The sequence below is a fragment of the Marmota flaviventris genome, chromosome X, assembly GCF_047511675.1.
Source record: "Marmota flaviventris isolate mMarFla1 chromosome X, mMarFla1.hap1, whole genome shotgun sequence".
In the NCBI taxonomy this organism is placed as follows: Eukaryota; Metazoa; Chordata; class Mammalia; order Rodentia; family Sciuridae; genus Marmota; species Marmota flaviventris.
The window spans coordinates 98,764,996-98,837,084 of NC_092518.1; the positions used below are offsets into that span (position 1 = coordinate 98,764,996).

General features: G+C 37.6%; 1 protein-coding gene across 2 annotated transcripts; it reads right to left on the bottom strand.

Moving 5' to 3' along the window:
• Window positions 1-272: 272 nt before the first annotated feature.
• Il13ra2 (interleukin 13 receptor subunit alpha 2) lies at window positions 273-46,856 on the bottom strand. 2 transcript variants are annotated; one of them, XM_027934404.2, is made up of 11 exons: window positions 46,775-46,856; window positions 22,064-22,217; window positions 18,795-18,921; window positions 16,284-16,435; window positions 14,618-14,771; window positions 13,804-13,924; window positions 10,411-10,595; window positions 9,328-9,473; window positions 7,645-7,792; window positions 2,063-2,178; window positions 273-771 (listed from the first exon to the last, which is right to left on the bottom strand). In XM_027934404.2, exons 3-11 carry the CDS (start codon window positions 18,886-18,888, stop codon window positions 721-723), a joined length of 1,167 nt encoding a protein of 388 aa, XP_027790205.1. In that variant the 5' UTR covers window positions 18,889-18,921; window positions 22,064-22,217; window positions 46,775-46,856; the 3' UTR covers window positions 273-720. The 2 variants fall into 2 exon arrangements, with proteins under 2 accessions (XP_027790205.1, XP_071462558.1); XM_071606457.1 differs by lacking the exons at window positions 273-771; window positions 2,063-2,178 and adding an exon at window positions 7,009-7,077.
• Between the last annotated feature and the right edge of the window lie 25,233 nt (window positions 46,857-72,089).

The window sequence follows — 72,089 nt, forward strand, 5'->3', positions numbered from 1 at the left end:
TTTCACAGGCTTTTACCTTTTGGTCTTTGAACCAAACCAAAACAAAACACAAACAAAAAAACCCCACACCGTCTGAAATTAAGAAAGGCTGTCTGCTCTTAGTATGGGAAATTCCCAAGCTTTTTCTTGTAGTTTATGACCTCTGAATTTCTCAAATATGACCCCTAGCCATTTCTTTATTTTCAGCCTTAAAGCACTGCATTCTTCCCACTTTTTTCTTTCATAAAATATGAAGCACATACTTAGGACTATGAATGTATTTAAAACTTTTTGCTTCCAAATGGTCCTCTTCTCAAGTTACTTTTAAAGCCAAATGATCTTATTAATGGTGAATACTTTTGTCCAGAGTGCAATTTAAAACAAGTAAAAAAAAAAAAACCAACAACAACAACAAAAAAAACACAACAACCTCATTTTTCAAAACTCTGTAATATCTCCAGACTCAGGGCAAGCTGGAAAATCACATCACTTTATTAATACATCATTGAATAGAAATTTCACCTATCCCTTGACTTCTCTATGTGCATCACTATCACTACAGATTTATGAGGAAAACAAAAACTTCATAAAATCCAGTAAATTTACTACTAGCTGAGGGTTTCAGTACTCTAAAACTTATTTAGATGCAACAAAGTTTTACAGTAACATGTAATCAACATTTGAAGTTCCATTTAATAAAACTCATTTTAACCTTCAGCCATATAACTAGAAATTGGTAAGTCAGCATAGTGTCTCTTGATGAGAAAAAGCTTCTTTTTTTGTGAGAAAAATCTGAAATTTAGAAAGAGCTCTGTTATTAATAAATCATCAATAATTCAGAGAAAAAAAAAAACAAAGCATTCAGCAGACAAAGTGAAGCATTTCATGCACACTCATAGTATTAAGATTTTTTTCCCTTCAATTTACAACTTCTCCTTAAAGCCCACCAACCCATAGTGATCCCCTCCTCTTCTGAAATTTTATAACATTATCAGTCCAACTCAAATAGCAATTATTTAAAGTCATCTCAGAGTCTGGGCCTGGTGGCTCACACCTGTAATCCCAGCAACTAGGGAGCCTGAGGCAAGAAGATTGCAAGTTCTTAGCAATTTAGCAAAGAACCTCTACAACTTAGACCCTGTCTCAAAATAAAAAATAAAGTAAAATAAAATAGTTTAAAAAAAAAAAAAGGACTGAAGACGGGCGTGGTGGCCTGTAATCACAGTGGCTTAGGAGGCTGATGCAGGAGGATCGTGAGTTCAAAGCCAGCCTCAGCAATTTAAAGAAGTGCTAAGCAACTCAATGAGACTCTGTCTGTAAAGAAAATACAAAATAGGGGACTGGGGTTGTGGCTTAGTGGTAGAGCGCTCGCCTAACGTGTGAGGCACTGGGTTCTATCCTCAGCACCACATAAAAAAAAATAAATAAACAAAATAAAGGCATTGTGTCCATCTACAACTAAAAAAAAAAAAAAAAAAAAAAAAAAACTCAGTGGTCAAGTGCCCCCGAGTTCAATCCCTGGTGCCCTCTCTCTCCCAGCCAAAAAGGAATGAAGATAGAACCCATTAGTAAAGCACCCCTGGGTTTGATTCTCACTACCAAAAAAAAAAAAGTAGTATTACAGGTTATGTTTTTGCATGGATTTTGCCTCCTCCTACTAGTGCAAGAGTTCCAAGGGCAGGCTGCATGTTTTATCATTTTGGCACGTCTCCTACCTAGACCCACACTAGTAGTGTACTTCACTCTATGACCATTTTCCATCACTCTACTTTCTCCCAATCCTTTGTTTTCCCTGTAACTCTTTCAATGTTCACTAATCTAGAAGTAAATAGTATTTCATATTCTGAACATGATTCTCCTATTTTGATAAAACTAACACCACACCAAATTCCAAAATGTAGCCTTTTTGGTCAATTTTTGGAATTACTGTATTTTTCTGAAGACATCATAATCTATACAGCATCAATTGTGTACCCACAGTGAGGAGGCAAAGTTATAAAATGTAGGCCCACCAGTTAAAAACAAAGGACTTTTTTTGTTATCTACTGTCTCAATCTAAACATTATAATGTTACACAACTTACCTTTTTCAGTACAGCTTTCTGTTTATACAAAAGCAGACAAGTTATTAATAAAATAAAAAATGAAACAAAAATAAATGGTATCACAAAAAATACCATAGTTTTCATCCGTACGCCATCTAGGATTAAAAATCATACAAAAGGGAGACTGTTAGAGGCTTATATCTAATTTTTAAAAACATTTCTTCCTTTTTTTAATTGTAGTTGTATGCAATATCTTTATTTTATTTATTTATTTTTATGTGGCGCTGAGGATCGAACCCAGGGCTTCGCATGTGCTAGGCAAGGGCTCTACCGCTGAGCCATAACCCCAGCCCCAGCCACAACCCCAGCCCCTTATAACTAATTTTTGAAATCAAATTATTTTATAAATAAAGTTCTAGTTAATGGTGAAGAGTTGCATTAAACCTTGCAACCCGGCAGCCCCTGCTGTGTTTGTCAGTGTATAGATGCCACAGTGGTATTTCAGTATATATCATTCCATTCATTTGTGAACTACTTGTTTATACAATTACTTTATTGAACTGTGACTTTTTTCTGGATAGTATCAAAGATAGAACCCAGGACCTTGGCATGCTAGGCAGTTACTCTATCACTGAGCACCGTCCCCTAGTCCCTGAACTGTGACTTCTTTTAATTTCAATCAGAAAAATAACTACCCTAAGTGCATTTCCTGATATGATTCTGTTTAAAATTTGACCTTGTGAATTTTCATTTAAAAATAGCACTGGGCGGGGCTGGGGATGTGACTCAAGCTGTAGTGCCCGGGTTCGATTCTCAGCACCACATACAAACAAAGATGTTATGTCCGCCAAGAACTAAAAAATAAATATTAAAAAATTCTCTCTCTCTTAAAAAAAAAATACCACTGGGCACGGTTGTGCATGCCTTTAATTCCATCAACCCAGAAAGCTGAAGCATAAGGATTGAAAGTTTGAGGACAGCCCAGGAAACCTAGTGAGATCCTGTCTCAAAATTTAAAATAAAAAGTAATAAGGAGTGGGAATTGAGCTCACTGGTAGAATGCCCTGGTGTTCAATCTCCAGTGTTAAATAAGTAAATAATAAAATATTAGTCGAGTGATTAAACAAATATGTTCTGTAAATCTTTTAACTCTCAGCAAATCAAATGTTTACTTATATCACCTGATGCTGTAAGGAGCAGGAGCTCCTCTTCAATAAAAATATATGTGTGCATGAGGAATGGAGCTAGTCTTTTTTTAACAGTAGATAAATTTTTATTCAGCCTCTTAGCTCACAGCATGAGATAAAAGAAAAACAGTTCTTCTTAATCAATATTTTACAAAGCTACAGTAAAATATTTTACACTTCAGGAATTTATAAGGGATTACATTTCTCAAAAGTTGGGATCCAGTAAACAAATTTTAACTCCTTGAATTTTCTAGGTGACCCTTTCTTTATGAAAGTAACAAGTTCTAATTACCTATATAAATTTTAGGGCCAAGTTTTATCACTGGTGCTGTCTTTAGATCTGAAATGCTGCTATTTCAATCATCATTCAGTAATTCTACCTTAAAAATGAGTTTTGCATTTGGCAGAATCTGGGCATCAGACTGTTCTTTCTTCTCATAAACCCATTCTGATTCAGTCTCCAGTATAGCCTTTTGTTCTTTACTCATAGCCAGAAGTGATTTATCTCATCCTCTGATAACTTGGACTATTCCAACCTTAAAACTTGAAGGCTTGACATTTTTCTTCTTCTTTGGACTCATTTGAATATTAGTATCAACAACAGTCCTGTCCTGTAGTGTTCTAGTGTATCAACAATGAACATCTCCCTTTTTTAGAAAAGTTGGTTTTATTCCCTGCCCCTTGTGTGTATGTGTGTGTGTGTGGGGGGGGGGGGGGGGGCGGGGAGCAGATACTAGAGATTGCACCCAGGGCCATGATTCCATTAAGCCACATCTCCAGCTTTTTGACACACGGTCTCTCCAAATTTACTGAGGCTGTCCTGGAACTTGAGATCCTTCTGACCCAGCCTAGGATTATCAGCATGTGCCACCACACCTGGCTATCTTTCTGTTTTAGAACAGATTCTATGAATTTGGGTGGCCCCTCATCTGGAGTCTCTTTCACACTTGCTTTCTTTTGAGTTAAGCTTCACATTTTTCACTCGCTGGAACACTTATAATTTTGGCATCACTAAAATGCTTACTTTCAAAAAGATGGTAATAGACTTTAACTAAATGTCCTTATTAGCTGTCTGGCTACAATTTCAGTGTTTCCTAGTAAATTATGCTCTTCAAGAAATGACTGTGAGCCGGGCATAGTGGTGCATGCCTGTAATCCCAGGGGCTGGGGAGGCTGAGGCAGGAGGATCGCAAGTTCAAAACCAGTCTCAGCAAAAGTGAGGTGCTAAGCAACTTCGAGAGACCCTGTCTCTAAATAAAAATACAAAATAGGGCTGGGGATGTGGTTCAATGGTTCAGTGCCCCTGAGTTCAATCCCTGGTACCAAAAAAAGTAAAAAAAAAAAAAAAAGAAAGAAATGACTGTGAGGGCTGGGGTTGTGGCCCAGGGGTAGAGCACTTGCCTAGCATGTGTGAGGCCCTGGGTTTAATTTTCAGAACCACATATAAATAAATAAAAATAAAAGTCCATCAACAACTAAAAAAAAAAAAAAAGAAAGAAAGAAAGAAAAGAAATGACTGTGAACTGTGGCTCTGCCAAAACTTGTTAAAGTCCTTCTTGTACAGATGCTTACTGCACTGCCCCCTGCAAACAGCCTCCCTCCCCATGCCTCTGCTTTTGGAGCTAATCTTTCAAGGTCATCTTCCTCCTTCTTTTTTTAATATAGTGAGGCTAGTCTCCAACTTCTTAAAAGCTACAAACACAGGCCACCATGCCAGGTTCAAGATTACATTTGTACTTTTTTTTTTTTTTAATGTTATCTCACATTTTAGAGTCTACAGGGAAAGCCAAGGTTTTTCTTTTCTGTTTTATTATTTTAGAAATGAGGTTTTAATGGTTTTGAATAGCAAGAAATCATGAGACAAACTCAAAAGGAAACAGTTTGTCCTTTCCCAACTAGAATCTCCCACTTGTTTTGGAGTAATATACGCCATGTTAAATCAAATTCAAGGCCAGCCTGGGCAACTTGATGTGACCCTGTCTCAAAATAAAATATAAAAATGTCTGGGGATGTAGCTTAGAGGAATAGTACTCTTAGGTTCAATTCCAAGTACCAAAAACAAACAAACAAAAAAATCCTAAAGAACTAAGACAACATGATACTCAAGAAATTCTTTGTTCCTAATTTCATTAAAATTCTACTAAGCCAGGTTCCTTGGTGCATGACTGTAATCCCAGCGGCTCGGGGGGCTGAGGCAAAAATATCACAGGTTTAAAGCCAGCCTCGGCAATTTAGAGAGGCCCTTAGTAATTTAACAAGACCCTGTCTCAAAATAAAATACAAAAAATGATTGGGGATATGACTCAGTGGCTGAGTACCCCTGGGTCCAATCCCTGATATTCCCCCCAAAATAAATAAACAAATAAATAAATAAATACATATTACTGATAAGATTGTGTATAAACCACACAAAAGGATATATATTTGAAGGATCTGGTTAAAAATTTGCCATATCCATTTTATACAATGCACTGACTAATGACAAAATGTCATCAGAACATAACATTACAGAGTCTCCAGATTTCTAATAGCCGTGGCAAAAATGAAAAATGTAAGATCAGAAATGTTCTTTCTGGGGCTGGGGTTGTGGCTCAGCGGTAGAGCACTGGTCTAGTATGGGCAAGGCCCTGAATTTGATTCTCGGCACCACATAAAAATAAATAAATAAAATACGGGGCTGGGGTTGTGGCTCAGAGGTAGAGCACTTGCCTAGCATGCATGAGGCCCTGGGTTGGATCCTCAGCACCACATTAAAAAATATATATATATTGCGTCCAACTATAACTAAAACATAAATATTTAAAAATAAATAAATAGGGGCTGGGGTTGTGGCTCAGTGGCAGAGCGCTTGCCTAGCATGTGTGAGGCACTGGGTTTGATTCTCAGCACCACATATAAATAAATAAAGGTCCATCAACAGCTAATAAAATATAAAATAAAGGTATTGTGTCCAGCTACAACTATGTTCTTTCGGAATCTGTATATAACTCTTGGTTAACTGAGTTCTACCCTGTCCTGCTTATTTTTTCTCTATAATCCTTAGTGATTATGTATTTGGCTTCTTTGTTTATTGCCTGTCTCCCCAACTTGGGAATAAAATGTAAATTCCACGAATGTACGGATTTCTTTACGGCTGGACATGAAATGGTTGAAAAGAATCTGACACACAATAACTGCTTAATAAGTTTGACAAATGAAAAAGAACAATACTATCACTATATTCACAGAGAGACAATAGTCAGAGATTCCACTATAGAAGGACCACATGAAAGGAGATTCATGGGCCAAGTGTGGTGGCGCACATCTGTAATCCCAGAGTCTCGGGAGGCTGAGGCAGGAGGATCTCAAATTCAAAGCCAGATTCAGCAATTTAACGAGGCCCTCAGCAACTCAGTGAGACCCTGTCACTAAATAAAATATTTAAAAAGGGCTGGGGATGTGGCTCAGTGGTTAAACACACATGGGTTCAATCTCAGTACCAAAAAAAAAAAAAAAAGTATGATTTATATAGAAAGGCCAGCGTATCTGTATATGTATTTATAGCTGCATCAGTATTTATATTCCTGGAAGAGCAATGCTGAGTTGATTTCTTTCAATTTTGAACCATTATTAGTAATTTCTACTAATTAAGCTAATATATTCTGAAACACTACCATATTTTGCTTCACTTTCTAGGCTTTTTCTTTTATACTGCTATATAATTTGAATGTTCATGTCACTTTAAATTAGTATTGTAGGTGACTAGAATGTGTATTTTACCAATCATAACTTCTTGTTAGAAAAATATCTCTTAGGCATAGTACTAGACACTTGGAAATAAGTGTATGAAGACCTAGCCTTACTTTAAGATTTCTGTTCTCTTGAAATCTGAAAGCATAAGAAAATATTGATTACTATAGTCTCCTGCCCTCCCCTGACAAAAAATAATTTTTTTCTTCCCTTCCTTACATATATTTTAATTTTTTTTGCTATAGTGATGATAAATATATTCTCTTTACCAACAGTTAAAAAAACAAGATTGTTGCTGGGCACAGTGGCACATGCCTGTAATCCCAGCTGCTAGGGAGGCTAAGGCAGGAGGATCATGAGTTCAAAGCCAGCCTCAGCAACAGGAGGCACTAAGCAACTCAATGAGACCCTGTCTCTAAATAAAATACAAAAGAGGGTTGGGGATGTGGCTCAGTGGTCGAGTGCCCCTGAGTTCAATCCCCGGTACCAAAAAATAACACGATCGTGCATAACAAGACTTCTATTTCTACATGAATATAGACTTTCAAGAAATCTGTGTTTGGTTGAGGTGTTTGCTAACTTTTCTTCTCCATTGATAGACTACGCAGGAGACATTGCTCTCCATAACTGCAAAATACATTGAGAGAAAATTAATTTGCTAGCAAACAGCTACAGTTAATTAGTTACTGTCATTTTAGCTCATACCTACTATCCAGCATTCTTCGTCACTCCACTCACTCCAAAGTCCATCTTCTGAGCAATAAATATTCACTTTGCTTCTTATTAAAAAGCAGAGTTGTTGGCTTTCATTTGATGTTCTCGGGATGTGGATTTCATTTTCAATTGTGGTGGTCTAAAAGCCAAGGGAAAAAAAATGAGATGTCATTATTTAATCTAATTTTAATTAGAGAAATTCCATCTGTCATTTTCAATGTGGGTTTGGCTTTTTTTTTTTAAGAAAATATATGCATCGAAAGAACAGAAAGGTATAATCCTAGCAGTGATTATCTCTCTGTATGGTGGGGTTTTTTCAATCTTTTTTTTCTTCCCTTCCTTATCTATATTTTAATTTTTTTGCTAAAGTGATGATAAAGACAGCATGTGTGAGAGGGCAAAATTCCTTGGTGTTTATAATGTCCATTATAATAGACTAGTGTGAAATCTCCCTGTTCCTATAAACTGGAAGATGCTATATCCACTGAGTTTCCAAAAGACAGAACCATCATGTAAATGTGGTTTCTATGGAAACTATAGAGTTCATATACATAAGCTGGTTTTTTTTTCCCTCTTGTTCTTACTCCATAAGACATGTGTAATAGTGCTTGGATTGACATGAAACTATCATTGCAGATACAAGAATATCTCAAATTGGGTGATTTCACAGGGGAAAAAAAAAAACACTAAAGTAATTACTTCAATTTTGCATTTCTAAGAGCTGAAAGCTTTTCCCATCCAAAATAACAGTTTTTCATTTGTTGTAACTTATCATAATGTAGTGTAGATTAAGTCAACTGGGAATCATATCTTGATTACAGTTCTAGCTGTGTAATTTGATTATGAAGTCAATTCACCTCTCTGGGACCTGTAAGTCAATTCAACAACTAGTTTTCTCCTTTGTATACGAAATGAATTAATTAGAATTAGTGGCTTACTTTTTCCCACCACTCTCTAAGTTGGAAACCATGAATAAAATTAGCATATAACAATGTGGGGTTAAACAACAAATACCACATTGTTGATGCTGTTTGGTAGTTTGTCTTAGAACTCTTCCCTACTTCCCCTGTGCTAAGCCCCTCTTCCCTGGTTAAACCAGTCCCTTAGAGTAGTGCCATATTCTAATTTTGACCTCATGGTTTTTCCTCAAGAATTGTTTTTGTGCTGGGCATGGTGACACACTCTGGGGCAGGAGGATATGAGTTCAAAGCCATCCTCAGCAACTTGGCAAGACATTGTCTCTAAATAAAATATAAAAAAGGCTGGGGATGTGGCTCATTAGTTAAGCCCCTCTGAGTTCAATCCCTGGTCCCCCCAAAATAATTGGTTTTTTGTCTGTGTTGGGTTTTTTTGTTTGTTTATTTTTATCTGAGGCCTCTTCACAATCCATTTTAGTCCCTTGGTAACTTTCATTTATTGATTAAAAATTGGAAACAAGTGACTAGATTATCTCCAAAATCCAATATTGTTTTAAAATCAGTATGACTGATTATGCTTTCAGACTGGAAACATCTTTATTTTGTCCACTAGATTTGAGTTTCTGGAAATTAAACTAAGATACATGTCATGTTTCATTCTTTTTGTGGCTAGCAAATGATTTGTGTTCTCAAGTGTCCTAATTTATGTAAAAAAATGCTATGTTTTGACTTTCCTAAATAAATTCAATGTTCGTACCATCCAGGAAGTTTCATCTCCTGTGAGCACAACTTCATAAATGAAACACTTAGCTGGAATGGGTCCTTTAGGTATGCTCCATTTCAGGTTAATTTCAAATATATTCTTCACAGTAAGATTAAGATAGTCTGGTGGCAAAGGTTTAACTGAAAAGCAGAAGGAAACCATTTTACCATGGAGGTTGTTAAAATTAGAACCTTATCCAAAGGTGGGGACATCTAGTATCAGAAACTTCCAGGGTTAAAGGAGGTGGCTCAAGATTATTTATTGCCTATGATATGAATTAAAATCATAATCACTTGCCAATCAAAATGAGTTTATTGAGAAACTTGGCTATTTTGGAACTCATTTTTTAAATATATCTTATGCTGATAAATACTTAAACCCAAGAGAAAAGTTAGAAGATCCAAACCATTCTGATAATTTTCCCAGTTTGTAGCTTAAGAAACAATAACCACAACCAGTACTACCACAACTCGTACTAAATGCTAACCCCTTATGTTGTGCTTATGACAATCAGACAGTGTAACAGGGATGCTGCAACATGATCTCATTCATGTCTCACATTAAATCTATGAGGTAGTCACCTATTATTTTCATTTTACTAATATGGGAATTGAAACACATGTTAAAAAAAACTTGCCCAAAGTTGCACAACTAGAAAGTGGTTGATTCAACATTCAAACCTACTTGTGGCTGACTCTAGAACCTGTCACTCTTTTCACTGTTAGAACGGAGAACAGACTCAGAAAATAGCCAACCATTTGCATATCATGGCCTGGGAATAAGAGATTCCATAATTACTCTGTCACTCACACTGAACCAAGTACCATATGCAAATTCTTTGATGCTGGGAAATAAATTATGATTTCTAAATGAAAATGATGCTGTATACTTCATTCCATTTCCTGTTTTCCATATGTCCTCATACACTAGACTGCCTTGATTTTTCTGGCTTTGCACTTCCATGAGTCTCTTCATCTCTCTTTCTCTCATTCCCTATCTGCCTCTATCTCTCTCTCCCTCAAGTGGTTGGGAAAAAAAAAAAAAGAAGAAGAATTTGAAGTTGTTTGTTTATATCACCTATATTTTGAAGTTGGAAAATGAAATAGCTGGATCTGATAGGCTTGGATTCTGATGATCCATTAACACAGACAAAGAAATCTTTATAGTCTGATGACTCCAAAGAGGGAAAAGTGCATCCAACATTTACTCCATTAGACTTGATATAATCGACACACTGTGATGTATGTTCCAAGCCCTCATACCTGTAAAAAGAAGTATTGCAAGAATTGTGTTTAACAGTACCTGCTAGTGTCATGGTGCTTCATTTTCAATTATCTTAAAAATCCTTGTGAATAAAAAAAAACATTTAATAACAAAATATTTAGCACCTAGTATATGCTGCATGCTACAAGTACTAAGGATTCAACAGTAGGGAAAGCAGATATAGACTATAATTTCATGGAGCTTACAATCTGATGGTAGTCTGCACACAATCTCAAAGATGAAACGAGGATTCTTACTCATGTAATTACATCATGTTGACTCACCAACAGGATTTGAGAATCAAAGAATAAGATTCCTACTAAGAAATCCTAGGGTTTATATAAATAATCATGCATGATGCTGCCTTTTTAATATTTTACTTGGAAAATTATTGTGAAAGAAAGCACATCAAAAAGTAGACTTACAAAATATTGTTTTTTTTAATAAAATGAATGAAAATCCTCTGAGTATACAAAACACATTAAGATATAAATCTCAGAAAGTCAACTGTGGGTGGGGGGAAGAAAAGGAGAAGTTGTTTGGCAAGTACATGTCTAATTTTCCCATTCTCCTAAACAAGAAATGTCATTTAAAGTTAACCTCATTCCGGTAATACTGTTAATGGGAATTAGGAGTGGGCGGTTCCATACTGATTTCTAAAGCAATAAATGCCTGGTTTATCTTCCTAAAAAATAGCTTGCAATGCAAAATGTGACATTTGCTTTAAAAGCAGTCAAAGTCTGTTTTGAAATTGGGCCAAGATAGAAACTGATAAGATGATAGTGAAAAGAGCTTGACTCTACTAAATTAATTTTATGCCAAATATTGACTTCAGGCAGAGTTTGCAAAATTGTAGTCTTATGATTAGTTCACCTGATTAGAGTTTGGAAGACTTGACTTTTTACAGACTTACTTTGTGCCAGTGGAGAAGCCCAGGCCACCCACTTTTCCCCACTCTCTAAAATGTTAGTATTTATTCCCCCCATTCCACTAAGTGAAGTTAAATTTGCATTGAACATGACCCATTGCATTCAAGAGAGTAGTTCCTTTGTCTTATTCATACTTTTATCTTGGAACTCAGTAGATGCTTAATATTTGTTGAATTAAGAACAAATAATTTAGACCTTCAAAAGTTACCCATCCACTTCTAGGTGAGGAAACTGAGGCCCCCAAAGGGGAAATTATGCACTCAAGGCCAACAAGTTAAATGATGCCAGAGCCGGGATTAGAATCTAGTTCTCAGGAGTATTAATAATTTATACCTAGTCATGCATACAGTTTTCTAAAGAAAGATGTCATGATAATTTGAACCTAAAGCTCACAAACAGCATCATTGTGTCCTCTCTTGATTTTATTTTATTTAATAAATGCATAAGTTTTGGTACTTACCTACCAATTTACCAATGCTATCATTTGTTTCATTCATTTATTTAATATGTAATGCTAATCTCCTGTGAGCATAGCACTCTGGAGATGGTCAAAAGAAATATAAGAAACAATTTATGCCCACCAACTCCAAAAAGTTGAAGAGACAAAGCACACATGCACAATTTTATTTATTTTTTTTTAGAGAGAAATTTTTTAATATTTATTTTTTAGTTTTCGGCGGACACAACATCTTTGTTTGTATGTGGTGTTGAGGATCGAACCCGGGCCGCATGCATGCCAGGCCAGCGCGCTACCACTTGAGCCACATCCCCAGCCCATGCACAATTTTAAATACCATCTAAACAATAAATAATTGAGAGCTATAAAAAGTAATAGTTCAAAGAAAAAAAACCTGAACAGAAGTTGACATGATCAATAAAATGTCCATGAAATTGGAGAGTAGACTGGTTTTGAAGGATGAATAAGAGTTGGTAAAAGAGAGAGCCAGAGGGCATCCCAGATGGCAACACATATATAGGCATAAAAGGGCATAAACTCAGGTGAGAAAACAATGTAGAGATGGATCTAAATGGAGTGGTACATTTGCATTGGTGATAATAGAAAGTACTATTGGAAAGGCAGTGACACAAGGAAGCAGAGACTTGAATGGCAGGCTAGAATTCACCCTGGGGGCAATCTGTAGCTCCCAGAGGTTTTTGAACACAGGGGTGGCATATAAAAATGGCCATGTAAGAAGATAAAGCTGGCTACAGTGTGCAGAACGAACAGCAAGGAGTCAGACTGGAAGGGGAGGGATTGGAAGCAGAGCCATCATCATTTGGGAGGCTATGACAATCAACCAGATGTGAAATGAGGGGAGACTAAAGTGAGCTTCTTACGATAGAGATGAGGAATGAAAAATAGATGTGCAACTTTGCAAAGGAGTATCAGTACCTGGGATCGTGCTACTATGAAACAAGCAAGGAAAGAAGGAAACAGAAGAGTTAAGATGGCTTTAAGTTTAAAAGCCTCAGTGACAGTTAACAAAGGTAAGGAGCCAGAAAATGGATACTGTTTAATAACTAATTTTTAAAGGGGCAAGAATACAGGGAGTGGTGGTGCATGCCTATAAACCCAGTGTCTCAGGAGGCTGAGGCAGGAGGATCATGAGTTCAAAGCCAGCAACTTAGTGAGGCACTAAGCACCTCAGTAAGACCCTGTCTCTAAACGTAAAAAAGGGCTGGGGATGTAGCTCAATGGTTAAGTTCAATCCCTGGTACCCCCCTCCAAAAAAAAGAGTAAAATAAAAAGGCAAGAATACAAAATACACCCAAATGTTTTAGATTATAGCTCTATCTATCTAAAGGATACAAAATTTAATCAAGTATAAAAACAACATTCTATGATCTCACTCATAGAATGCCTTATAGAATCTGCAGCCCAAACCCACTTACTCCCATTGAAAACCCCAAGTAAATTTTTAGGGGGGAGGTACTGAGGATTGAACTTAGGGGCACTCGACCACTGAGCCACATCCCCAGCCCTATTATTTTGTATTTTATTTAGAGACAGGGTCTCACTGAGTTGCTCAGCACCTCACTTTTGCTGAGGTTGGCTTTGAACTCGCGATCCTCCTGCCTCATCCTCTTGAGCCACAGGGATTACAGGTATGTGCCACCATGCCAGGCAAAAACTCCAAGTAATTATAATCAACACCATCAGAAATACAAATCTGATAAATACAGTGAACTTAATTTAGTGGAAATATAGTAAAACATATTGTGGACTGATTTGGTAGATATTTTTCTAACATGGAATTCCAACTATAAAAATACTTACCAATAAAACAAGGTGTAATTGGTATCCAAATGTGCACCTATGCCAGGTTTCCAAGAACAGATTAAATATTGCCAGTTGTAATATACACAAACCATGTCCTGAATTTTAGTTTCCAGACTTCCTAAGAAATGAAAGAACTATGAATACTTCAAAGACATGATAATGAATCATTTGCAAATTCATTATGAAATTTTATTTCACTTCCTTTGGCCTCACTACTTCATTTAGCAATCAACATAATGGGAATATTTTGAGAGGAAGTTATTGGAACTCACTGACACTAACAGATGCCAAAATATTAAATTGATAATTCTATGATGCTGTGAGGAGTTGAGCAAATACACATTTACTAACACGACCCCCATACTGGCGATTGTATTAATGTATTAAGATGTAGGGGTTTTTTTTGGGGGGGTACCAGGGATTGAACTCAGGGGCACTCAACCACTGAGCCACATCCCCAGCCGTATTTTGTATTTTTATTTAGAGACAGGGTCTCATTGAGTTGCTTAGCATCTCGCTTTTGCTGAGGTTGGCTTTGAACTTTCAATCCTCCTGCTTCAGCCTCCTGAGCTGCTGGGATTACAGGCGTGTGCCACCAACACCCAGCAAGATATAGGTTTTTGTCAAACATCTTTACTGAATTAAATGATTCAGAAAGGCATGTCACTCGCTACTAAGAAGGATTCTATTTTGTGCCACACTGTCACTGGATCTATCATATATACGTTCTGGTGCCCAAGATTTAAGGAAGTTATCCCCTACGTAGATTGTTCTGGTAACATTAAATGTAAAAAGGGAGCCTTGTTTTAACCTTGTTCTGATGTCCAATAAGTAGCTTCTGACCATGAACTTTGCACTTCTGATCCATTTGTGCATTGCCTTGACAAAAGTGTGTGTATCTTTGCTTCAATCCCTTGGTTAAGATCAAACCCATCTTTATAATACAGGTTCTTAGTAATGATGGTCTGTTTGATAAAAAGACAAGACAAAGTCAAACTTAGAAACAGCCATGGTATAGTGAATCACACTAATAAAACTGAGAGGTTATTGATACCCTGGAAAGTTCCCAACATCTAAGATACTCCTGGTGATTATCTCCTCTGTTGCTCCAGAAATATTTGCAGCAGAGATCACCTCTGTATATCATATCATTTGATAAGATTATTTGAATCTTAGCATCTAATTCAAAACAAAAACAAAAACTTCTGGAAGAGAAAAAAGGTTCTATGTCTGTAACCAGCTTGGAACCAATTTGAGGAATTTCACATACCATATGTACATTACATGGCAAATGATTTAACCCTTGACCCTTCCAATATAATATGAAGCCTTCAGGAATCACATAAAGTAAAATCCTGGAGGTAGCTGAAGAAAGATGGACAAATTGTAAGATCCTGGAGGATGAAAATCATATATTATTTAATTCTTATATTCCTGATATCTTACAGAGTGGCTAGTTCAAAAAGTTGCTAAATAAATGTTTATTTGAATTGTCCCTTGAAACTACCTAGCTGAATTATGGAAGTAACAGGATGCTTTCTACCACAGGAATTTTCAAATGAACGTGATTGCCAAGGAAGTAAATAGTTCATAATTCAATCAACTTTCATTAAGAACTTACTACAATACATGCAAAGAACCAAGTTGTGTTTGGTGGGGCACAACTTGGAGTCAAGTTGCTTGACTCCTACAGAGAAAAAAACCCACAATACAGTAGCATATATAAAACCCATGTCTAAATCTATAAGTACTATGGATAAATATGGTCTGAGTGTATCCCCCAGGGGGTTCATGTGTTTGAAGCTTGGTCCTCAGTGTGACAATGTTGGGAGGTGGTGGAAACTTTGAAAGGCAGAGTGTAGCAGAAGGTGATTAGGTTATTGGGGGCACTGCCCTCAGAAGAAAATAATGTAATTCTCTTAAGATGCCAATTAATTCCTATAAGAGTTTCATATTATAAAACGTTAAGACTGGTCCCTTCTCACTCTCTGGCTTCCTATCTCACCATGTGATCCCTCCCTTTCACACATGCTTCCACTGTAATGCCATCAGCCTTTAGTCCCTCAACAGAGACTGAACAAATGGGCCACACAATCTTAGACCTTCATCCTCCACCACTATGAGCCAAATAAACCTTTTTTTTTCATTATATATCACCCAGCCTCAGGCATTTTATTATAGCAATGGAAAATGGACTAAAATAATAAGTAATTATAAAATATGGTGAAACAAGTGCTCTTCCAGTTCATATTCCATGGGACCAAGTATCTTTTTTCCTGTATCTCCAGTGGTAGTCTTAACAGTAGATGGGGCGAAAACATATTTAGCAGGATAGGAGATATACACAGACATGGTAGTTTGTTTTATACTAATTAGAACTATTGCAATATGAGAATTAGAGTAGACACAGTAGTCAGAAGAATCACAAGAAAATACCTAATGATAACTCTAATATTGTAAGTACATGCTTTACTTACTTTCCATCTTTTGCTATTGATGTTTCTGTACTGTAATTCGTATTCTATTGTGCATTCCTTAAAATTTTCCAGAGCCAGTGGAGGTTGCCATTGTAAATAAAGATATCCTAAATATCCAGGATCCACTATCACAAAATCCTGAGGAGGATTAACTAAAATAAAATCAATAAAATATTTTAACTTTTTCTTTGTATTTTATGACAAAGATTAGTAAATACAGATTATCTCTAAATGTCCATCAATGATAAATAGATAGACAAAATAGAGTACATCTACGCAATATTATTATATTATTTAGCCACAAAAAGGAGTGAAGTACTAACACATGCTGCAACATGGAAGAATTTATATTTTGCTAAGCGAAAGAAGCCAGTCACAAAAGACCATATATTCTATAATTCTATTCATATAAAATATTTAGAATGGGAAAATCCATAGACATAATAGATGAGTGGTTGTCAGAGGCTACAGGGAGCGGAGAATATAATGTGATTGTTTAAGGAGTTTCTTCAAAAATATTCTGGAATTTGATAGTGGTAGTTATTTCATAACTTTGTGAATGTACTAAAAACTACTATATAGTATTTTTGAAAAAGGTGAGTTTTATGTTATATAAATTATATCTCAATCTAGATTACTGCTACATCGTTGTTCTCTCTTTTAACAAATCACGTAAGTGCCAGGCGCAATGGCACATGATTGTAATCCCAGCGGCTTGGGAGGCTGAGATGGGAGGATCATGAACTCAAAGCCAGCCTCAGAAAAAGGTGCTAAGCAACTCATTGAGATCCTGTCTGTAAATTAAATACAAAATAGGGCTGGGGATGTGGCTCAGTGGTCAAGTGTCCCTAAATTCAATCCCCAGAACCCTCCCCCGCCAAAAAAAAAAGAGAAATCACAAAAGCAAAATGTGACCTTGGTGGGTGGCATTAGTGGAATATTGATGAGCATAGCTGCTTTCCAAAATGTAACTTTGATTCTCTGGAAACTGTTTGTACAGAAATAAAAAATTCAACGTGGAGGGCTGGGGCTTCAGCTCAGTGGTAGAGCACCTGGTTTGCACGTGTGAGGCACCTGGTTCCATCCGGCAGCACCACGTAAAAATAAATAAATAAATAAATATATTGTGTTCATCTACAACTTATAAAACAAAAAAATTCAACATAGAGTTTTCCCAGTCATGTACACAAGAACTTGGTCTAGGATGGGAGAATTTTATTATATAAATGTCTCTAATAGCAATAACTAATTAGTATTAATTCAGTGTTTAGTATACACATAAAATATTGTGGCAAACACAAAAAAGAGGAATGGAAAAATATAAAATATGTCTTCTATGGATAAGTGCCTTAGAATTTGGAGAACAGATCTTATTGCCACTTTCCGGTTAATTGAATCCTCCAACCTAATGAAATTTCTGAGTTGTCCCAAAAAATCTAGTAGCACCATAATAGTGCCCTCATGTTACCTTTTTGCTAATTATTTCCTCTCATTTCTGCCACATTATCATTTTAATTCCTCACTTTATAATCCATATCTAGGTGACGAAATGAATTCACAGAAAGAAATTGTTGCACGGATTATGATGTGACCTGGGACCCGCCCCCCCAGGTACCTATAAAGAAGATCTCTATGGAGGATGAAATGACAATCCTGTTGTTTCGATCCTTATGGCTAGAAATCTTCATCAAGTGCATTATTCTAATTATCTTTGTCATTAAACATGATTGAAAAGTTCTATAATTATTTCTACATTTCACTTTAAATTGTTATATTCTTATTTATCTAATTTTCATAAAAGTAAGGAGAATTATCACGGAAAGATTTGAGTTGGTTAAATATCAGGCAATAAGTTTTCAGATATCCAACCTTCTTTTTTTTTTTTTTTTTAGGAAAGACTATACAAGAGGTATGGAAAGTGCTTTTTTTGTTGTTGTTTGTTTGGTTTATTTTGTTATTCCTGAGATAATTTTTTGAGGGTACTAGAGATTGAACCTAGGGGTGTTTAACCACTGATTCTCACCCCCAGCCCATTTTATCTATCTATCTATCTATTTATTTATTATTTATCTATTATTTTGTGCTGGGTATTGAACCCAGGGCCTTGTGATTTGAGACAAGTACTCTGCCAACTGAGCTATATCCCCAGCCCATTTTTTATTTTGAGACAGGGCCTCACTAAATTGCTGAGGCTGGCTTTGAACTGGTAATCTTCCTGCCTCAGTCTCCCAAGCTGCTAGGATTACAGGTATGCACCACATGCCTGGTTTATTTCTTATTTTGCTTAGGGCCTCAAGTTGCTGAGGGATTCTTGGAATTTGTAATCCTCTGGTCTTAGCCTCCTGAGTAGCTGGGATTACAACTGTGGGCCACCACACCTGGCTTCCTGAAATAATTTTTAAGAACAATCCACCTACCAGTTATGCACTTCCATAAGGTAGATTGAAAAGACAGTTAATATCCCTAATTTTAAGACTACTCCATTAACATCGATTTCATTTGTTGTTTTACCTTTTATTTCTGTGCTTGAAGAGAAAGTAGAGCTAAATTCTGTGCAAATTAGAAAGATAAATAGGCATCTAAGATCCAAACAAATGAAAGCCATTTCTCTAAGATTTAGTATCTTGAAATCTTCTCTCTAGGAAAGAAAATTACAAAACTGAAATATTTTACTACAAATAACAAAGTGAATTAATGTGATGAACAATACTTTTGGGAGCTCTCTGTGTGCTTTCTACCAAGAATTGGGAAATCTGCCCCACTTGAGCTGTGGAAATAGAAATAATCAAGTCTGTCACAAGTGGAATCAGAATGGGAGAATTCTGGTCTCATCTTTCTAATAAGAGTAAAAACAAAGCAAAACAAACCCAAGAAGACCTTCAACCCCTCACCCATACACATTCACACTTTCTACATGCTTTGGACATTTTAAGATGACTTCAAATAGCCTTCATCATGAAGGAGTCAGGCCCACCAGAGCATTTTTATTGGTGCATGGGGCAGGGGAGCAGTTACAACATTAGTCTCCATAGCAATCATCTGCCCAGCAACATAGAAAACATACTGACACTCTTCTGAGAAAAAAAAAAAAACATTGGAAGCTGACTACTGAGAAAGCCTTAGATAATTTTGCTGTATTTCTTCATAACTATTAAATCATCATCTTCTTCTCTCACACTTGTCCCACTTCTACCTTTGTCTCCTGGATCAGGAGATAACATCACCATCCTCCCAGTTTTCTGAATCAGTAACTTGAAAGTCTCCCTCAAATCCTTGCACACCATTAGCACTATTACTTTCTCACTTGAGTATCTTACCATCAAAGATCTCCTTGTCCAGTCTTTCCTGCCTCCAGCCCCTTGTCCACACAACCTACAGAAAGGATGGTCTTTCTAAAGGGCAAATGTAAGCTTATTGCCTTTTTTTTTTTTTTTTTTTTTTGGTGCTGGGGATTGAACCCAGGGCCTTGAGCATGTGAGGCAAGCACTCTACCAACTGAGCTATATCCACAGCCCTTATTACCTCTTTTTAGAAAGTATAACATTTCACTGTCACAGAATACAAGATAATCATTATTTTATCCTTGAAGAATACTGTTTCTGTGATCAAAATGTAAAGGATTCATGCCTACAAATACTTACTTAATAAAATTGCCCAAGATTATACAGCAAATTAGTAATAGAGTTGGATGTACAACAGAGAGCCTATGATTCCCAGCATGGTATACTTTCACCTTATTATGTTGGGCCCAAATGCTTGGCTCACTGTTATAAAAGCTTTCCTCTGGGACCACAGTGTTTAAGTCTTCCTTCAATTAGCTAATCAGACTGAAGCAACACTATGCTATTGTTTTTTTATTCTAAGCCTCATAAAAGCACAAGAGGATTCCATTTTTCTTACTGAGATTCAACAAATATTCCTCTCCTCATTTCCTCCTTCCCCATTCACTAGCCCCTAGCTGCCCACTAATTCATCTGTAAGTACTAGGTAGAGTTGGTTACCAAAAGATTACAGCTCTTCCCCAGAGCTACTCCCAGAGATTAAGATGAACACACTGGTTTCTGTTGGGCTCAAGGCATTAAATTGGGCAAAGAAATGTTTCCATGTCCTGTAAGGACTAATATAGTCAAGTTTCCCTTAAAATGCTATCAAAGAGAGCCTAACCAAGCTCTCTCTCCTCTCTCCAGCTGTTCTTAAAATTTTCATAGCTCTGCATAATGTACAGCATAAACGCTAAGTAGAGAGTTAAAAAGTCATTTGCTTCTGTTTTATAGAGGCCAGTGAAATCTGATTACAACTATTAAAAAGCATTTCCTGGATCGACTCAACACATTAAAGCATACAAAACAGAAAAGCTGGCTTCTGGAGTCCTTCATAGAAAGATCCACAAAAGGAGCTCCTGAGTTACATCTAGGGTCCAACCTAGACTTTCCCAAATGAGCTCATGTAAATCCTATCATTGGCTTCTGAGTTCTAGGGTTGTCACTAGTACAGTGAGGGGCTTTATATATTGTATGGTTACCAGGAAAACTTGAATCTTCTCAGGGAGCAAGGGAGGTAGACCTGAAGACAAAGGGAAGATGGGGAAGGAAATGCAGACATCTGAGATTTGAAAAGTTTCTGGTATACTCTATACCTCCCTGTCCACACTTAAGAACCACTTATCTGGTCTTAACTGTTTATTTTTTAAAATGAGGAAATAGGGCTGGGGTTGTGGCTCAGCGGTAGAGCACTGGCCTAGCACATGCAAGGCCCTGGGTTCCATCCTCAGCACCACATAAAAATAAATAAATAAAATAAAGGTATTGTGTCCAACTACAACTAAAAAATAAATATTAAAAAAAATGAGGAAATAACAACCAGAGATGTCCAAACTCACATAACTTATGGTGCAGAGCTAGGACTGAAAACCAGGTCTCTTGAACCCTTTGCACTAAGAATGAATAAATTTTCTTGTCCTGAGTCTGTCCTAATTTACAAAAAGCATCCTTCATCCAACCTTCCTCAACCTGCTGTCACCACACAAACCATCAACCAGACCACCCAGATTTATTATCATGACACTTCTGGCACATGAGTAATTCAATATATATGGATTGAATACTTTCTTTTTGCCACATACTATTCCAGATAAATCTTGCATAAGGTACGAGATTGAATGGCAACAGTCAAAATATCTATAATAATAATAATAATACCTTCTGCCATTTATTCAGCATTCACAGCATCCCAAGAACTGTTCAGTGCTAAGCACTATACACATATTAACTCAGACAACACCATATAATGTTCAGTCAGCCTTGGACATTATGGCGCAATTTTTAGTTTCATCTTAAAGACCAGGAATTGAGACATAGAGAAGGTAAACAACTTCTGTCAAGTCACACACACCATAAATGAGGAGGTTTGGATCTGAATCTAGACTAGTGCCAGAGCCCTTGATGGCCATCACTACACGGGGCTAAATATGAAGAGTAGACTTCTATTTTCAACATACTCAGTTTCACAAAACATTATTGCTGACAGCTTCCCAATGGCAATGTCTTTTGGAACGGCAAACCTAAAGCAATTTCCTCTTTTCAGCCTTGCTTTCCCACTTCTTCAAAGTCACGTAGGTTAATCTCCTCACAGAAGACTTAGCTGGGTCAGGGAGGTATAGCCGTAGTAAAGTGTTTGCCTAGCTTGTGAGAGGCCCTGAGTTCCATTCTTAGCAGTACCCAAAAAAAAAAAAAAATTGGCCGGATAATCCTTGCATTATTGGAGAAACTCCAGGTACTTACCAATACTATGGTTTCTCAAGAAGTGGATTATCATAAGCAGTTATCACAGGCTCTCCTTTTCTTTCCTCTCCACTTCAGAGACATTCATTAGAATCTCTACTATTTTTCTTCTTGTTTGATAACGAAGCACATTGAAAAAATTAGATAGGTGTTCCTGAAATAGCCAGAGGGCCAAAACATAAATACCACAAGTTATAAGATGAGGAGGTTATGGGTGGTGCTAAAAGCCATCTAAAGCAAATTTAGAATCACCGCAAGGTGTTGCAAAAGTTGACAGGACTAATTATTCTTTGGATAAAGTAACAGATTTATGGCCGAGGAGCTTCTTATAATCAAAGGCACAGTGGTGCACACTGCCTCAGCTGCTATGCTTCGAAGCAAATTACATCTCAATTTGCATGTATAAAATGGAGGTAATGACACAAGCCTGGCATGGGGTGTCTTAAAGATTAAGTATGTGAAACTGCTTTGAGAACAGTAGATTACTCTATATACTTAAGGGTTTGCTTCTGAGAACTTTGTCACTAAGTAAAACTTGAAAATAAGCTTCAACCTACATATTTGTTCCTAACAATTCAGGTTTTATATTCTACTGTTGATAACTAGGCACTTACAATTAATCCTCAATTTCTACCATCCTTGCTGACCTATTATTCTGCATTTATTAATCTTTGTCTTAATAACAATAATTTCTTGCATTTGTCGAGCTTTGTATAATTTATAAAGAACTTGTTGAATTCTGTTAATAAATCTGAACATGCATAAAATTGTTATTGAATATTTACAAAATGTAAAACTAGGTCTTAGAGAGATTATCGGACTAGTACAGATTCTCACAGCTGGTAAAATCCATACAAAAAGGAAAGGAAAGAGAAATAAGGCACAGAAAAATGTACTAAGGGTAATAATGTATAATACACCTTTTTTTTTTTTTTTTGGGTAGAGAGGATTGAACCCAGGGGTACTCTACAACTGAGCCACATGCTCAGACCTTTTTATTTTTTATTTTGAGACAGGGTCTTGTGAAGTTGCTTAGGGCCTCACTAAGTTTGCTGAGGTTGGCTTTGAACTTTCTATCCTCCTACCTCAGCCTCTCACCACACTGGGATTATAGGCATGCACCTCCATGCCTGGCAATATGCTTTTTTTTTTTTTTTAAGAAAAATTTCTTCTCTATATTGTCAAAAGAGAAGAAGAAGGAGGAGAAGGGGAAGGAGGAGAAGGAGGAAGAGAAGTTGTTTTCTCTGAAGTATCTGAAATAATCATAGGCTTTTGAATTTATTCTATTTTAAAGGAAATGACTAAGTGGCAGAAATAAATAATTATTTATTAGAAAATGATGAATGAAATTTTGCAAAGTCACTAAAGTGATTTCTTTAAAAAGGGGGGGCACATAAACCAGGAGCAATGGCATATGCCTCCAGCCCCAGCTTCTGGGGGGCTGAGGCAAAAGGATCACAAGTTTGAGGCCAGCCTGGGTAACTCAGTGGGACCCTGTCTCAAAAATAAAAATAAAAAGGGTTGGAAATGTAACTCAGTGGTAAAACTCCCCTGAGTTCCATCCCCAGTACCACACACAAATGAATAAAAATTAAAATGACATGGGCATGATTTTCTGTTACTTTTAAGTAATAAAAAAATAATCAGTGTTACAAAATTTGATACTTTCCATTCACACTTTTTAAAGTACCTAAAAATATCAACTAAAACATTTAGAATAGGGATTGGGGAGAAAAGAAATTAGGATAATAGATGTTGAGAGCCACAGCCGAAGGGGCCCCAGCAAACTTTCAGACTGCCGGCTGATGATTGGCTCACAGCGGCCCCAGCAACTTCTAGCTGATTGGCTCCTCTGCGGTGATGCTCATTGGGCTGTTTCCCTGCCCTTTCAGAAAATCCAACCCATGTCTGTCTGTTCCTTGATCTATTTGTATTGGTGCTGCTATACCTTGTTCTTGTTTTTCTAATCTTTTTCCTTTCCTAAAACCTTGTCTAGTCATAATAGTGGGTGCATTTTGGTTGATGGTATTTGTTAATGTCAAACCTAATTGATCTAGGACATCTCGTCCCCATAAATTTATGGGAAGATGATCCAATACATATGGCTGTATAGTTCCTTCACATCCTTCAGGATCCTTCCAATCTAATACCATTGCACTTCTATGGGGATTAGTCCCCACTCCTAGGCCTCGAAGCATTTGAGTGGCTTGTTGTAATGGCCAATGTTTTGGCCATTCTTGACGAGAGATGATGCTAAGGTCTGTGCCTGTATCCAGTAGCCCATTAAATTCATGTCCTTGAATATTTAGTTTTAGCATGGGGCGAGAATCTAAATTTAAAGAAAGCATAGCCCAATCTACACCTGTGGAGCCTAATCCCTTGGAACCTCTTTCTACAGCACGACTGGAAAACTTATCATGTAGGCTGGGTATTATTAGTAACTGTGCTATTCTATCTCCTGGTGAAATTACTGATATACCCTTTGGAGAACTGGCTATAATTTTTATTTCACCTTCATAATCGGGATCAATTACCCCAGGACTTATCATAAGTCCTTTTAGAGTAGAAGAGCTGCGTCCCAATAATAAGCCTACTGTTCCTTTGGGAAGAGGTCCTTTCACCCCTGTGGGAATGATTTGAACTCCCATCTCTGGAGTTAGTACTGCTCTGGCGGAGGCGCAGATGTCCAACCCTGCGCTCCCTCTGGTTTGTCTGATGAGGGATCTGATGGACAATGTGTCCTGGGCACTACCCTGATGGGGTTGCTGGGTTCCTCCATGGTGTTTCTGGGTTCCTCCAGTGCCCCGTATATTTGTGGTTTGGGGCCCAGCCTACATGATAAATTTTCCAGTCGTGCTGTAGAAGGAGGTTCCAAGGGATTAGGCTCCACAGGTGTAGATTGGGCTATGCTTTCTTTAAATTTAGATTTTCGCCCCATGCTAAAACTAAATATTCAAGGACATGAATTTAATAGGCTACTGGATACAGGTGCAGACCTTAGCATCATCTCTCGTCAAGAATGGCCAAAACATTGGCCATTACAACAAGCCACTCAAACGCTGCAAGGCCTAGGAGTGGGGACTAATCCCCATAGAAGTGCAATGGTATTAGATTGGAAGGATCCTGAAGGATGTGAAGGAACTATACAGCCATATGTATTGGAACATCTTCCCCGTAAATTTATGGGGACGAGATGTTCTAGATCAATTAGGTTTAACATTAACAAATACCATCAACCAAAATGCACCCACTATTATGACTAGACAAGGTTTTAGGAAAGGAAAAAGATTAGAAAAACAAGAACAAGGTATAGCAGCACCAATACAAATAGATCAAGGAACAGACAGACATGGGTTGGATTTTCTGAGAGGGCAGGAAAACAGCCCAATGAGCACCACCGCAGAGGAGCCAATCAGCTAGAAGTTGCTGGGGCCGCTGTGAGCCAATCATCAGCTGGCAGTCTGAAAGTTTGCTGGGGCCCCTTCGGCTGTGGCTCTCAACAAATAGAGAAGGAGATCTTGAGGAGAGAGAAATGGAAAAGTACCACGATTACATATTTTGTTTTGTTTGAACCCACCACTTCACATGTGCTAGGCAGGTGCTCTACCACTGACCTACATTCCAGCCCCTAGGATTGAATACTTACCCGACATCTGCAGGTGAAATGATCAACCAATAGGTTCTCACATGAGAAAGCATTGACCAGGAGACCTGGGCTCTGGCATCAGCTTTGCCAGGTAACTTTGGAAAATTATAACAGCGATCATAGTTTATTTAGTCCTTATTAAATGTCCACCTCTGCATCAGGTGCTTGATATGGATTAGCTCATTTGAGTCTCCCAAACATTGATATTATTATCTTAATATTACAATTTTACAAATGAGGCATTTGAGGCTCAGAAAATTTAAGTAAACTTCTCAAGTTCATAAAACTTAAACAAGAAAAGATGTCTATATCTGATTTTAAAGACCATGCTCCTTTAACATATAATACTGTCTTTCAACTAGTCTCATTCTGAGATGATCAATTTTCTCTCATATAAGTTATCCCTAAGATAACATTCTCAATTTCATCAGCTAATCTGCTGTGTATCCAATTACTATTTCAGGATGTGACTCAAGAGCACTGGCTTCCTGGATAACAAATCTTGCTTCAAGGAGACCATCCAACACGTTTAATGTCTACTCATAGCTTCTGGAGTATGGCCATGACTCAACCTCATAATCAAAGAATCTGGAACCTGCCAGGCCTTGAGATCTAACAACATGCTGAGATCGATACATGGCGATCATCAGCCTATGACCTAGTGGTGAGTCAAACCTAATTTCATTTTTAAAATAACATATCCTGCAGTGTAGAAGCTTATAAAGAATGCTGAGGATGATTTTATGTACATTCAAACACAAAAGGCATTAAAACAGATTTATCATGTTTGCCATTAGTCACGTAGTATAAGTAATTTCCTACAAAAGACACAAGGCATTTAAGCACATGCAGAAAGGTAAAGTAAGTGTAGACAAATGAAATACATATAGAGTTTATTTTTAACAAATATCATTATAACATCCAGTTTTACATAGCATGATTATATTTGTATCCCTTCTAAGATTATATACTAACATTGATATATGTTGATATTTATTGAATATGTTCAATAAATCTTGGCAAAACATAAGTAGTCATTCTACTCCATAATTATTTAGATGCTTTCCAGTATGATATCCTGAATTCATCCAGCTAACAAGTTTCCTGAAGTGCTGTCAAAGCTAGACAATTCAGTTTTGTGCTACTATGGCAACATCCAAGTTTACAGTGTTAATTCATGAAGCATTTTACACAGTTCAGAATTTGTTCTTATTCCAAGAAGGTCAGAGATTTGTTATTTTATAATCCCACCCAACAAATCACCAACAAACCTTTAAAAAACAGTGCATTAAAATAATTTTTATGACCTTGAGGGGGAAAAACTGTAGGTCATCACTTAGTAAATATTCCTTAAAACAAGTCAAATTCTTATTATTAATATACCTTACTTTCTATCCAAATGAAGTCCCAGCTGAAGACCAATGCACTCACTGTCCTGCATTGCTGCTCTGGAATTAGCAAAACAATCTCTTTTGTTCAACAATCCTCCACACTCCCAGATGCTCCCAAATACTTGCTTGCAAATAGACAGCATGTACTGTACCCAAAACATCCACGTCATGTAATTTCTTCAAAAGTAAGTAGTAGGATGTGCTCCACCCTCTTAACACTCAGTAAAAACAGAATATGAAATGTGCAATAGCAGGTTTTATAATCTTTTGAGATTATTCCACGAATGTGCTATTTTATGTCCATAAAGTATAGATTGTAAGAATATGGAAATGTGGTATTATATTACATATAGGACCTTCAGTTAATAAAAACAAATATTTCTATCATTATTCAAAAATTGTTTTGGGGACACTACTATATACCAAGCCCTGTCATAGGTCCTGGGCCTACAAGCAGTGAACAAAACAGAGTACCTACCCTCATTTCTGGTGTGGGAGACAGACAATAAACATATTAGATAAGTTGTGTAAAGGTAAATAAGAGGATAACAAGGAAGAGGGTGATGGAGGTTAATTTTAGAAAGGCTGGGTAGGGAATGCCTCTCTGTAAGAGTGACATGAAAGACCTCAATGAGGGAATGGATTAGGGAAAGAATCTTCCAGGTAGAAGAAAAGCACTCTTTTAAACCCTAAAGCAGAAATCATTTTAGTAGTTCCTGGAATAGCAAGACCAGTAGGATAGAAAATAGGAAAGGTTAGAAGATAATTTCACAAGTATAGGCAGAGGTAATGAATTTACCATCTATTTTTAGTGAAATGGGAAGTGATTAGACAGTTGTGAGCAGAGTGATATGATGAAAATTACATTTTAAAAACTATTGTATGTATTTAAAAAATAAAAGCAATTTTAAAAAAACTATCATATGGATGGAAGAAAAAAATAGACAGAATAACCCAGACTAGAGCAAACAGTGACTCGGACCAGGTTGATAGCGGCGAAGATGCTCATAGAATTTACTGGTGAATTGAGTGTGGAGTATCACAAAATGATGCCTCTATTTTTACCATGGGCAATGAGATAATTGTTTAAGGGGTCTAGGGATGATAGTTAAGAGTTAAGTTTTGGATGGTTAAATTTGAGCTGCCTAACTAATATCCAAGAGGAGAAGATAAGTAGGCAGTTCGATACTTGACTCCAGAGATTGGGGAAAAGATCAGAGATATAGATAAAATCTGGGGAATCATCCGCAGAAAGACAGTATTTAAAACCATAGAATCAACTAAAGTCACCTATGGTATAGTGTAGATGAGATAACGAAAAGAGGGCCATAGACTAGTGTCCTCAAATATCCAGAGGTTAAATAGATAAGGAGGTGCGAGGAAGGGAGACCAAGAAGAGGCCAAAGAAGTAAGAGGAAATTTCAGAGTTTGAGGTATCTCAGAAACCAAGTGGGGGAAGTTTCAAGTATAGAGTAATAGACAATGTCAAAAGCTGTTGATAGGTAAAATATGATGAGGCCTGAGAATGGCCTATGGCGCTTAGCAAAATATAGATAATTGGTGACATTAGTAAGGGAATCCATTCAGTGGATATCGGGGGTTAAACTAAGAGTCAAGTGAGTTCAAAAAAGAATGGATGGGGACTGGGGTTGTGTCTCAGTGGTAGAGCGCTTACCTAGAACGTGTGAGGCACTGGGTTTGAGATTCTCAGCACCACATATAAATGAATAAACGAATGAATGAATAACATGAATTACATTCATCTACAACTAAAAACATATATATATTTAAAAACAAGAATGGAATGGGCGCCATGGCACATGCGTGTAATCCCAGTGGTTCAGGAGGTTAAGGAAGAAGGATCGCAAGTTCAAAGCCAGTTTCAGCAAAGGCAAGGTACTAAGCAGCTCAGTGAGACCCTGTCTCTAAATAAAATATAGAGCTGGGGATGTGGCTCTGTGGTCAAGTGTCCCTGAATTCAATCCCCAGGACCACCCCACCCAAAAAAAAAAAAAAAAGAATGAAGAGGTAAAAACTGAAGAGAGTGAATATACATAACCATTAGGGGGAAAAAAAAAAGCCAAAACGTGTTTCCTATTTCCACACAGTCAGCACAATACAGATTACTTCATCTCTGGTCATCAAAACGTGTGGGAACCACTCAGTTCTCCAGCAGATACCAGCTAGGTATCTTGAATCCAGTTAACTTTGGCATTACCAACCTGAAGATAGCATCAGATGCTACAGGTTGAGGGCTCAGTCCCCAAGACTGCCCCTCCACTTCACATGCCAATCACAAGCCCTTGGTAATGACCTGTGTAGGACAGAACTGCTATAAATCAGTGTTGCCTTGAGTTTGATTCATTTTTTAGAATGGCTCACAGAACTCAGGGAAACACTTTACTTTCCTTCATTTAATATAAATGATATTACAAAGGATACAAATAGCCAGATGGAAAAGACAAGCGAGCGAGGCGTGTGAGAATAAGAGCTGAGTTTTCATGCCCTCCCCAGGCCCTTACACCTGTTCAGCTATCCAGAAGCTCCTAAACCCAGACCTTTGGCTTTTATGGAGGCTTTAATAAGAAGGCAAGGTTGATTAAATCATTGGCCATTGGTAATCAACTCAATCTTAGCTTCTTTCCCCTCACTGGAGGTGGGGCATTGTGGGAGAAAGGCTGGAAGTTCCAAATTTCTAATCATATATTTGGTTTCTATAGCAAATTTGGTTCCTATAGCCCCCACCCTGAGGTTAATTAGAAGCCCCCAATCATCAGTAGCCATACCATTAACATACATACTTATTGTTCAAGAGATTCGAAGGGTCTTAGGAGCTATGTGCCAGGAAACTGGACAAAGGTCAAATTTACAAATAAAAATCTTATAAATCACAATATCACAGTTCACCCCTATCTTTGTTTTTTGTTTTTTAGTACTGGGGATTGAACCCAGGGATGTTTCACATGAGACACATTCCCCATGTCTTTTTAATTGTGTTTTGTTTTTAAACAGGGTCTTGCTAAGTTGCTTAGAACCTCGCAAAGTTTCTGGGGCTGGCCTCAAACTTGCCATCCTCCTGCCTCAGTCTCTTGAGTTGTTGGGATCACAGGCATTAGCCACCAATTTTTGAACACAGATATCTTATATCAAAATGATTGTGCCCCTGAGTTCAATCCTTGATAGCAAAAAAAAAAAAAAAAAAGATTACATAAATCAAAAGATACTGGCACGTTACTATAATCCCAACTCAGTCATTAATAGAGTTCAGTCCAACATCACATCATATGAAAATGTCTCCCAGGGGAGGGCATTTGGGTTTGCAGGCTTCCAAACCATACTCTATCTCCCTTGAGAAATTTTCTATGAAGGGACATAAGGAGCTATAGCTTGGGAAAAAAATATCTCTGGGTTCTTCCCTCTTTAATGAAGGAATGATACGCTGGGGATGTAGCTCAGTGGTAGAGCAATTTTCCTGCAGGTGCAAGAACCTGGGTTTCATCCCCAGCACCACAAAATATATATGTCTATATGGACAATGTTTCACACGAAGGCCCAATTCTGCCCATACTTGGATTGTTGCCATTCCTCTTTAATTTGAGGGAAATATGTCAGAGTACTTTATAAAAAGAGTATCATGCCAAGGAAAGTATTTGTCTGGGGAAATTAGAAACTACCAAAGTTTACTTTCACCAATAATTATTTAAATAAATACTTCCCATCTGTTCAAATTGTTTTGCAAAGCTATCTCCAACTTCTTGCATTTCTAACAAAATATTACTTTTGAAACCCTGTCATTTCTCCAGACTCTACCATTCCTTTCTCCTTATAATATGAAGTTTCACTTCTTCTTTTTTCTTTTTTTTTCTAAATTTGTGTTCTGCAGCAAAAGTCATCAGAAACAATTTTAACTATATTCTGAGAAATTCTGGGTCTAGTTCTGATTTCAAAATGCAGGATAGGAACATATAACCTTTATTGCATTTTTAAAACTTTGAGGGATCAAACAATATGGCTGAACATACCCCTAAAGAGTTTCAGTAAGTGCTTATCTGCAGGCAAGATTTTTTTTTTTTATTTTGGTTTAGAGAGGCAGGCTGTTTGGAATGGAGACCATGGAGAGTAGCATGATTTCAGTCTCTTGCTCTTTGCTTCTCCTTTCTGCCCCTCTTTCTCCAGGCCTATTTCTCATCTTTTCTTCTTTCTAATTTCTTTTTGCATTTTCTCTCTCTTTTCCTTAAGAAATTAACCTATTCTTCTCTTTTCCACTAAGTAGAAATTAATATATTTTGGATTACTAGCTGTTTTTATTTTTTTAAATACCAAGGCAATTTCTCTTCTCAAAATGTTTTTCATTTGTTCTTGGTTTTCCCACAATATTTTCCATACATCGCTTGAAGACTAAACCCAGCATTTTTTTTTTTTTTTTGCAGGGGGTGGGGGTGTACTGGACATTGAACTCAGGGGCACTTGACCACCAAGCCACATCCTCAGCCCTTTTCATATTTTATTTACAGACAGGGTCTCACTGAGTTGCTTAGCACCTCACTTTTACCGAGGCTGGCTTTGAACTCATGATACTCCTGCCTCAGCCTCCTGAGCCATTGGGATTATAGGTGTGTGCCACCACACCCAGGCTCATAAGCTTACTTTCTTAAAGTGATTATGAAAAAGTTCTTTTCTGTTCATATGTGGGCAGAGCTTCACTGTTTTTCAGCAGACTTATCATCTGTCATAGAAATGGATTTCCTGCTTGGAGAGGCTTGATGCTTTATAACTTCTTAAAACGTCAACCCACTTTCTCACTGGTTTTGTTTTGTTTTTTAAAAAAAAATTTAATTGTAGTTGGTACAAAAACTTTATTTATTTTTATATGGTGCTGAGGACTGAATCCAGCACCTCACATGTGCAAGGCAATTGCTCTACCACTGAGCTACAGCCCCAGCTCTTTTCTCACTGGTTTTGATAGCTGTTTTTGAGTCTAGTCAGACAATGCTTCCTAAAGTGACTTTAGAGTCTCAGCAAAATGCAGCCTCAGAGTCTATTTTTATAATCTGGGCCTAGCTTCACCTTTGCTTACTGTATTAGTGCCGATGTGGTCACAGGCATTCGTGCAGATCTTCGTTTCTCAGGCATTTCCTAACTTTGCATTTTGAATCCAATGCTGCAGATAGGAAAACAGGCAAAACCCAATATTCTCTGACAGGGCAGACCAAAAAAACAGTTATTATAAAGTGTGTGTCTGCTGTCAGGTGACTGGTAGAAATATAAACCGATGCAATCACTTTGGGAGATGGCATAACTGAAATTACTAGCTGCCCCCTGGTATTTATTCTCCTCTCTTCCAGTAGTAATGGAACTGCCAGGTTTTAGCTGGGCACATAGCCACATAAAATGATCACCAGGTTTTTGAGTGTCCTTTTGGATATACATGGCATATGAATAAGTTCTAGCCTAAGATATACAAATGAAAGTGTCATCACTCATCTCGTTAGTTTGGTCTAGAGAATGGATCTTTTCTCCCCTTCCCATTTTCCCCTTTTCTCCATCCTACTTGTTAGAATGTAGTCTTGGTACTGAGCCACCTTTGATCAAGCAGATGAGGGAAACACCCTAGGAATGGCAGAACAACAAGTTCAGAGCAGCGCATGGCCCCTGTTGACCTTCTGCAGTAAACTGCAAGCTCTTCATGCAGCCCTAGATCAGCATGTCCCCAGGCAGTTAAGTGAGAAAAAAAAACCCTGCTCTCTCATCAAAACAGAACCTGTAACTTAAAACTAATTGGAGGAGTATTTAGCATTGTGTACCAAAATCTTTTAAAAGTTCTTATCCTTTTGCCCCCCAATTTCTAATAGAAGAATATACTTCTGTGGTCCAACTTGTCTTTTTCTACATAATCTTTTTTTCTCTCTCTCTTTTTGGTACCAGGGATTAAGCCCAGGGGTGATTAACCACTGAGCCACATCCCCAGACCTTCTTATATTTTATTTAGAGACAAGGTCTTGCTAAGTTGCTTAGGGCCTCCCTAAATTGCTGAGGCTGACTTTGAACTTGCAGTCCTTCTGCCTCAGCCCGCCCCCCCAGCATCTACTGAAAGGATAAAAGAAACTGAAGTTAAAATGTAAAGGACCAGGTATTGTAAAGTTTCTGAACTGTACTCAGAACCTGACATTCCTGTGGTAGTTAAGACAATTCCCGGAACTGCCCATTAGATATGTGTCGAAATTCCCCCTGACCACTTAGTTGCTTAACAACCTGGACCCTGTGCAGCTCTGCACGTAGGCACCTCAGGGCCCAAACCAATCAGTTTGAATGTATCCCCCTCCTTAGGAATGGCCTATCACTCTCGCCCGACCTGTTCCCGCCAATGAATGTGCTAATCATGTTTGAGAGTTGTTGTTTGATTTTCCCGCGCCTCATGATGATTTGCTCTGATGTATGCAAAGCCCCTGCCCTCCCCAAAAAGTGTACTTAAGCACTGCTTAACCCCTGCTCGGGGCTCTTGGCCGCTCTCCCTTCTTGAGTGAGCACAGAGCCCCAGCGCGCTGGATCTTCAATAAACCCCCTTTTGCTGTTGCATGAGTCGGTCTCTTGGTGGTCTCTTCCTCCATCGTTCGCCGGTCCCTTACACTACATAACCTTTGAGTCTAAAGCTCCTGTAGCCTATCTGCACAAAGTCACATTAATAGCCTCTACAGCACTTCCTTGGCTAAAGCTCTGACCAAGTACCTGGGAAATAAAACATATCGAACCACCCTATTTGTAAATATTATAACCACAAAAGGCCAAGGGGACAAAATACAATGTGATATCACTTTAATATCCTCCTCTGAGGCCTTTAAAGTGCTTACTGTTGTTAAAAAAAAGGGTATCTATGTCCTGGAGAACCTTCTGGTGGTTCTGCTACTATGAGCTGCTCACCAGCGTCGCAGCACTTCTACCATCAACAGCTATTGCCACAGTTTTCTGAATGACATTGTGTTATTGTACTGAAACACTTTGAATCCTATGCTGTATCCACCTTTTCCAGTGGTTGACAGCTCACCCCACATGCTTTGGTTATTATCAGAATGCCCTGGAGTTCAAGTTTTCTTGCACTAAATCAATGCTAATTGTATCAACAGTGAACACTGTTCTTCCAAAAGTGCTAAAGAAGCTTCCAGAATTAGTTTGACCTCTGCTGGATGAACAAGATAATCATGCCAAGGGAGAAGAGAAGTGCTTGTAGTATCACACCTATAAAGCAGGGCTTTGGCTCCCTTTGACTGAGTATCCACAGGGTTCTCAGAATGACTAGTACCTCCTACCCTCTAGAACCACTCCACCCTTTTTTTTTTCTTTTTGGTACCAGAGATCGAACCCAGGGGCACTTACCCACTGAGCCACATCCCCAATCTTTTTTGTATTTTATTTAGAGACAGAGCCTCACTAAGTTGCTGAGGCTGGCTTTGAACTCATGATCCTCCTGCCTCAGCCTCCCAAGCTACTGGGATTGCAGGTGTGTGCCACAGTGACCCATACTCCACAATTTTACCCCCACTAGTTTTCTTGATACTTACCACCCAAAGATAATGAGATATATATACAAATTTACAAACCCAAACATGTACTTGGCCTTCATCATCTATTGCCATGGCTTATCTGCAGATGCAGACACAGAGCCAAGGAAGGTAAATGATGTTCCCACAACCTCCTTTTCTCCTGGCTTCTGTTTTGCAAATATTGCCATTATGAACATCTTCCTGCTTTGCAAAACTTTCAATTCACAGACTTGTCTCTTGTTTTTAAAATCCATCAACCAGATTTTGCCTTCTTCCCTTCTCTATTCAACCCAAACTACATTACTGAATTTGCCTCTTTGCCTATTTCTGGTTTGTTTTGTTTTGTATTTTGGTACGGGGAATTGAACTGAGGGATGCTTAAGCACTGAGGCACATTCCCAGCCCTTTTTATTTTTTTAGTTTGAGACAGGGTCTCCCAAAGTTATATAGGGCCTCGATAAGTTGCTGAGGCTGGCCTCGAACTTGCAATCCTCCTGCCTCAGCCTCCAGAATTGCTGGGTTTGTAGGCGTGCACCATCACACCCAGCTCTTCTGCCTGTTTTATATCATAACTTCCTAGAAAAAAAATCCCCACCCTGCATGAATCTCTTAGACTTTCTTTATGCCAGTACCTCACCAGGTGATTGCTGATAAAAGAATTATCACAAGGGCTGGGGATATGTCTCAGTTGGTAGAGTGCTTGCCTCGCATGCACAAGGCTTGGGGTTCAGTCCCCAGCACCACCAAAAAATAAAAGAAAAATAAATATCACAAGACATTAATTCTGTGCTAGATTCAAAACATTCCATTTTAAATCAGCCTACAGTACTATTCAAAAGCCCTATTACATAGCTCTATTTAAATTCATTCTATACTTTTCATACTTTTTTTTAGGCGGGGGGGGGGGGTACCAGGCATTGAACCCAGGGGCACTTAACCACTGAACCACATCCCCAGACCTTTTTTATTTTGAGACAGGGTCTTGTTAAGTTGCTTAGAGCCTCACTAAGTTGTTGAGACTGGAAATTCATCCCATTCCTGAAAATGACAAACCTCTCCCCCTCTTTAACTTCTCATTCCTTCTCCCCCAACTCAGTGCATGACCTTGCCTCTTATTTTAAAAACAAATTGAAATTAATAGATGGAAATTCCCTCATCTTTCTAATTTGAAGCAAGAAACTTCCCACATCCACTCTTTCTTACCTCTTGCTATAATAAAGGAGGTATATTTTCTGTTATCTATATCCTCATATGTATTTTGAATTCTGTTTTCCTCTTCTTTTCTATATTTTCAACATACATAAAATGCATGTATGAATATACATATCTCAGGAGACCTCCCCTTAACATTGAAACGTGCTCGTTTCTCCCCAATCTTAAAAATAAAAACAAACTACCTTACCCACATATTTACCTTCAGCTATTGTCCCAGTGCTCCCATCTTATTGAGAGCCAAATTTCCAGAAAGAGTTGTCCTTGTTATTTTTATTAAAGCTTCCCTCTTGTTCTTCATCACTCCATTCCCTCATCTAACCAGAATCCATGACTCTTGTGAAACAGTTCTCACCAGTATAACTAACGACCTCCACAGTGATGAATCCAATCAGATTTTCCATTCCAATCTTGTGTAATCTCTCACAGCACCCACCTGTTTTCTATTACCCTTCTTGAAACACTCTTCCCTTGGTTTTCCTTCTACCTCTCTGGCCATTCTTTTCATTTAGTTTTCAGATTCATTCTTTACTTACCTAATAGTGAATTACAGAGTCTTCTGAAGTTTGGTCCAAGATGTTCATCTCTTCTGATTCTACATTCTCCCTAGGTGATTTTATCCATCATATAGTTTCCACTATCATCTGTGCCAATGACTTTCCAATGTTTGACTCTCACCTGAACTACTATCCTCAGTGCCAGACTTATATATTCCATTGTTTTCTCAAAATTTTAATTGGAAATCTCAATCATACCTCAAATGCAAAATGCCAAATACCAAAATCATGACCTTCGACAGAATAGAAGATACAGAGACCAATCCACATAAATACAGTTATCTCATACTAGACAAAGACACCAAAAACATACATTGGATAAAAGATAGCCTCTTCAACAAATGGTGCTGGGAAAACTGGAAATCTGTATGTAGCAAAATGAAATGAAACCCCTAACTCTCACCCTGCACAAAACTCAACTCAAAGTAGATCAAGGACCTAGGAATTAGACCAGAGACCCTGTGCCTAATAGAAGAAAAAGTGGGCCCAAATCTTCACCATGTTGGCTTAGGACCTGACTTCCTTAACAAGACTCCTAAAGCACAAGAAGTAAAATCAAGAATCAACAAATGTGATGGAATCAAACTTAAAAGCTTCTTCACAGCAAAGTAAATAATCAAGAATGTGAAGAGAGAGCCTACAGAATGGGAGAAATCTTTGCCACCTGCACCTCAGACAGAGCATTAATCTCCACAATGTATAAAGAACTCAAAAAACTTAATACAAAAAAACCAAACAACCCAATCAAATGGGCAAAGGAACCAGATACTTCACAGAAGAAGAAACAAGAATGGTCAACAAGCATATAAAAATATTCAACATATCTAGCAATTAGAGAAATGCAAATTAAAACTATATTGAGATTTCATCTTACTCCAGTCAGAATGGAAACTGTTAAGAATATAAATAACAATAAATGTTGGTGAGGATGTGGGGGGAAAAGGTACACTCTTATATTGCTGGTGGGACTGCAAATTTGTGCACTCACTCTGGAAAGCAGTATGGAGATTCCTCAGAAAACTTGGAATGGAACCACCATTTGACCCAGTTATCCCACTCCTAATTTTATACCCAAAGGACTTAAAATCAGCATATTACAGTGATGTGGCCACATCAATGTTCATAGCAGCTCAATTCACAATAGCTAAACTATGGAACCAACCTAGGTACCCTTTGACAGATGAATGGATAAAGAAAATGTGGTATATATACACAATGGAATATTACTCAGCCATAAAAAGAATGAAATTATGGCATTTGTGGTAAATAGGTGGAACTGGAGACTATCATGCTAAGTGAAATAAACCAATCCCCCCCAAATCAAAGGTCAAATGTTTTCTTTGTTATGCAGATGCTAACTCACAATAAGGGAGTGGGTAAGGAAGAATAGAAGTACTTTGGATTTGACAAAGGGGAATGAAGGGAAGGGAGAGGAGATGGGAATAGGAAAAACAGTAGAATGAATGGACATTACTATCCTATGTGCATATGATTACATGACCAATATAATTCTACATCATGTACAACCAGAAGAATGAGAAGTTACACTCCATATATATATAATATGTCCAAATACATTCTACTATCATGTATAACTAGTAAGAACAATTTTTTAAAAATTATGACCTTCCATCTGAAAATAAGTGCTCTTGCAGCATCCATGCACCAGTATAAGCCAAAAGCCAGAGTCTCCCTCAACATCTACATCCTTCATATCCGATCCATAATCAAGTCCTGTCCATTTGTCAAATATCCCTTGAAACTACTTATGTCCAATTTCTCCTCAATTCTAACCCGAATCTCCACCATCATTTCATAATTGCCTAGACTATTATAATAGCTTCTTTTTAAAAACAAAAAAAAAAATGTTTTTTGTAGGTGTAGATGAACATCATGCTTTTATTTTATTTATTTATTTTTATGTGGTGCTAAGGATGAAACCCAGTGCCTCACACATGCTAGGCAAGCACTCTGCCACTGAATTACAGCCCCAGCCCTACAGTAGCTTTTTTTTTTTTAAATTTATTTTTATGTGGCACCGAGGATCGAACCCAGCGTCTCGCACATGTTAGGCTAGCGCTCTACTGCTGAGCCACAACCCCAGCCCCCTACAACTGCATCTTAATACATCTCCCTGAATTCACTCCAGCCCCACTTCATCTATTTCCACGCTGCAGGCAGAGTGTATATCTTGGTGTTTAAAGTGCAAATCTAATTATGCAATTTCCATGGTAAAAATTGATTATGGCTTCCTTATTATAGGATAAAGATCAAAATCCTTGGCTTGGTCCTCAAGGCTATAAATATTATAGCACCTATCCTTCAGCTGCTTCTTAGAAGCTGTCCTGTTTCTGTTCTGCACTCTGACCACAGGGCTCACGTACATGCTGTTCTTCATCTACTTGGAGTATTCTTATCTCTTGTTGTTCCCCTTGGAACAGTTAACACCTACTCATGTTATTATCTCAATTTTACACAAGAAACTGAGACACAGACAAGTAACTGGCCCAAGATGACACAAGTAGTGAAAGGAAAGAAACAGGATTCAAACACAGTCTGATTCTATAGCCTGTGGTTTTTTGGTTTTTTTTAATATTTATGTTTTAGGTGTATATGGACACAACACAATGCCTTTAATTTTATCGTGGTGCTGAGGATCGAACCCGGGTCCCACCCATGCTAGGCAAGTGCTCTACCGCTGAGCCACAATCCCAGCCCCTAGCCTGTGTTTTTAAACATTATAATATATTGCCACTGGGAAACTTTCCTTCATAGTAGAGTTGACAATTATTTATTAAATCTTGTAGTTATTAAACTAACATCCATTCCTTTTGATTAAGCATTCCATCTTTACTGCCACTACTTTTATCCTAGCCATCACCATCTCTTCCTCTTTTTTTTTTGGGGGGGGAGGTAGGTGGGTGGGTATCAGGGATTGAACCTAGGTGCACTTAACCACTGAGCCACATCCTCAACGCTTTTGCTTTTTCATTTTGAGACAGTATCTCACTAAGTTGTTTAGGGTCTCGCTAACTTGCTGAGGCTGGCTTTGAACTTGTGATTCTCCTGCCTCAGCCTCCAGAGTCTCTGGGATTACACTGTGCTCCACTCACCAACATCTCTTGATGGATTAACTACAATAACCTCCAGATGCATTTTCCACCTTACCATAAGCAGGGCCCAACCATTTTCTCCACTGTAGCTGGCATAACCTTTAAAAAAATATATCCAAATGTAGTCACTGGCTTCCCATTCCTCTAGAGAATAATTTATAATGACAACTCACAATTAAATGTGCTCAAAGAATGCCAGTGACTCTCTAACACCCCATGGTATTAAATCACTTAATCTTCTCTCTCTCTCTCTCTCTCTCTCTCTCTCTCTCTCTCTCTCTCTCTCTCTCTCCATATATATATCATGAGATCATGAGATACATACTGGTATCACATTTTACCTATAAGTCACTGAAGCACAGAGAGACTACAAATGAGCAAGCCAAGATTCAAAGCCAGATGGTGTCTTTTAAGACTCTGTGACTTTAACCTCCATGCTGTATTATCTCTTATAAAATATCATGCAAACCCTTTTGTATGGCACTCAATGCTTCTCACTCTCTGTACCCACTAACATTTTCACACTCATCTCTTCCTTATAGGTCTTGAAAAGTGGGACCCTGTTTAAGTCCTAAGCCTTGATACCAATCAAATCTTTACACAGCCTAATCATTGAGATCACTTCTGGTCATTGAGATTTTGTTCAGGTGGTGTTTCCTTCTATATATTCTCTGTGCTAGCTCCTCCAGACTAGATTGTGTGAGTCTCCTCTGTACCCTCTACTGAAATCTTAGGGAATCAAACCAATATTTTAAAAGGCATTCATCAACTTGTACAATATTGCATACCTGTAATCCCAGCTGCTTGGAAGCCTGAGGTAGGAGGATCATGAGTTTGAGGCCAGCATCAGCAACTTAGTGAGACCCTAAGCAATTTAGTGAGACCCTGTCTTAAAATAAAAAGGGCTGGGGATATGGCTCAGAAGTGAAGCTACCCTGGGTTCAATTTCTGGTACCAAATAAATAAATAAAATAAAAGGTACTCACCTCTTAGTAAAGAGGACAATCTCAAAAAACAAGTATAAGGAAACATTTTGAGCTAAGCCTTGTGTTTTGCTCTAAGATTTTTCTCTTTTTCTCCTCATTTCAAAAAGATTGCTGAGCCATTTTATTATTCCTTACATAATGGGACCCCTTCTCCCCTGTTGCCAGGACCAAAAGCAAAAATTCACAAACTCAAGCTCATGGGAGAGATGATGCTTAGGAATGTCAGTGAGTGTCTCAAGAGAACAGATAAAATTCCTTTTAGGGTACTGAAAGGAAAGGAAGGGACACACACTTCAGACAAAAAGAATTCAGGGGTCTGGTAAGGTTAGAGGTGACAGGGAAAATAGGGAAAAGCTCAACGTTTGATGACCCAAGATAAGAGTTTATAAGACAAAAGTTGACATGTATCTGTTGCATTTGAAAATAAGAAGTAATTGGTGACCCCAGTAAAGGCGGTTATATGTGTAGACCAGTTTTCTGTTCCTTTGACAGCACTGGGGATCAAACCCAGGGTCTCACGCATGCCAGGCAAGCACTCTACCACCAAATCAAATGGATCCCCCCACTTTTTTATTTGTTCTTTTTAGTTATACATGACAGTAGAATGTATTTTAACATGTCATATATACATGAAGTGTAACTTCCTATTCTTGTGGTTGAACATGATGTGGAGTTACACTGGTCATGTATTCACATATGAACATAGAAAAGGGAGAGGACGGGAGAGGAAGCTCAAAGGCTTCAAAAGCTCAGTGGATGTTCTGTGCCCTAGACACAGGGAACCCCATTTTAGTAATGATCTAGTGCCCCAAGCATAGCACAGGAAGAGGAGCCGCAAATATGAAAGAACCATCAGTAGGTTAAGACAAAATGGCATATCAAAGAGTATATTAGGAAGTTGACAGAAGATTAATGATCAAAACCAAAAGGGACTCCTTGGTATTTTGGAGTTGCCTAAGGCCTCAAATATTTGTATAACCCAACAGGCTGCTCCAATGTTGACTAAAATTGTATATCTTACTTTTCCTGGAAGAACATTGAATAGAAGATAGTTTAAAGAACATTGTGTGGAATTTCTGCCAGACCCAAGTTGTGGACTAGATTGACACTAATGTCAATTATAAGATGTGGTTAAATTCCAGGAAGGAGGCAAGCAATTAGAAGCACAGAGTACAGGTACTCTTGGGTCTTGGGAGTTGTGGTCACGTAAGAGTCCTTATGAAAAGCAGGACCTATGCTATCTCAAAGATGAGGACGTGGTATTTATTTGTCAAAGAAGGTGATGAGGGAAGGCTTTTTCCTCAGTGAGAATTAATTGAGCAAATACAGAGAATTGATAAAGCTTAACTCATTCAGGGAGCTACAAGTCATTTGTCTTGGCCACAATATGAGATGTACATAGGAAGGAATGCTTTTTGAGCCATGTTAAAAGATTTTGGACTTTATCATGAGGGTTATAAAAAGGTACTGAAGGGCTGGGGTTGTGGCTCAGTGGTAAAGCGCTTGCCTAGCATGTGTGAGGCACTGGGTTCAATTCTCAGCACCACATAGAAATAAACAAACAAACAAACAAATAAAACAAAGGTCAATCGACAACCAAAAAAAAATGTATAAAAGAAAATACAAAATAGATACTGAAGGTGTTTTAAACCTGAGGGTTATGTCTAATAGCTCAGTTTAAAACATGCAAAATTTAGGAATATGGCTTTTGCCACCCTTAGGAGAACAGATATGAGAGGGGCAAAAAGAGAGAAACAACTTAGGAGGCTTTTTCAACAGTTTAGGATAGAGAAGATGAAGGCCCATACTATGATAACAATATTGCTTTTTTAAAAAGATGGAACACAGTGGGGAGCAGTGGACCACACCCATAATCCCAGCAACTCAGGAGGTTGAGGCAGAGGATAGCAAGTTCTGAGCCAGGAGGATTGCAAGTTTGAGGCTAGCCTCAACAATTTGGCAAGGCCTTCTCTCAAAATAAAAAATAAAAATGGTTGGAGATGTAGCCCAGTGGTAGAGCTCCCCTAGACTCAGTTTTCTGTACCACCAAAAATGAATAAATAAAAAGAACATATACATTGTAAGAAGGTAAAACAGGCCTTAGTGATCGATTGAAAATGGAGAAGACAACTGGAGAGCTGCAGAGATGTTTGGGCAGTTGAATTTACTCAGGAATGAGACTAGTGACCAGAAAAGCAGAAAGGCAGGACAGGCTGGTATCATGAAAACTAATACAGCAAAACATTTCAAGGAGAGAATATTAAAAAGCTGAATACTGGACTGGGGTTGTGGCTCAGTGGTAGAGTGCTTGCCTAGCATGCATGAGGCCCTGGGTTTGATCCTCAGCACCACATATAAATAAATAAATAAATAAATAAAATAAAGCCATTCTGTCCATCTACAACTACGAAAAAATTTTTAGACAATTTTTAAAAAAGCTGAGTACTTGGCAATGTGAAACAGTGGGGAGAGTGCATGGGGGAAAGTAAGACAAAAATTGAAATGTATCTGTTGCCTTTGAAAATAAGAAGTAATTGGTGGCCTCAGTAAAGGCGGTTGGTTGTATTATAGACCAGTTTTCTGTTCCTTTGGAAGCACTGGGCATCAAACCCAGGGTCTCATGCATGCCAGGCAAGTGCTCTACCACTGAACCACATCCCCAGCCCCATGGACCCCTTTTTTTATTTGTTCTTTTTAGTTATACATGACAGTAGAATCTATTTTGACACATCATTCATATAGAGTCTAACTTCCCATTCTTGTGGTTGTGCCTGATGTGGAGTTTCACTGGTCGTGTATTCATATATGAACTTAGGAAAGTTATGTCTGATTCATTCTACTGTCTTTCCTATTTCCATTCCCCCTATTCAATGCAGTGAATCTTCACTTCTCACCCCGCAACACATCTATTGTATGTTATTATCCACATATCAGAGAGAACATTTGACCTTTGGTTTCTTTTGGGATTGACTTATTTCACACATAGCATGATAATCTCCAGTTCCATCTATTTACGGGCAAATGCCATATTTTCATTCTTCTTTATGGCTGAGTAAAATTCCATGTGTATAGGTACCACATTTTCTTTATCCGTTCATCTATTGAAGAGCACCTCCAATGCTTCCATAGCTTAACTACGGTGAATTGAGCTGCTCTGAACATTGATTGGCTGTGTCTCTATAGTGTGCTGATTTTAAGTCCTTTAAGTTTATGCTGAAGAGTGGAATAACTGGGTCAAATGATGGTTCCATTACAAGTTTTCTAAGGAGTGGTTGCACCAATTTGCAGTCCCACCAGCAATATATGATTGTACTTTCCCCCCCACATCCTCACCAACATTTATTGCTACTTGTATTCTTAATAAATGCCGTTCTGACTGGAGGGAGATGAAATCTCAGTGTAGTTTAAATTTGCATTGCTCTAGTTGCTAGTGATGTTGAGCATTTTTTCATATATTTGTTGACCATTCGTATTTCTTCTGTGAGGTGCCTTGGACTCTTTTTCTATAGAACCTTGGTTATATGGGTTGTAAAGGAGTTTGTTGTACAGTCAAGGTCAAGAAAAGATGTCTCTCTCTCTCTCTCCCCTCTTTCTTTGCTGAGAAAAGAACTCAGAGGAAGAGGTACAATATTTTGAAGAGTAAGGGAGTAATTATGAAAAAGATACTTGAGAAAACCAGAAGAGGGCATGGGTTTGGAAACAGAGATTAAACTTGGACTGGTGGAGGGATAGTTTTCCTCAGAGATAGGACAAAAGCATGGGTGAAGGTGCAAATTGAGGTATTTGTAAAATACAAGGTAGAAGAATAAAAGGTCCAGGCACACCTGGTGGCTTTTATTTTCTATGCAAAATAGGAGATGAGCTCACTTCCTGAGAATAAATGGGAGGAGTAAGTAGGAGGCTTAAAAAGAAAACAGAGGGGGCTGGGCATGTGGCTCAGTGCCAGTATGCTAGCCTAACAAGGCCCTAGGTTCAATTCCCCAGCACCGCCAAAAGACACCCCACCACCAGCACAAAAAGAAGAAGAAGAAGAAGAAGAAGAAGAAGAAGAAGAAGAAGAAGAAGAAGAAGAAGAAGAAGAAGAAGAAGAAGAAGAAGAAGAAGAATCTGAGTAGGAACATGTAGAAGGATGACTTGGTTAACAGTGACTCATTCTTCAGACCTCAGATGAGCTGCCACCTGTGTAGTGAGGCCTTGTCACATGCTTTCAAAGCACTGACTACCTTCCCTTTAGAGACTTACCATGAGATTATCTGATTAAGTTCTGCTCCAATAGACAATACTCCATGAGTTCAGGGATCATATATTTTGCTCACTATGTACCATTCAACTCTTAATTTTTTAACAGAGGTCCACTTTTGAATACAGCCCTTGCTGCTTATTTTAAAAGGGACCTGTTTTTCTTTTTCTCTCCTCCCTTTCCTCCTCCCTAATCTGGGGGCGGGGAACAAGATTACCTTATCTGTCCTCCACAACAAGTGAATCCTAACACACCATCCGGGGCCCACCTGGGCCCCCCTGCCAGGCACACCTGGAATGTAGCCCTTGAATAGCTTTTTAAAAAGCCCTCTGTTTTCCAGGATGGGCTGAATCCCAGCCTCTGAAACAGGAGTCCCCTGTTGTTTCTTCTTTGCTAGCAAAGCAATAAAACTTGTTTCTCCTTTGCTAGCAAAGCAATAAAACTTCTTTTTCCTTTTTCTCAAAACTGTGGATTGGCATGGGGTCAAGGACCAAGCCTTCTCTCCAGCATAAATCTTGAACCCACACACAGATTTGAAACATAATTCCACAGAGCTTATCTTCTCATGATTACCTCAGAGTGACTGTAGAAGCTGCATGGAATGATGGAAAGAGCCACATAGATCTGGGCAAGACACTTCGGCTTTCTAACTCTCAATTTTCTTATCAATAAAATGAAAGCAGTAACACTTGCCATCATACAGCTAAGGAAGCACATAGAATGTCTTTGGTAGGTGCCTTCTGCTTCCATAGCCAGGAGCCACCTCCTAATGAATTCCTTGAAGACCCTGAAAAACACATCAGGAGGAACAAGCTACCCATCCCCGCTCAGCTCCTGTTACAACAGGTGATATATTCCTCTGATTTTCAAAAACTAACCCCCAAATCATCTTTTGGTCAAAAGGTAAGATTTTAGCATCAAAAAGAAATAAATCAATCCTGTATGTGTTTCGCCTCTCCTTTGTTTGTTCCCACTATTTAGTCATTTCTAACAGTTTTATTGTCTTTCATAACATTAGGCACAGTCAGGACTCAGGCTTCTTTTACAGCTGAAGAAAGTAAAATAGGGAAGAGTGGGGTGTCTGTTCCAAGCTAGCAGAGCTATATGGAGGAGACCTGGCAAACAGATCTCTTGGTCCTGAGTTTAGTACTTTTCCCACTTAAAATAAAAATAATAATAATAAATCATCCATGTTACTTACTTGTCTGGAACTCTTTATAACATTCTATAGTTAAATAATATTTCAATCAAAAATAGGCAGTAAGTCCTTGGTGATGATGTCTTTGTTTCATGTACCTTCTTACATATTAATAGAAGAAAACTAATCTGGAAGCATCCAAAGTGAGTGTAGTGTGTAAAAGTGACGTTCATATTCAAGTGTTAACTATGTGTTCTTTCAGAGGGAAACAAGTATCAAAGGTATAAGGTGCTAGAACATTTCAGAGTAAAAGCAGTGAAAATTGGAACTCTTACTTTAATAACCCTACTATATACATAATCATAATATATAAACAAATGAAATCATGCATATAGAGGACATGTATGTTCTGTAAGTTAAATCAAAACATCATGCAAAGATAGATGAAATCATTTATTTTAGAAGAGCTCTGTGGTTATCTCTAGGCTTAAGAGAGAAAAGTTATTACAAAGTGGAACATTCCCATTTATAGGGGAAAAAAATCACACAGAAAATAATCTCAGAGAACTGTAAAATACAACTAACCTTACCATCTAAAATGGACCAGACTTGCATACAAAAAGTATACTTTTCATGGTAAAGAAAGACTAATCAGAAAATAAAAATTAAAGCAATACTGCTGTCTATACATGATGATCTAGCAACCATTAAAATAGCTTAATGCAAAAGGGCAATATTTCCCCAAAATATTTTTATATCAAATCAAAGAATTTTTGCCACAAAAAGATTCATGAACCTATAAAGCAAAGATAAAGAAAACAAAATAATTATTCAAAACAAATTACCTCTCACCCCAAAATTCCTCCCCCAATTTAAAGTTTCAGACTTACTCTATGTGAATAATGTGTCCAGTTGTAATCAAATTCATCTGCAATAGCACTAAAGTCTAACTCAACAAACAGCTTCTTTGCTGAATGGGTTTTAAATGACCCTAGAACTTAAGCTTTGATTTTATGTAGGAGGAGCCCTGCTTTATCCAGGAAAAGTTGCAACTGTCATGAAAAAATTTGCATTTAAAGCAGATCAGCATTCAAGTTTATATTTGCAAAAAATTCAGAGGAAAATATAAAGTTCATCTGACTGACTTTCTTTCTCTTTTAATTAGTTCCTGATATGGCCTCTTAGTATGCCAATGTTATTTTACTATATGACTCACCACACTGGGAACTAAAAGATAATCCAAAGGTAAGTATATGAATGGCAGATTTATGTTTTCTTCAGAATATACTACCCAAAGGCATCATTATTTTAAGTTTCAAATATCTTTAAGTACGAAAAGAGTCATAAATAGACAAGTCCCCAAACCTAAATTCTCCTCTAGGCTCTGGCTCCCACGGACTCTGTTTGAAAAAATATTTATTTATATTGTAGGGATGGGCGATGTAGCTCAGTGGTAGAGTGGGCACTTAGCATGCTCAAGGACCTGGGTTCTAATCTCTAACACCATCACATAAAATAATTATAATCGTAAAAATTTTTGAATGAAATCTCAGAAGTCATCCATTCTAACCTTCTGTTCCCAAACAAAAGTTGACTCTGTACTTTCCCTAAGAAATGGTCAGTTTTGCTGGGCACGGTGGCACATGCCTGTAATCCCGGTGGCTTGGGAAGCTGAGACAGGAGGATCATGAGTTCAAAGCCAGCCTCAGCAATGGTGAGGTGCTAAGCAACACAGTGAGAACCTGTCTCTAAATAAAATAAATTCCCGGTACCAAAAAAAGAAATGGTCAGTTTTCTCATATGTAAAATGAGCCAGAAGAACTAGATAATGTCTAAATTTCTTCTGATTTTCCCAAATCCTTGATGTTAAAATTCAGTGTCACATATACATTTCTTTTTCCATTGAAAGTTTATCAAATCTTTCTTTACATAACCTGACAAGATTTTATTTCAGCCCTGATAAAATGAAGAGACTCAGGCCAACACCAAATTGTCCTTCATCCTTCAAGTCTCCATAAATTTTTTTTTTCCTGCCCCGATTCAATCTCCAAGCCCAATAACCATGCAGACCCATAAGAACTCAGAGTACTTTGGGGGTGGGGTACATGGAATTGATCTCCAGGGCACTCAACCACTGAACTACATCTGCAACCCTATTTTGTATTTTATTTAGAGACAGGGTCTCACTGAGTTGCTTAGCGCCTCGCTTTTGCTGAGGCTGGCTTTTATTCTCCTGTCTCAACCTCTCGAGCTGCTGGGAATACAGGCATGCGCCACTGTGCCCAGCTCTCAGAGTACTTTTGGATGCTTTTCTAGAATAGATGAAATGTCAGTTATTCATTCCAAAATAAGAATGACAAGATTAGATCCAGTTTCTATACCACCTAATATTCCAAAGGATTAAAAATCATCTCCTTTGCTTCAGAACACAGGTTCAGACCTAACAGAGTCTTTCAGATTCTAAAGATATATTTTACATTAAATACATAAACAAGTAAAAAGCAAGAAGTCTGAATGAAGAAGGGGAATGCATACATTCTTTTCTCCATTGTGAACTTTATGTTTTACCCCCAAGATATTTGTCTTTTCATTTGTATTCATTTCTATAGTTAATGCTTCTCCCTGAATTGAACTTGGAAAGACAGGAAGAAACTAATTGTTTAGGGAATTTAGCATTTGCTTTTCAGATATCAGCTACTTTGGCTCTTTTGTAATCATTTTTGTCAGAAAGTATTTATCAGACCCTACATAGAGGATTTTATTATCAGAATTTGCTGACACCATAGTAAGAAAAAGGAGATCTAGATTCAAAATGTTTTTTCCTTTTCCTGAAATTGCAATTCCAATGAACTCATTTGTCTTTTTTATTAGAAACAAACAAGAAAAACTCCAGGAAATTTTTTTCAAGCTTCTTGTTTTCCCTGAATCTTCTATTACTTGCAAATATTTTACCATACTAAACTTAACTTTCAATGCTATGGATCCAGTTTCAAGGTATTCTTATTATATCCATAATATTAGAGAGATACCATTCAAAATAATACAAGCATAATATCTTAGAAAGATACAGTGCCTTTGTTTGTAGATATGAAAGCCGTAACTTCAATTTAGTTAATAAAATACAATTTAATTATGTACCATGTCTCAGTTGTTAAAGTTCATTAGATAGTCTCTTCTTTTTTTTAATATTTATTTTTTAGGTGTAGATGGACACAACACAATGCCTCTATTTTCTCTTTTTATGTGGTGCTTGAGGATCAAACCCAGGTCCCAGCCCTAGATAGTCTCTTCTTGATTTGTTAACTCAGTGAAAGTATAAGCTAAACTTTGTTCCTTGGTGAGAGAAATACACTAAAAAGACAATTCATTTTGATTTACTAAAAGTCCTATTTGAATGCTTTCTAGTGGAATCAACAAAATATACTCTTAGCTTTGGAATTGCCAATGATCCTTCTATACTTGGTCCTTGTCATTCTTTAATCTCTGCTGGAGACAATGGGCATGTTGTAACTCCTAAGAAAAAGCTCTAGGAGTAAACATGAATGAGGCAGAGAAAAGAGGTTGGGCAAGACTAGCTGGGAAAGCCCCTCCTTAGCTGGAGGCTGGTCTACGGCAAAATTGGGAGAGAGTATAAACCTAAATTTGATGCACAACAGGGTCAGAGTCACCCAAGGGACACAGTGAAGAGATATATAAAAGCCTCAGGGGAGGGAAATTCTCCAGGACAATTAGGGCCAAGTCATTCTTTTGGGAAAACTGGGCAAGATGATACAAATTGTTCTGAAAGTAGTCAGCAATTCCTGGAAAGGGGCCAGCAGAAACTAGGCAAAAAGATTTAGACCTAAGCCCCAATTTCATATCAGAGTCAATTAAAAAAATGGTGGGTCAATGGATCAGAGTTAAAGCATGATGCTCATGAAGGTTCCCATGGGCTTAAATCAAATCCAAAGGCAGAGCACACACTAGGCCATTTTCAGATTTCTATCTGCTTACAAAGAATGGATCAGATTGGTGCTGATACTTCCTAGTCAGACATTATTAAATGCAGTTAGGGTAGGGCTGGGGTAAACAAGTACCTTCCATGGCTTCTCTAGCAAGGACATCTAAACTATTTTATCCATTATCCCCCTCATATAACCAAGTAGATACTATTTCATTTTTACAAATGGGCATAACTCAAGTTTCAAAATAGCTAAGTGGTAGATCACTTGCCCACCAAGTACAAGACCTTAGTATCATTCAAAAAAAAAAAAAAAAAAGCTGGGTGCTGGTGCATGCCTGTAGTCCCAGCGGCTAGGGAGGCTGAGGCAGGAGGATCGCAAGTTCAAAGTCAGCCTCAGCAACAGCACGGCGCTAAGCAACTCAGTGAGACCCTGTCTCTAAATAAAATACAAAATAGGGCTGGGGATGTGGTTCAGTGGCCAAGTGCCTCTGAGTTCAATCCCTGGTACTCCTACCCCCCAAAAAAATGTTTCCATAGGTTAAGTTACTCTCCAAAAGTCAAAATTCAGAAGACATAAAATCCAGGTCACCTAGATTTGACACCTAGTTTTGTGTTTTTTTTACAAAGTCACTCCACTGCCAAAATTTTCTGACCTCTCAATAGCTAAAATCATTGACTATCAGGGGTCATGATATCTCTTTCATTGTGTAAAAGCTCTGTAACACTAAGTACTCTGTTGACCATCAGAACAGGAAATAAGTATTTCTGAACTGTTGTTCAAATGAGGAAATCAGCAGAGTCAATATAGTTGTTTCTTTGTATCCATGGAGACTGGTTCCAGGACATCCCTCATACCAAAATAGAAGGTGCTCAAATCCCTTACATAAAATAGCATAGTATTTGTATAAAATCTATGTATATCCTCCCTTATACTTTAGATCATCTCTAGATTGCTTATAATACCTAGTGCAATATAAATCTATGCAAATAGTTCTTATACTGTGCTGTATAAGGAACAATGATAAGAAAAATAAGTCTGTATATATGCAGCACAGACCCAAAATTAAATTTAAAAAATATATTTTCTATCCATGTTTTGTTTGAATCCATAGATCCCAAGATAAGGGAGCGGGGACCACTGTATTTAATTCCTCAAACTGTTATTGAAGTAGGAGTTTAGGGATAGCAAGATGGTGGAGGCAGGATCCAAGAATAAGGCCAGCTGGAGTACAAGATGTAGATGAGTCATCATATTTCTGTTTAAGATAAGCCCTATGGGCCGGGGATATAGCTCAGTTGGTAGAGTGTTTGCCTTCCATGAACACGGCCCTGGGTTCAATCCCCAGCACCACACAAAAAAGATAAGTCCTATTACCATGAGAGTCCCACACACACAAGGGCTTGGCTTAACACCATGACAAGTGTGCCATAAATTTTGTATTCTAATCAGATGAAAATTAAGTAACCAATGGAAACTATATTCTAGTTAGGTGAAAATAAATTAACCAATGGGAACAAATGCAGCTAGGTCTTCAATCACAGCTCAGCATATAAAAGATATACTTGGGCCCTTGAGGGCCCCTCCTTTTCCCCCTCCCCCAATCTGCTTTACAGAGTGTTGCTATCTTTTTTACTTTCAATAAATCTATGCTCTGTCACTTAATTGTGCTTATCTTGCTCAGCCATCCTCCTCCTCCTCCTCCTCCTCCTCCTCCTCCTCCTCCTCCTCCTCCTCCACCTCCTCCTGTACCAGGGAATGAACCCAGAGGGACTTAACCACTGAGCCATAATTCCAAGCCTTTTAATTTTTGATTTTGAGACAGGGTCTCACCAAGTTGCTTAGGGCCTTGCTAAATTGCTGAGGCTGGCTTTGAACTCGTGATCCTCCTGCCTCAGCCTCTTGAGCCTCTGGGATTACAGGTGTGTTCCTCAGGACTGGTTCTTGTTCTTGATGTCATTAGGGAAACACGGAACCTGAACTCCAACTGGATACCCTACAGGTATCATTATTTCCTTTGTAAGATTAAAGAGTATTACATATACAAAAATAAGAAAAATAAACAACCATTGATTATTTAGTGTATATGTATATATACATGTACACATATGATTTTAAACAAAATTTTAAATTTGATAGCAGCTTTGAAACATTCATGTAAATGTCTACTTTTAAGATTCCAAGGGTGTTTTGTTTTGTTTTGTAGTACTGGGGATTAAATCCAGAGGCACTGTACTACTGAGCTACATCCTCAGTCCTTTTAATTTTTTTTATTTTGCGTCAGGGTCTCACTAAGTTACATAGAGCCTCCTGCTAAGTTGCTGAGGCTGGCCTCCAACTTGCAATCCTCTTCCCTCAGCCTCCTGAGTAGCTGAAATTACAGGTTTGAACCACTGCACTCAGCTTCCAAGAGCCTTAAATCATAATGTCCCTGGAAAATTGACTTGAAAAGTTATTTGGTAAAGGTACATATTATACAGAAGAGTCCTGAAGAGAAAAATATCTTGTGAGATGGAGGGCATAAAGGCTGCCTGCTTTCTCCCAAATCTAGTTTTATTTTTGCTGAAGCCAGTTTATAATTTCTAAAGTCTTCTGCAGACTAGCACAGATAACATCTGGAGACAACAGCTGAGATTCCCAAGAAACCCACAGAAGCCAGGGAGAACAGTTAGCAACATTAGGGTACAGTCTCCAGATGCTTGTCTGGAATAAGAATTAACACCAAACAGGCCAGGGGTGTAGCTCAGTGGTAAAGCACTTGCCCAACTTTCAAGAGGCCCTGGGTTCTATCTCCAGCATCACATAAGTAAATAAAAATTCAAACATTATTACAAGCCAGGCACTATGGCTCCTGCCAGCTACTTGGGAGGCTGAAGCTGAAAAATCACAAGTTAAAGGCCAGGCTTGGCAACTTAGTGAAACCCTTCCTTAAAATTAAAACAAACAAACAAAACTAAACGCAGAAAGGGCTTGGGATATAGTTCAGGGGTAGGATGCCCCTGGGTTCAATCACTAGTACTGCAAATAAATAAATAAATAAGGAATTAATATCAAACAGGCTTGAATACAGACCACAGAGGTCAGCAGAGTCAGATTATTTTCCAGTGGACATTTACAAGTCAACACCAAGAGAGATGCCAGAGTACAAAGATGAGTTAGAAGTTGTCTCATGTTGCTCAAGTTGTTCCCTAGGAAGAGGGATAGAAACTACAAGGTATTGAATATTTACAGTAGAGTTGAGAAGAATACTCTATAACAGAGGGAATCATTGGCACCTAAGGGAGCTCAGAGGTGAGAACAACCAATTCTACCCTGTGCAGTTGTTAGGCAGTGGCTAGCAATAAGCAGTGAAATGCATGATAAGGTTGCAAAGTGTTCCTTAAGTTATTTTAGGGGCTTCTTTTTTGGGGGGGTGGTACTAAGGATTGAACACAGGGGCACTTGACTACCCAGCCACATCCCCAGCCCTATTTTGTATTTTATTTAGAGACAGGGTTTCACTGAGTTGCTTAGTGCCTCATTTTTGCTGAGGCTGGCTTTAAACTCATGATCTTCCTGCCTCAGCCTCCTAAGCCCCTGGGATTACAAATATGCGCCACAGTGCCCAGCTTTAAGGTCTTTAAAATATCCTCAGAGTGGATGAGAAATCCAATCAATCTGTAGAAAATAAACAAAGCAAGGGAGCTAGTTGGAAATCACATGAAGAGAAAAGAATTAATGGGACTAACTCTTAACAGGGTCCATTGAGGTTGATGTGAAGCTAAGAACTATGTCTCTAGGTGTCTCCATTTTCTGGCAAGGAAAATTCCTTTAGTAGTGCAGGCACACTAAGGTAACTTCTGACCAGCCATTGACCCCAGTGTTCACAGTACCATGGGATGAAGCCCCCCCTAAATAGGATGGCCACCATGACAGTTCTGGAGAGGACCAACTAAGGTCAAAAACTTCACCACCCTATATGAAGGAGGAGTTGAACACCTGATTGGCAAAGAGTACAGAAGGTGGTCCCCAGTTCTCCTGCTGAACATCAAACAGTAATAAACTTGGAGACAGTGTTGTCTCCTTTGTTGTTCTTTGCACAGAGATGCCCCCCCCTGCTTAAGCCTCTCTTTGCTTTTTCTTTACTTTCACCTCACTTTCTCTTTACTTTCATTTATAATAGAATTCTCTTACATGGCTTTTTTTTTTTTTCTTCGTCTTCTTCATACATGGCTTTTGGTGTCTGACTTTAAATTTTCTTTTGTAGGAACACAAGAACCGAGGTGTGGAGTTTCAGCTCCCTATTTTCCTGTGACATAGTGAAAAGAGCAAGCATCTTCAGGCAGAGAGGGCTTGGTGGACTACCCTTGTTCCTGATATATCAAGTTATATAATACTAAAAAATACATTTGGCCTTTGCCTTGGATCCCTGCACAGAGTGCCTAAAACTCTTGAAATTTACGGAGTGATAGGAATGCTTTTTGTTATTCATCAGGAGTCCCTTGTACATACTGAGGCAACTCTTTGGAGGCTGGAGGCCAGTAGCCACAGGTTCCAACCAGAGGGTTGGTACTTTCAGCCTCACCCCTGACCTCCACGGAAGGACAGGGGCTGGAGATGGAGGTCATCAACATTAGCCAATGATTTAATCAATCAAGTCTACATCATGGAGTCTCCATGAAAATCCTAAATGAAACACTCCAAGACTTTGGTGTAGACAAAGATTTTTTTGAATAAGACCTCGAAAGCACAGCAATAAAAGCAAAAATGAATGGGATATCAAACAGAGGAGCTTCTGCACAGCAAAGGAAACAATGGGCAGTGAAGACAACCTTCGGAATGGAAGAAAATATTTACAAACTAACCATCCAACAAAGGATCAATATCCAGAAAACATAAGGAACTAAAACAGCTCAATTAAAAAAAAATAATAATCCAATTTTAAAATGGGCAAGTGATCTGAACGTTTATTTCTCAAAGAACTACAGATGGCCAATAAATATATGAAAAAATGCTCCATGTCACTATTCATCAGAAAAATGCAAATCAAAAGTACAACGAGATATCATCTCATTTCAGCTAGAATGACTATTATAAAAAAGATGAAAGATGGTGGTGTACGCTTGTAATCCCAGAGGTTCCAGAGGCTAAGACAGGAAGATTGTGATTTCAAAGCCAGCCTCAGCAAAAGCAAGGTCCTAAGCAACTCAATGAGACCCTGTCTCTAAATAAAATACAAAATAGGGTTGGGGATGTGGCTCAGTGGTAGAGTGCCCCTAAGTTCAATCCCTGGTACCCCCACCCCCCCAAAAAAAATGAAAGATGAATATTGCTAAATGAAATACTGGGATGCTGCAAGGAATTAAACATGAACTCAGAAGTAGCTCGGTAAGGCAAACTACTTCTGCAGAGGGTGTACTATCAAACCTGGCAAGCAAACACACTTGGGTAGGCAGTCCACTTTTTTATCTGTAACACAGCATTGCCCCTTGCTCTGATAGAAAGAGCTCAGGGATACAATCTACAAAACTAGCTAATTTGAAAATTGGGGAGGGTAAACAGAAGGTCTATAGTTAAAATGGCTATGATTGGATCGTATATCCCAATTAATGCTAAATACTATATTTTGAAAATAGACCATCAGACTTTCTATTTCTCACATGAAGATGAGGAGGAAAGAGAACTCTTGCATACCATTGGTGGGAGTATAAATTAGTATAGCCATTATGGAAAACAGTATGGAGGTTCCTCAAGGAATTAAAAATAAAATGGTGATAAAACTCAACAATCCCATTACTAGGTCTATATCCAATATAAATGAAGTCATTATGTTGAAGACACATCTGCACTCCAATGTTCATTGTAGCACTAATTCACAATAGCCAATAAATGGAAACAATCTAAGTGCTCATGAACTAATGAATGGATAAAGAAAATCTACCTAAAGGAATACTATTCCACCATAAAAAGAATGAAATCCTATCATTTGTAGCTACTTGGATGGAACTGATGAACGATATGTTCAGTGAAAAAAGCCAGGCATAGAAATACAAGTCTGGAATATTCTCACTCATTTGTGGAAGCTGAAAAATTGATCTCATAGAAAAGAGTAGAATAGTGGTCACTAGAACCTAGTGAAGGGAATCGGGAGGGGGAACAGAGAGAGGTTAGATAACAGATACAAAAAAAATGGAAGAAATTAGTTCTTGTGTCCTATATAGTACAGTAGAGTAACTATAGTTACAAATAATTTATGACATAATTCATAACAACTAAGAGTTCAAAGTTTCTCAACAAAGAGAAATGATAATTATTAGAGAAGATGGAAAACCTAATTACCTTGATTTGACCATTATGTATTGAATACATGCACTGAATTATCATACTGTACCCCATAAATGTATACAAATATTATTTTAGGAAATTTTTTTTTAAAACCTCAAAACAAAAAACTAAATGAGGGTTCACTCAGAGAGCTCCAGGTTGGCAAACACATCTAAGTGCTGGAACAATGGCATGAGTCTAGAGAGGACATGGAAGCTCCATATTGCTCTATCCTATACCTTGCCCTACACAACTCTTTCATTTGTTGTATCCTTTAGGATAAACTGGTAGTGCTAAGTAAAGTGTTTTCCTGAGTTCTTGGAGTTATTCTAGTAAACTATTGAACCTGGGGGTGGGGGGTGGGTATGGGAACAGCCAAATCACAGCCAATTGGGCAGAAACACTGGGACTTGCTATTGGCATCTGAGGTAGGTGCAGTCTTGTGGGATTGAGCCTCTTATCTCTGGGGTTTTTATTAACTAAGTATAGCTAACATCAGAATTGAATTGAGTTGTTGGACACCCAGTTGATATCAGAGAATCTGAGATTTAGAGAATTGGTGGGTGTCAGAAAACACTCTAGAGCAGTCAGCCTTTATCAGTCATATTGCTCACCTTCTGCAAAGGCCTATATCTTTTAGGAAGTTAATCAAGATAAATTTGTCTGGAAAACTGTGGCAGAGTCTGCTAATTATTTCCCAGTATCTATTCTCCTATTTTTTTTTCTTTCAGTGATAGAAATTCATGAGTTTTAGCTGTGGGCACAGTCTCCCTATTAGAGACTGCATTTTTCTTTTTCTATTTTTAAATATTTTTAGTTGTCGTTGGATACAATATCTTTAATTAATTAATTTTTTTTTGTGGTGCTGAGGTTTGAACCCAGGGCTTTGCATGTGCCAGATGAGCGCTCTACTGCTGAGCCACAACCCCAGCCTGAGACTGCATTTTTCAGATTTCACTGCAGTTTGGTTCGAAGATAAGACTAAAACTTAGACAATGATAGGCAAAAAGTGACATGTACTTTTCTTTCCCTCCTCCTACTCAATCAGCAAGCTATAACCCAGCTGTGAAAGTGGGCACCTTATTGGACCACCAGGTCAACACACTAGGAGATGGGCAAAAAAACAATGCAGAAGGATCCTGGGCCTTGGGTGACCTGCACAAGTGCTGCCTGTCTGCCTTTTAGCCTGTTGCTTCAGTCTGAAGTCTCTTGATCATAGCAACTTACCCTGTACCCAATATAGAATAAAATCTTCATTAAAGCACTAATGGATATTAAAGTGTTCTTCACAAGGATATTAACACATGGAATCCAAAAATCAAAGGATACACTAAACCTAAAGGGGAATATGTGCTAATGATGTTTCAAACCCAGTGATAGTTAAGGGAGTGTTTCACTTAGCTTTTTGTTGAGGACCAAAATACTTGTTAAGAACAACATAGAGGAGAAAAAGTTTATTTTGGCTCATGGTTTCAGAGGCTTAGTCTGTGGTGGGCAGACTCCATAGCTCTGGGTCCCAGGAGAGGCAGAAGGGCATGGCAGAGGAAAGTAGCTCAGGAACATAGAACCAGAAAAAGAGAAAAGCTCCACTCACCAGGGACAAAATATAAACCCCAAAGGCATGCCCCCAGTGATCTGCTTCCTCCAACCATACCCTATCTGCCTACAGTTGCCACCCAGTTAATCCATGTCAGTGGATAAGTCTACTGATTAGGTCACATCTCTCATAATCAAATCATTTCACCTCTGAAAATTCAAGTACTGTATCACATGAGCTTTTGGGGTGTACTTTATATATAAACCATAACACGGAGGTTTGTTTTCTACTTTTTCTTTGATTTCCCTTTAAATACTAACAAACAGTAATTGCCTACTGTCACTCTTTTTTGGGGAGGTTACAGGGATTGAACTCAGGGGCACTCAACCACTGAACCACATCCCCAGCCCCAATTTGTATTTTATTTAGAGACAGGGTCTCACTGAGTTTCTTAGCACCCGCCCCCCGCCCTTTGCTGAGACTGGCTTTGAACTCACAATCCTCCTCCCTCCGCCTCCTGAAACACTGGGATTACAGGTGTGTGCCACCGCACCTGGCCTATTACTCCTTTAAGCTCAACACTGACTAAACTTTCACGTGTCTCTCACCTTGGTATTAATTCCATTAAGTAAGGGAATAGTGCCTTATTTGTCTCTATAAATCTAGTTCCTAGAGTATAGCAAATGTTCAATAATGCAAGATATTCATTGAATACAACCCTATTTCCAATTTTTTTTAGTTCTTATACACATAATTTTATTCTAATAATGTAAATAAAGGAAAACAATAGAAATAACGTAATAGACTATACCGTTAGTCTAAACTACATGTCAAGACAGTATGTTCAATAATTACTCAGGTTTTAGTCCTCACAACAACCCTGTTATGTAAATACTACTATAGTAGTCTCCTCTTATTAGCAGGGGATACAAGTACCCCCAGTCGATGCCTGAAATCATAGATAGTATTGAACCCTGTATATATGCTTTTGTCTATATATACATATCTATGATAAAGTTTAATTTACAAATTAGGCATAGCAAGAGATTAACAATAATTAAATGAAATTGAATAATTACAATGATGTGTTATAATTAAAGCTATGTTTTGTTTTTGTTTTGTGGTGCTGGGGATTGAACCCAGGGCCTCATGGATGTGAGGCAAGCATTCTACCAACTGAGCTATATCCCCAGCCCTAAAGCTATATATTCTTATTGTGCTGTTCTCACCCTTCTTCTCACCCACAGTTGATAATGGGTAACTTAAATCATGGAAAGACAAACCTCAGACGATATAAGGACTACTGTATTGACATTCCTATTTTACACACGAGAAAACTCAGGGTTGGCCAAGTTAAATAACTTTCCCAAGGTCTCACATTTAGGAAGGAAAACATTATAGACATAAAATAGATTTCAGAAGATCAGTTTGAATGTAGTAAATTATCTGTCAGAGAATTTATTAATCAATCATATTTCTAAATTTGCTATTGTCAAAAATTCAAACACAAGGGTATAACTTGTCCCACAAAATTACATATATCCATTATATAGATTCAAAATTACTAAAATAGCAAAATATTTATTAATCTATCATGAAATGAGAACTGCTATTCCTCCATTCAAAAAATCAAGAAGTTATCATCTTCACAGTCTTAAACTAGTTAAGACTGAAACAAATCTAAAATCTTTAACTCCCTCTTTGAAAGACAAGGAATTGAAGGTCCTAAAAGGAGAGATCTAATCAAGTTAGTTAATGACAAAGTCTATATAAAAATCCATTTCCATATATCACACTGCCATTTTAGTATTAAATATTCTTTAATTTATTTGAACCATTTGAAAATAATCCACAGAATATGATAGAACCTTTTTCTATATAAATTCATTAAAATAGACTAGGCTATCCTTCAATATTGCCAGATATGATGAGCCTTTATTACCTAATTTTTTTTCCAGGAATATAAAATTACAAAACCACTTTTTACCATTGATCCCCTCTAGTGTCTAAATGGCAGTAGTTTTTCAATGAAAAGAGTTCTGAGAAAAAATTGTATAAAATTTTACCAAAAAATAGTGATCTTTCTTGGTTTCTCTTTGGTAATCCTGAGACAGGAACAAACACATGATGAACTTTTTAATCAACTATTAACAGGAAACCAGAGTGTACACATGTGATCCTTGGATTAAGTCTTAATAAAATTAGGAAGTTAAGACCCAGCTGGAGTCTGAACAATGAACAGAAAATTCCTAACAGCCAGCACACACCATAATTTTCAGGAAGAATAAAAATCTAAAATGCATATTAATTTTTTCAAGTTGTCATTTTAATAATGGCATGTGTGTTTTAAAAATGCTTCAATGGGTTACTAAACAGCATTTTGAAATCATTTCATCTACAAATCTTTCCATGGAATTTAGAACAAAATCACAGATTTTAGGAATCACACTCACTGTCTATTAACACTGACTTTGAAGTGGTATTATCACCAGAAAAGAGAACAGCGAAATTGCTTACAGTTAATATTAGGATGATCTCATTAACTATTTTACATTGGCAGTGTGTCTTTGAAGAAATGTTTTAGTTCTTTGCTCAGACTAAGATCTACTCTCTCCCTAGTTATTGCCATTTAGAGCTTCATTCATTTATTGAGTTGGTCAGTCATTTTTTTCAATAAATAGTTATTGAATTCTGTGCTAGATAATTGAGAAATAGCAATGAACACATTCCTGCACTCATTGAGCCTACATTCTCGTAATGGAGATAGACCATAAACACATAAACAAGCAAAAATGTATTAGGGGGATGGGGTTATAGCTCGGTGGTAGAGTGCTTGCATAGCATGCTTGCATAGCAGGTGTGAGGCACTGAGTTCCATCCCCAGCACCACAAAAAAAAAAAAAAAAAAACTAAACAAACTGTTGAGAGCAGAGCTGCAAACTATTTTCCTTGGTTCTGTGCTGCTTTCTAGCACACACATGTGGCCCAAATTTAGAAGACATGGAAAAACTGACAGAAATACAGATGAACACACTAAATTAATCAACCTGTTTTATCCCATGGTATGCTGGCTAAGAACCTTAAATCTAGAGCCAATCTGCCTGGGTTTGAATCTCAGCTCCATCATTTACTAACCATATGACCCTGGAGAATATACTAAAGTTCTCTATGCCTCAGTTTCCTCATCTTTAAAACAAGGATAGACAATATAGCACTTGCTTTACAAGGTTATAGTAAGAATTAAGTGAAATAATATGTGTAAAGCACCTGCTATGTGCCAGGAACATAGTAAGCCTATATATGAATTATGTAATTGGAAGTTTTGATTGGAAGAATGGGCAGCAGGGTGAATGAAATAAAATTGATCTGTCCATTAATTTGTCAGGATTTACCCCTTTGTAGGTGGGATAAATCCCAATACTGGCATCCCTTCTTTGTATCAAGCTCCCAAAGCAGGGATTTTTTGCTCTGAAAAAAACCCCACTGATACTCACATAAAGTACTCAAGAGGGCTATGTGGGGAAGAAGCAGGTCTGTGTTATTCTTTCATATTTGCATACCATGACTAATTCTCATCTCAAGGATTTTGCACAACACAGACTGGTATATGTTAGTGATGTATAATGAATAACTGTATGAACACAGGAATGCATGTTAGGGTGAAATAATAATTCTCAGAAGAGAGATGAAACACAATGATGAAACAACAAAAGGGAGGGAGATAGGGAATTGCCAAATCACCACAAGACCTCATGGCCACACTTGGCAACTGTGCAGAAGCCTCTTGGATTTTTTTTTCCCCCTTAGCAAATGAAACATTTTCTGTAAATACTTCACAGAAATTCCTCAAGTCCCACCGTTGAAACATGAGGTTCCTCCTCTGGAGAAATCAAAGCAGGGAGTATTTCAGGATAGACATCCGTAGATAATTCAAAGTCCCCAAACATCAAATAACAGATCCCTTCCTTGCTTCATCAATTCCATATGCCAGAATGGGTTGCAGAAACTCAGGAATACAGAAGACAAAATAAAGAAGTTTAAGGAAGCCAGTGAAGAAAACCAGTGATCATTTCTACTTTCTTCTGAAGGTTTGAAACAACAAATTAGGAAAACAGAGTAGTAGAGAAAATCCCACAAAATTTTTAAGCAAAATTAGTCACACATATTAACTTGATTTCTGCCTGCTGTCAAGGTGTTTATAGAGACTTAAATATTCTTTGCACTCTTCAATTAGTATTATGTTGTCATTTTTTTCCAAATCCAATGCAATCTCCACTTAGCAACCATAAGATCAAAATGCAAATTGAGCTGGGTTAGTCTTCCGCTTAAAACATATTCAACTACTTTTCAATTTCTACATGGTACCCAAGATTCCTCATGATTAAGCCTCTGCTTATCTTTACTCAGATCCTTTCATGTCTCAATAAAGTCATACTAAACACTTTGCCTTTCCCTAAATATTATTTGAACTTCTTATGAAGCTTCATTACCTTTGAATTAGAACCTCCCTCAAAATATAGGACAAGCATGTTGACAAGAAGTCTAGATAGAAAATACTTTTAATAATCAAAGGAGAAGATAAAGAGATTTTCATATTTGTCATTCAAAACTCCACTCAACACTTTTCTGAAACCCATACCCTGGGTTTCTAAAGACTCATGGAAAAATGCTTTCCTTGCCTGGATCACGCATGTGATCCCAGCAATTTTGTAGGCTGAGGTAGGAGGATCTGAAGTCTGAGGCCAGGCTGGGCAACTTAGCAAATCCTGTCTCAAAACTTAAAAAAAAAATAAACATAGCTCCATAGTAGAGTGCTCCTGGGTTTAATGCCCAATAATAATAAAAAAAAATGCTTTCTTCCATTTAGTAGACTGCATCATAATTGTCTGTTTATCTCTCTACCTTCTGAAATGGAACTGGACTGTGAGATTCTTGAGGATAAGAAATATGTATTTGAGTTCTTTTAGTGCATATTTGGTGGAAAGGATGGGTCAGAGGGAGGAAAACTATGAGAGAAGAAAGTAGAGAGGGCTAGAGTTATCTGAAAAGAGGCAGAATTTGAGATGGGCCTAGTAAACATGGCTTTTCTTCAGGAAAAAAATCGATGATAATGTGTAAATTTGGGTCATATGCTTTTTTCTTCATCTAATGTATCCATGACATAAGCCTTTCACATTATCATGAGCCCTTTAGGCTGCCACATTGCTTAACAAATCTCATTTGCTTTGTTGCCCAAATGCTTGACCACATAGACCCATTCTCTAGCTCCTAACTGTATAGATGCTGTTTAGTATGGACATTTTAGAAAAGAATTCAATAGTCGTGAACATTCTTTTTAATACGGTTTGATATAATTTACACATATAATTTCTTAACTATTGTCTATGATATTATATTTAATAAAATGCAAATTCTCATTATACCAAGCATTTGTTTCTATTTCCATGCATGGTAAATCAGTATCTTTCCTTTTTCCTTCTCCCTGCTTATATTCTAGAATTCCAAAAGAAAAGGGTCCTCTTTAAAGTCATAGGAAATATCTCCCGTATTAGTCTCCCTCAGAGATGGTACACTTCTTGCGTCCCTTTTCTGAATCATCTCTCACTTCCATATGACTGTCCGTGGACTACTGGATTTTTAGTCCTAACAGACATATACAAACTCATGCTACTTTACCAGACAAATAACCTTGAAAATAGAGCAAGATATAATGATACGCATTTAAAGAACTCTAGATTGTGAATTAGGGATCTGAGTTCGGGCCTTAATGCTACTATTAGCTTAGGCAATGACTTTCATCAACAGTAAAGTAAGCTATATGACCTTGAGTGTCAAATTCAACTCTCATTACGTTCCACAAAATACCTTTAGATAGACTTTACTTTATTATTATAAGTATATTTAGTTTATACAGTTTATTATAAATTTTAAGAAAATTAAAACTTACCTTTCCAAACATGCGTGGAAATCCAGCTACTTCTTGTGAATTATCTTTACCAGCCCTATGTAAAGAGAGCAATATGGGTTAAAAGCAAATCGACTTACAGGAAAAGAAATTTTAATCTGTAAAATTTCTGATGGTATCTGTGGAAAAGAAAATAGTCAAATAAATACTGTTTTGTAAAACATTTAAGGTAATATAACTTGTGTGGACTGGCATAGCTCATGTTGTATTCCTTCCTTTCAAAGAGACTGGGTAATATTGATACTAATTATCACAGATGAGATGATAATTACTCAGACAATAAAAATATATACTAATCATATTATTCAGACTTCCATAGTATTATGTTTGGAAGTGAGAGGAGACAACTAAAGATTATAGTTTTTATAGACGATATCCTTTTTAAAAAATACATCACTTAACCAGGCTAGCGATACAGCTCAGTTGGTAGAGTGCTTGCCCCGCATGCACAAGGCCCTGGGTTCAGTCCCTGGCACCACCAAAAAACAAACAACAAATATATATAGATACACACACACCCACACCCACACACATATATATGTATATACTGGTTATATATTGGTTAAGTGATATATATATATATATATATATATATATACACACACACACACACACACACACACACATATCACTTAACCAATATTTGAAGTGCAAAGCAGACCAGTTGTACTACAGTATTAAATAAGGACAATGTGGTTCCAAAAGTGCTGGTGCACAAAGTCATACAGAAGAAACCTTACGGTCACTAGGTCTTGCTGCTACACTCAAATCATCATGGACAGATTAGACTCGCCTATTTATGAACCTCTCTAGAGGAAAAGATTCCACAACTTTCCTCAAGAACCATTTCCAATATTTCGCAATCAAGATTCCTCTTCAAGTGTAACCAAAATCTTTCATGGCCCTTCTTAAGTCCATTTAATCATCTAAGAATAATGAAAATATTTATTGACCCTCTCTTGCATCTGAGTCATTGGTACATTTTAGGACAAGAATTAAAGTGTAACTCAGGCTTCTCTTCTGGGTCAATGAATACAGTTCCTTCAATGTTCCCCTCAGAGGGCATCTCTTATATTCTGTGTCTGTTTCTTTAGATAAATGTCTTACTTCAGGATTCTGGTGAGTTCTGCCTGCATTTGATTTTCTCTTCCTGTGTTTTGTACTCTAAACTTGGTATTTATAATTTTGATGGAGTCTACAGTTTCTGCTCCTTCCTTAACATTATCTTTTAGGATAGTATGAAGAAATATTGCTCGGATTTATCCAAAATATAGTTCATTACCACAGTGTAAAAACAATACAAATTAAAAAGTCCTGGCTCCCACTCACAAAAGAAAACAAGGGCAATGCAGTTTTAGTTTGTGGTATCCTGTCTGGAGGCCAAGAAATTATTCAAGTGGTATTTCTCGGGAAATAAATGTTTAGACTCCTGGGAGGAAGCCAGAAAGCTGGAGTGGTGATGCGGTTCTTCGCTCTCCAAGTCTTATGTCACCAGAGAAATATTTTGGCTCAGCACTAGATCCTCGTCCTCATTTTCAGTCCACTTCAGCTTGTAAAGTTAAGTTCTTTGGAGAATTTCTAGGGCATTCCAAGGTGTATTTTTATGGCTTCCTTGTCATATGTTATAAATTTGAAATTTGAACTTTTGGAATTTATGAAGGTACAAAGACTGTCTTTATAACATACTGCTCACTAACACAAGATCTAATGACTCTCTAGGGCTTCTGTCTTCCATTGCTGAATGAGATTCTCACAAGGAAAGGAAATGGTGCTGGCTGGATTTAATGCTGACATGGGGACTAACCATAACATGGACAGAATAGATATCACTATTGTAATGAGCTTGAAGGGTCCGTAAAAGATCAGTTTAGAGGCCAGTCTCAGTGGCACACACACCTACAATCCCAGTGATTTGGGAAGGCTGAGGCAGGAGGATTTTAAGTTCAAGACCAGCTTCAGCAAGTTAGTGAGACTGTCTCAAAATAAAAAGGGTTGGGGATGTAGCGCAGTGTTACATAAAGCGCTCCTGGGTTCAATCCCCAGTACAAAAAAAGAAAAAAAGAAGTTAATCTAAATCAGGATCTCACTTGCTCCTTTAGGTTCTCAATTGTCTCTTCAAAAGATCTACCTTGTTGCCACTCTATTTAGAATTGCAATCTGTACCACCCCCATTCCCGGCAGTACACCTACTATTCTTTTTGATTGATTGAGTGAGTGAGTGATTTTTTTGTGTGTGATGCTGGGGATTGAACCTAGGGCCTTGTGCATGCAAGGCAAGCACTCTACCAACTGAGCTATATCCCCAGCCCCATATTTTTTATTTTTATATTTTGGTACTGGGAGTTGAACCCAGGGGCCTTTTACCACTGGGATACACCTTAGCACTATTTATTTTTATTTTTAAAAATTTGAGACAGGGTCTCGCTCAGTTGCTTAGGGCTTCTCTACGTTGCTAAGGCTGGCTTTGAACTTACGATCTTCCTCCTCGCCTCTTGAATCCCTGGAATTACAGACCTGCATCATGGTGCCTGGCTATTCTTTTTAATTTAATTTAACCAATAAAATGGTAAGATTTTTGGCAGGGAGAGTTCCAGGTATTGAATTCAGGGGCACTCGACCACTGAGCCACATCCCCAGCCCTACTTTCTATTTTATTTAGACAGCGTCTCACTTAGAACCCCACCTTTGCCAAGGCTGGCTTTGAACTCATGATCTTGCTCTCTCAGCCTCCCAAGCTGCTGGGATTACAGACATGCACCACTGAGCCTAGCAAAATGGTAAATATTTATTGTGTATAAGTTATTGCATATTTATATACTCTTCTGAATGCATATGCATTATGTATTGGTTAAATTGAGCTAATTAACATGCACTATCTCGTGTACTTATCAATTTTCTAACTGAAAATTTGTATACTCTGGCCAACATCTCACTACCTTCTGATATCCACCATTTTACTCTGCTTCTAAGAGTTCAAGTTTTTTAAGTTTCACATTTAAGTGAGAACATGTAGTACTCTTCTTTCTATGCCTGGCTTATTTCATTCAGCATGATATCCTCTAGTTCTACGCGTGTTGTTGCAAATGACAGATGTTCCTTCTTTTTTAATATTGAGCAGTTTTCCATTGCGTATTATGTACTACATTCTCTTTATCCATTCATCACCTGATGGACACTTACTTAGTTTGTTTTATTTCTTCACTACTGTGAATAGCGCTGCAATAAACATGGATATGCAGATGCCTCTTCAAAATACTGATTTAATTTCCTTTAAACATATGACTATTAGTGATATAGCTGGATCAAATGGTAGTTCTAGCTTTAATTATTTTTTAAAATGTCACGCTGTCTTCCATAATGGCTGTCCTAATTTACTTTCCTACCAACATTGTGCCAGAGAGTTCCCTTTTCTCCACATCCTCACCAGCAATTGTTATCTTTCTTTTTTTTGTTACTAACCATTTGAAAAAAACATGTACTATTTCTATTTTTTCAAAGCATGTGTTTCCTTCTAATATCCGATATTAATTTATTTGCTTGTTTATCATTTATTACCTCACTCTTCTAGATTTTAAGCTCTATGAGGCTGATATTTGGGGTTATTTTGTTCACTGGTGAATCTTAAGTACCTAAAACAGTGCCATAGATATAAGTGTTCAATAAATATGTTCTAAATGAATGAATGAATTGAACAATCACTCTGAAAGAATACTTGTTTTTTGTGTTTTTTTTGTACTAGAGATTGAACCAATGGGCATTTTGCCACTGAGCCACATCCCCAGCCCTTTTGATTATTTTTTAAATTTATTTTTTATTAGTTCTAATCAGTCATATATGACAGCAAAAAGCTTTTTGATTTATTGTACACAAATGGAACACAACTTTTCATTTCTCTGGTTGTACACAATGTAGAGTCACACAATATGTGCAGTCATACCTAAGGTAATGATGTCCATCTCATTCCACCATCTTTCCTACCCCCATTTCCCCTTCCCCACCCCTTCACTACCCTTTGTCCAATCAAATTTCCTCCATTCTCCCCACTTCCCCCATCCCAATTATGGATCAGCATCCACTTATCAGACAGAATATTTGGCCTTTGTTTTTTGGGACTGGCTTACTTTGTTTAATGTGATATTCTTCACCTCATCCATTTACCTGCAAATGCCATGATTTTATTCTCTTTTAATGCTGAGTAATCTTCCATTGTGTATATATATATACCACATTTTTTTTATCCATTCATCCACTGAAGGGCATCTAGGTTGCTTCCACAGTTTAGCTATTGTGAATTGTGCAGCTATCAACATTGATGTGACCAGCCCTTTTTATTTTGAGACAGGGTATCACTAAGTTGCTTAGGGTCTGGCTAAATTGCTGAAACTTGCCTTAAACTTGTGATCCTCCTGTATCAGCCTCGAAAGTCACTGGGATTAAGGTGTGCACCACCCTGCCTGGTACTTTTTTTTTTTTTTTAGTGCATAATAATTACACAAAATAGTGAGTTTCATTGGACATGTTCTATTTTGATAAACTAGTGAAGCCAGCAATCATCAATTAAATCATTAAGTGGAAAACAGAAATAGAAAGTATAATTAATTTAATTACAAGTACTTATCAGATGTTGCTTTCATTTATTCAGAAATGTTGCCCAGCCGGGCAGGGAGGCACATGCCTGTAATCCCACCAGCTTTGGAGGCTGAAGCAGGAGGATCATAAATTCAAAGCCAGGCTCAGCAACTCAGTGAGGACCTAAGCAATTTAGTGAGACCCTGTCACTAAATAAAAAATAAAAAGGGCTGGGAATGTGGCTTAGTGGTTAAGCACACCTGGGTTCAATTTCCTGTATCAAAAAAAAAAAAAAAAAAAGTTGCCAAAACATTGATTCAGTGCTTATGAGCTATACTTGATCATCATTTACATGGATTTGTATATATTGATATAGATGTCCACATATGTATTTATAAACACTTAAACAAGGGTACACATGCAAGAAGCACAGGAGGGGAGCTGGGGTTGTGGCTCAGTGGTAGAGCTCTTGCCTAGCATGTGTGAGGCACTGGGTTCAATTGTCAGCACCACATAAAAATAAATAAACAAAATAAAGGTCCACCAACGTCTGAAAAAATATACATATTTTTTTTAAAAAAGCAATAGAGGGTGAAAAAAGAGCATAGTAGAAAGAAAGTGAGAATAAAATGGACTGTTTTGTGAAGTGGTAGGAGAGCAGGTGGTTCATGGAGAACTGAAGGGACAATACAAAAATGTTCAGGAAAAGAAATGAGAGGTAATATTAGGGCATAATCAGAAAATATCTCACCTGGGTCTCTCATGAACCTTAACTTTGATCAGGTAGGCTAGGTCAGCCTCTCTTCACATAAACCTCATTCCTGTTCTTAAGATTCCCCATCTACTAAAACCTGAAGTTTGAATACCAGTCCCCTTCCCCCCTCAGCACCACATCTTTCTGGCTTTGTTTGGCTTGATTAAACTGCTAGAGTGCATTCCTGAAACTAAAAGGAAAAACAGGTATTCAGTTACTTTACTTAAAATAGAAATGAAGTATTAGATTTGAACTACCCTGTGACCATATGCTTCCACATTTTCAGGAAATGAGGTCTCACACAGAACAGATTTCCCCTTTGTGTTTTCCACTTGTGTTTTCCACTTTAATTCTTATCTCTAAATGAGTTCTTTTAAAGTAGAATTCACTAAAACAAGAACAAAGAGAATGCTGACACCACTTGAACTCAGAGAGGCATTTGGAAATTTCTACATCTCCCATTCAAAAAAAAAATTCTGCAACCTTTATGGTATATTCATTCTAACAATTTATTTGCTCAAACAATTGGATGAAAGTGTCAGCAATTCTAGAGGTAACCATGCCAAAAGACATTTATTTTAATGTCCAGTTCCTAACTATCACTGTCTTTTTTTTTTCTTCGTTTTTCATGATATTAAGCTTCAAGAGTAGTTTACATTTGAAAAATAATACAAATGAATCAGAGCTATACATGGCTTTAAATTTTATATTTATTTTTATTTTTTACACAAGAAGCCACTGGAATAACTAGAGCAGGAACTGTTCACCGCTTTTTCTAGATGAGAAAAATAAAAGTGCATTTATCAAGAACATATAACCAAAAATTGTCCCCTTTGTAATAGAATTCAGGATGTCTTATTCCTTGCTGACTTGAATTTGTATTTTCACTTAGCATATATTAACTGAGTAACAACCACTACAAACCCCAAAGCTATGTTCTTTAGGTACAAATATAAGGGCAGTTTCTCTGCCCTCAGGGAAATTAGTGTCTACTAGAGAGGAGGGACATATAAATAAATATATATTATAATATTGTAGGATAAAGGGTTATGTTAAGATAGTGGTCTCCAAAGTTTATCATTGACACACCCCACTGTGTTTTCTTATTTTGAACATTTCCCCTCAATAGATGTATGTTGATTTAGAAATTACATACATTCAGGCTCATAATGAGCTAATATCTTAAGGCATAAAATATCTAGGGTGAAGCTTACTGTTATTATACAGGATACAAATTTTATATGTGACGGTCTTCTTGCTAATTTTTAAATTTTAAAAAATTGCTTTTAGTTATACATGGACACAAAATCTTTATTTTGTTTATTTTATTTCCATGTGGTGCTGAAGATTGAACCCAGTGCCTCACATGTGTGAGGCATACACTCTGCCACTGAGCCACAACCCTAGCCCTTAATTTTTAAATTTGAAGATATTTTTATAGGAATAATTAGATCATCATGGTTTTGATTTGTTTTGTATTTATCCTAATGATGTGTCTGACCAAGAATGCTGTCAATTTGTTGTCCACTTGTGTTTACTACTAGTAATACCTTCAATATTCTTTGCATGAATTTTTTAGAACCATTTTCTGAGTGTTAGTTTATTTGTAACTAGATGATGCGATAGGGAAATCTAACTGGGAATATGTAAACTGCAATATCTTGCAATAAGGTGAACATAAACTAATAAATGTGTCCTTGTACTTTCCTCTAGATTTTGGGGGGAGCTTTAACACTGAGCCATATCCTCAACCCTTTTTATTTTATTTTTTTTTTAATTTTGAGGCAGAGTCTTGCTAAGTTGCTTAGGTCCTCACTAAATTGCTGAGGCTGACCTCAAACTTGTGATCCTCCCAGACTCAACCTCCAGAATCTCTGAGATTACAGTCTGTAGTGTACAGTTTCCTCTAGACTTTTGCCCTAAGATACTCCAGAAAAATTATATGACTTTCCAGGTGACCCTGTATCATCAAACAGGTCATGTGATGGTAACTTTGTTTATATATAATATAAATGTGTTTGTGCCTGTGTAGTTGTTTATATAATTTTTGTTATTATGTGTAGTAAAACATAGATACATTATTTTTATAAAAGTAATATAAATAGGCATTCTTATATTTCTACTCACAACCTCAATGCCAATCTAAAACAACCCCTAGAGTACATATTTCTAGTTTTGAATATCACTACACCAGTCTCTTCTTTTGTCAGAATATAAATTTCTAAATTTTGAAAGATTTCCCTAAAAAGTTAGGACTGGACTGAGAGTGTAGCTTAGTGGTAGAGTATCTGCTTAGCAGGTGTAAGGCCCTGGGTTCCATCCCTAGCACCAAAACAAACAAGAAAAAGAAGAACAAGAAGAGGAGGAGGAGAAGTGGAGGAGAGGAAGGAAGAGGAAAAGAGGAAGAGGAATGGAAGGAAAGGAGGAAGGAAGGGAGGGAGGGAGAAAAGAAGGGAGGGAAAGAAACAAAAATACAAAACTTGTTTCCATTGCTTTCTCATCCCTAACCGGAACATCATCTAATATGATGTCTCAAATTCAATCCCCAAGACTTCTAGCTAAGCTTTACTCTATTTACTCATTTTTAGAGATGACTTAGAGTATAAGAGAAAGTCATAAGTTGATGATTAGACAAATGAGATGCTTCTAATAGTTGACTAAGGTTACATAGCTTATGTGTGACTTTACTGGGGGATTTACTGAGTTCCAAGTAATTACACTTCACTATGAATCACAAAAGATTACAAATGTAAACAAGCATGATATGTTAAATCAAATATATCTTAAAAGAGGCATTCTGGGGGGGCTGGGGTTGTGGCTCAGTGGTAGAATGCTCTCCTAGCATGCATGAGGCAATGGGTTCAATCCTCAACACCACATAAAAATAAAATAAAGATATTGTGTCCACCTACAAATAAAAAATAAATATTAAAAAAGGTATTCTGTATCAGAAGATGTTAAAGGTGGGGCTGGGGTTGTGGCTCAGTGGTAGAGCGCTTGCCTCGCATGCATGAGGCACTGGGTTCGAACCTCAACACTACATAAAAATAAAATAAAGGGCTGGGGTTGTGGCTCAGTGGTAGAGCGTTTGCCTAGCATGTATGAGGCACTGGGTTCGATTCTCAGCACCACATGA

What these genes read in the sequence shown, in the direction of transcription:
- Il13ra2 (XM_027934404.2), bottom strand. Translation starts at nt 18,888, where the DNA reads ATGGCTTTCATTTGTTTGGATCTTAGATGCCTATTTATCTTTCTAATT. An exon ending in GAGATGAAACTTCCTGGATG is followed by an intron (nt 7,793 to 9,327) that starts GTACGAACATTG and finishes CTTGGCTTTTAG; the next exon opens with ACCACCACAATTGAAAATGA. An exon ending in AGAAAGCTGTACTGAAAAAG is followed by an intron (nt 772 to 2,062) that starts GTAAGTTGTGTA and finishes TCTAAATTTCAG; the next exon opens with ATTTTTCTCACAAAAAAAGA.